This window comes from Stegostoma tigrinum, chromosome 11 (genome assembly GCF_030684315.1).
Source record: "Stegostoma tigrinum isolate sSteTig4 chromosome 11, sSteTig4.hap1, whole genome shotgun sequence".
Taxonomy (NCBI): Eukaryota; Metazoa; Chordata; class Chondrichthyes; order Orectolobiformes; family Stegostomatidae; genus Stegostoma; species Stegostoma tigrinum.
Window position 1 is genome coordinate 33,077,257 of NC_081364.1, and position 65,935 is coordinate 33,143,191.

The window sequence follows — 65,935 nt, forward strand, 5'->3', positions numbered from 1 at the left end:
GGGAACACTTCAGCGGTCAAGACAGTCAGCCTTCAATCTTCAGATAAGTGTCCTCTAAGGCAACCTTTGAGATACACTTCAATGCAGAATTGCTGAGCAGAAACTGATGGCCAAGTTCCGTATCCCTGAAGACAGGCTCAACTGTGGCCTTGGGTTCATGGTGTGCTACATGTAACCCCTACATACTGTCTGTATTTGTAAAATCTTCCTCACAATCTTGTTTGACATGATAACCTTGATAACTTCGTTATGACCGCTTAACTTTAATTAGTATGTACAGTTTTGGATTACCCTGACAGGAACTATAGCACTGTCGCTTGGCCAAAATTATAGAACACGTTATCCAAAATCAAATGGTTGTAGTTGTTCAAGAGACATTCTGCCCCTCTGTTTCTGATCCTTTGTTTCTGCCCCCTGACTGTCATCCTCTGTTTTTATCCCTCTGTTTCCAAACCTCTGCTTCTGCCACTCTTTCACATTCTCTGTTTCTGCACCACTCTTTCTCATCGTCATTTTATGCACCTCTGTCTGTTCCTCATCCTCTGCTACTGCACATTGATTTTTGCACCTGTTTCTGCCCCTCTGTTTCCAATCCTCTCTTTCTCCTGTTCTGTTTCTTGTTCTCCATCTCTGCACCTCTGTTTCTCATTCTCCATCTCTGCCTCTTTTGTTTGGCATGTCTGTTTCACATCCTCTGTTTCTGCCACTCTGTCTGCCAGCTTCTGCTTCTGCTATTCTACTTCTGTCCCTCTGTTTCCAATCTCCTGCTCCAGCACCTCAATTTTGCATTCTCTGTTTCACCTCCTCTGTTTCTGCACCTCTGTTTCTCATTCTCTGTTTCTGGTTCTCTGATTTGCATCTTCTGTTTGTACACCTCAGTTTCTGCACTTGTGTTTCCAATCCTGTACTTCTACCCATCTGATTTCACATCCTCTGTTTCCGCCAGTCTGTCTGCAAGCTTCTGCTTTTGCCCTTCTGTTTCTGCACCTCTGTTTCCAAGCTCCTGTTCCACCACCTCTATTTTGCATGCTCTGTTTCTTCTTCTCTGTTTCTGCTCCTCTATTTCTGACTGTCTATTTTTCATCCTCGGTTTCTAATCATCTGTTTCTGCTCCTGTTTCTCATCCTCTTTTTTTTCTCATTCTCAGAGCCTCATTCTCTGTTTCTGTCACTCTGTTTCTCGCCCACTGTTTCAGCGCCTCTGTTTCAGCCCCTCTGTTTCAGCCCCTCTGTTTCTCGTCCTCTGTTTCAGCCCCTCTGTTTCAGCCCCTCTGTTTCTCGCCCACTGTTTCAGCCCCTCTGTTTCAGCCCCTCTCTTTCTCGCCCTCTGTTTCAGCCCCTCTGTTTCTCGCGCTCTGTTTCTCGCCCTCTGTTTCAGCCCCTCTCTATCAGCCCCTCTGTTTCTCGCACACTGTTCCTGCCCCTCTGTTTCTCGCCCTCTGTTTCAGCCCCTCTGTTTCAGCCCCTCTGTTTCAGCCCCTTTGTTTCTCGCCCTCTGTTTCAGCCCCTCTGTTTCTCGCACTCTGTTTCAGCCGCTCTGTTTCAGCCATTCTGTTTCGGCCCCTCTGTTTCAACCACTCGGTTTCTCGCCCTCTGTTTCAGCCCCTGTGTTTCAGCCCCTCTATTTCTCGCCCTCTGTTTCAGCCCATCTGCTTCAGCCCCTCTGATTCTCGCCCTCTGTTTCAGCCCCTCTGTTTCAGCCACTCTATTTCAGCCCTTCTGTTTCTCGTCCTCTGTTCCAGCCCCTCTGTTTCTGCCCTTCTGTTTCTCTCCCTCTGTTTCAGCCCCTCTGTTTCAGCCCCTCAGTTTCAGACCCTCTTTTTCTCGCCCACTGTTTCAGCCCCTCTTTTTCATCCCCTCTGTTTCTCGCCCTCTGTTTCACCCCCTCTCTTTATCGCCCTCTGTTTCAGCCCCTCTGTTTCAGCCCCTCTGTTTCTTGCCCTCTGTTTCAGCCCCACTGTTTCTCGCCCTCTGTTTCAGCTCGTCTGTTTCAGCCCCTCTGTTTCTCGCCCTCTGTTTCAGCCCCTCTGTTTCTCGCACTCTGTTTCAGCCGCTCTGTTTCAGCCATTCTGTTTCAGCCCCTCTGTTTCAGCCCCTTTGATTCAGCCCCTCTGTTTCTCGCCCTCTGTTTCAGCCCCTCTGTTTCAGCCCCTCTGTTTCAGCCCCTTTGTTTCTCGCCCTCTGTTTCAGCCCCTCTGTTTCTCGCACTCTGTTTCAGCCGCTCTGTTTCAGCCATTCTGTTTCGGCCCCTCTGTTTCAACCACTCGGTTTCTCGCCCTCTGTTTCAGCCCCTGTGTTTCAGCCCCTCTATTTCTCGCCCTCTGTTTCAGCCCATCTGCTTCAGCCCCTCTGATTCTCGCCCTCTGTTTCAGCCCCTCTGTTTCAGCCACTCTATTTCAGCCCTTCTGTTTCTCGTCCTCTGTTCCAGCCCCTCTGTTTCTGCCCTTCTGTTTCTCTCCCTCTGTTTCAGCCCCTCTGTTTCAGCCCCTCAGTTTCAGACCCTCTTTTTCTCGCCCACTGTTTCAGCCCCTCTTTTTCATCCCCTCTGTTTCTCGCCCTCTGTTTCACCCCCTCTCTTTATCGCCCTCTGTTTCAGCCCCTCTGTTTCAGCCCCTCTGTTTCTTGCCCTCTGTTTCAGCCCCACTGTTTCTCGCCCTCTGTTTCAGCTCGTCTGTTTCAGCCCCTCTGTTTCTCGCCCTCTGTTTCAGCCCCTCTGTTTCTCGCACTCTGTTTCAGCCGCTCTGTTTCAGCCATTCTGTTTCAGCCCCTCTGTTTCAGCCCCTTTGATTCAGCCCCTCTGTTTCTCGCCCTCTGTTTCGGCCCCTCTGTTTCAGCCTCTCTGTTTCGCCCCCTCTGTTTCACGCCCTCTGTTACAGCCCCTCTGTTTCAGCCCCTCTGTTTCAGCCCGTCTGTTTCAGCCCCTCTGTTTCTCGCCCACTGTTTCAGCCCCTCTGTTTCAACCACTCGGTTTCTCGCCCTCTGTTTCAGCCCCTGTGTTTCAGCCCCTCTATTTCTCGCCCTCTGTTTCAGCCCATCTGCTTCAGCCCCTCTTTCTCAGCCCCTCTGTTTCTCGCCCACTGTTTCAGCCCCTCTGTTTCAACCACTCGGTTTCTCGCCCTCTGTTTCAGCCCCTGTGTTTCAGCCCCTCTATTTCTCGCCCTCTGTTTCAGCCCCTCTGTTTCAGCCACTCTATTTCAGCCCTTCTGTTTCTCGTCCTCTGTTCCAGCCCCTCTGTTTCTGCCCTTCTGTTTCTCTCCCTCTGTTTCAGCCCCTCTGTTTCAGCCCCTCAGTTTCAGACCCTCTTTCTCAGCCCCTCTATTTCTCGCCCTCTGTTTCAGCCCATCTGCTTCAGCCCCTCTTTCTCAGCCCCTCTGATTCTCGCCCTCTGTTTCAGCCCCTCTGTTTCAGCCCCTCTGTTTCACCCCCTCTGTTTCTCGCCCACTGCTTCAGCCCCTCTGTTTCAACCACTCGGTTTCTCGCCCTCTGTTTCAGCCCCTGTGTTTCAGCCCCTCTATTTCTCGCCCTCTGTTTCAGCCCATCTGCTTCAGCACCTCTTTCTCAGCCCCTCTGATTCTCGCCCTCTGTTTCAGCCCCTCTGTTTCAGCCACTCTATTTCAGCCCTTCTGTTTCTCATCCTCTGTTCCAGCCCCTCTGTTTCAGCCCCTCTGTTTCAGCCCCTCAGTTTCAGACCCTCTTTTTCTCGCCCACTGTTTCAGCCCCTCTTTTTCATCCCCTCTGTTTCTCGCCCTCTGTTTCACCCCCTCTCTTTATCGCCCTCTGTTTCAGCCCCTCTGTTTCAGCTCCCCTGTTTCTTGCCCTCTGTTTCAGCCCCACTGTTTCTCGCCCTCTGTTTCAGCTCGTCTGTTTCAGCCCCTCTGTTTCTCGCCCTCTGTTTCAGCCCCTCTGTTTCAGCCCCTCTGTTTCTCGCCCACTGCTTCAGCCCCTCTGTTTCAACCACTCGGTTTCTCGCCCTCTGTTTCAGCGACTCTGCTTCTCGCCCTCTGTGTCAGCCCTTGTGTTTCAGCCCCTCTGTTTCAGCTCCTCTGTTTCTAGCCCCCTGTTTCAGCCCCTCTGTTTCAGCCCCTCTGTTTCTCGCCCTTTGTTTCTCGCCCTCTGTTTCAGCCCCTCTGTTTCAGCTCGTCTGTTTCAGCCCCTCTGTTTCTCGCCCTCTGTTTCAGCCCCTCTGTTTCTCGCCCTCTGTTTCAGCCCATCTGCTTCAGGACCTCTTTCTCAGCCCCTCTGTTTCTCGCCCTCTGTTTCAGCCCCTCTGTTTCAGCCCCTCTGTTTCAGCCCTTCTTTTTCTCGCCCTCTGTTTCAGCCCCTCTGTTTCAGCTCGTCTGTTTCAGCCCCTCTGTTTCTGACCCTCTGTTTCAGCCCCTCTGTTTCTCGCCCTCTGTTTCAGCCCCTCTGTTTCTGCCCCTTTGTTTCAGCCCCTCTGTTTCTCGCCCTCTGATTCAGCCCCTCTGATTCAGCCTCTCTGTTTCAGCCCCTCTGCTTCTCCCCCTCTGTTTCAGCCCCTCTGATTCTCGCCCTCAGTTTCTCAACCTCAGTTTCAGACCCGTTGTTGCTCGCCCTCTGTTTCAGCCCCTCTGATGCTCGCCCTCTGTTTCAGCACCTCTGTTTCTCGCACACTGTTTCAGCCCCTCTGTTTCTCGCCCTCTGTTTCAGCCCCTCTGTTTCAGCCCCTCTGTTTCTCGCCCTCTGTTTCAGCCCCTCTGTTTCAGCGCAGCTGTTTCAGCCCCTCAGTTTCTCGCCCTCTGTTTCAGCTCCGCTGTTTCTCGCTCTCTGTTTCTTTCCCTTTGCTTCAGCCCCTCTATTTCATCCCCTCTATTTCAGCCCCACTGTTTCAGCCCCTCTGTTTCAGCCCCTCTGTTAAAGCCCCTTTGTTTTTCAAACCCTGTTTCAGCCCCTCTGTTTCAGCCATTCTGTACCTCACTCTCTGTTTCAGGCCCTCAGTTTCTCGCCCACTGTTTCAGCCCCTCTGTTTCAGCCCCTCTGTTTCTCGCCCTCTGTTTCAGCACCTCTGCTTCTCGCCCTCTGTTTCAGCCCCTGTGTTTCAGCCCCTCTGTTTCAGCTCCTCTGTTTCTAGCCCCTCTGTTTCAGCCTTTGAGTTTCAGCCCCTCTGTTTCTTGCCCTCTGTTTCAGCCACTCTTTTTCAGCCCCTGTGTTTCAGCCCCTCTGTTTCAGCCCGTCTGTTTCAGTCCCTATGTGTCTCGCCCGCTGTTTCAGCGCTTCTGTTTCAGCCACTCTGTGTCTCGCCCTCTGTTTCAGCCCCAGTGTTTCTCGCCCTCTGTTTCTCGCCCTCTGTTTCAGCCCCTCTGTTTCAGCCATTCTGTTTCAGCGCCACTGTTTCTCGCCCTCTCTTTCAGACCTCTGATTCTCGCCCACTGTTTCAGCCCATCAGTTTCTGCCCCTCTCATTCAGCCCCTGTGTTTCTCGCCCCCTGTTTCAGCTCCTCTGTTTTACCCACTCTGTTTCAGCCATTCTGTTTCACGTCCTCTGTTTCAGCCCCTCTGTTTCAGCGCCTCAGTTTCAGCCCCTTTATTTCTCGCCCTCTGTTTCAGCCCCTCTGGTTCAGCCCCTCTGTGTCTCGACCATTGTTTCAGCTCCTCTGTTTCAACCCCTGTGTTTCAGCCCCTCTGTTTCTCGCCCTCTGTTTCAGCCCCTCTGTTCCTCGCCCTCTGTTTCAGCCCCTGCGATTCAGCCCCTCTGTTTCAGCCCCTCTGTTTCACCCCCTGTGAATCAGCCCCTCTGTTTCAGCCCCTCTGTTTCACCCCCTCTGTTTCAGCCCCTCTGTTTCAGCCCCTCTGTTTCAGCCGTTCTGTTTCTCACCCTCTGTTTCAGACCCTCTGTTTCAGCTCATCTGTTTCAGCCCCTCTGTTTCTCGCCCTCTGTTTCAGCTATTCTGTTTCAGCCCCTCTGTTTCTCGCCCTCTGTTTCATTCCCTCTATTTCAGCTATTCTGTTTCAGCCCCTCTGTTTCTCGCCCTCTGTTTCAGCCCCTCTTTTTCAGCCCCTCTGTTTCAGCCCGTCTGTTTCTCGCCCTCAGTTTCAGCCACTCTGTTTCAGCCCCTCTGTGTCTCCCCCTCTGTTTCAGCCCCTCTGTTTCTCACCCTCAGTTTCTCAATCTCTGTTTCAGACACTCTGTTCTCGCCCTCTGTTTCAGCCGCACTGTTTCAGCCTCTCTGTTTCAGCCACTCTGTTTCTCGCACTCTGTTTGAACCCCTCTGTTTCTCGCCCACCATTTCACCTCCTTTGTTTTAGCCGCTCTGTTTCGACCGCTCTGTTCCTCGCCCTCTGTTTCAGCCCCTCTGTTTCAGCCCCTCTGTTTCATGCCCTCTGTTTCAGCCCCTCTGTTTCAACCCCTCAGTTTCAGCGCCTCTGTTTCTCGCCCTCTGTTTCAGACCCTCTGTTTCAGCCCCTCTGTTTCTCGCCCTCTGTTTCAGCCCCTCTGTTTCAGCCCCACTGTTTCAGCCTTTGTGTTTCAGCCCCTCTGTTTCTTGCCCTCTGTTTCAGCCACTCTTTTTCAGCCCCTGTGTTTCAGCCCCTCTGTTTCAGCCCGTCTGTTTCAGTCCCTATGTGTCTCGCCCGCTGTTTCAGCCACTCTGTGTCTCGCCCTCTGTTTCAGCCCCAGTGTTTCTCGCCCTCTGTTTCTCGCCCTCTGTTTCAGCCATTCTGTTTCAGCGCCACTGTTTCTCGCCCTCTCTTTCAGACCTCTGATTCTCGCCCACTGTTTCAGCCCATCAGTTTCTGCCCCTCTGATTCAGCCCCTGTGTTTCTCGCCCCCTGTTTCAGCTCCTCTGTTTTACCCACTCTGTTTCAGCCATTCTGTTTCACGTCCTCTGTTTCAGCCCCTCTGTTTCAGCGCCTCAGTTTCCGCCCCTTTATTTCTCGCCCTCTGTTTCAGCCCCTCTGGTTCAGCCCCTCTGTGTCTCGACCATTGTTTCAGCTCCTCTGTTTCAACCCCTGTGTTTCAGCCCCTCTGTTTCTCGCCCTCTGTTTCAGCCCCTCTGTTTCTCGCCCTCTGTTTCAGCCCCTGCGATTCAGCCCCTCTGTTTCAGCCCCTCTGTTTCACCCCCTGTGAATCAGCCCCTCTGTTTCAGCCCCTCTGTTTCACCCCCTCTGTTTCAGCCCCTCTGTTTCAGCCCCTCTCTTTCAGCCGTTCTGTTTCTCACCCTCTGTTTCAGACCCTCTGTTTCAGCTCATCTGTTTCAGCCCCTCTGTTTCTCGCCCTCTGTTTCAGCCCCTCTGTTTCTCGCCCTCTGTTTCAGCTATTCTGTTTCAGCCCCTCTGTTTCTCGCCCTCTGTTTCAGCCCCTCTGTTTCTCGCCCTCTGTTTCAGCTATTCTGTTTCAGCCCCTCTGTTTCTCGCCCTCTGTTTCATTCCCTCTATTTCAGCCTCTCTGTTTCAGCCCCTCTGTTTCTCGCCCTCTGTTTCTGCCCCTCTTTTTCAGCCCCTCTGTTTCAGCCCGTCTGTTTCTCGCCCTCAGTTTCAGCCACTCTGTTTCACCCCCTCTGTGTCTCCCCCTCTGTTTCAGCCCCTCTGTTTCTCACCCTCAGTTTCTCAATCTCTGTTTCAGACACTCTGTTCTCGCCCTCTGTTTCAGCCGCACTGTTTCAGCCTCTCTGTTTCAGCCACTCTGTTTCTCGCACTCTGTTTGAACCCCTCTGTTTCTCGCCCACCGTTTCACCCCCTTTGTTTTAGCCGCTCTGTTTCGACCGCTCTGTTCCTCGCCCTCTGTTTCAGCCCCTCTGTTTCAGCCCCTCTGTTTCATGCCCTCTGTTTCAGCCCCTCTGTTTCAACCCCTCAGTTTCAGCGCCTCTGTTTCTCGCCCTCTGTTTCAGACCCTCTGTTTCAGCCCCTCTGTTTCTCGCCCTCTGTTTCAGCCCCTCTGTTTCAGCCCCACTGTTTCAGCCTTTGTGTTTCAGCCCCTCTGTTTCTTGCCCTCTGTTTCAGCCACTCTTTTTCAGCCCCTGTGTTTCAGCCCCTCTGTTTCAGCCCGTCTGTTTCAGTCCCTATGTGTCTCGCCCGCTGTTTCAGCGCTTCTGTTTCAGCCACTCTGTGTCTCGCCCTCTGTTTCAGCCCCAGTGTTTCTCGCCCTCTGTTTCTCGCCCTCTGTTTCAGCCATTCTGTTTCAGCGCCACTGTTTCTCGCCCTCTCTTTCAGACCTCTGATTCTCGCCCACTGTTTCAGCCCATCAGTTTCTGCCCCTCTGATTCAGCCCCTGTGTTTCTCGCCCCCTGTTTCAGCTCCTCTGTTTTACCCACTCTGTTTCAGCCATTCTGTTTCACGTCCTCTGTTTCAGCCCCTCTGTTTCAGCGCCTCAGTTTCCGCCCCTTTATTTCTCGCCCTCTGTTTCAGCCCCTCTGGTTCAGCCCCTCTGTGTCTCGACCATTGTTTCAGCTCCTCTGTTTCAACCCCTGTGTTTCAGCCCCTCTGTTTCGCGCCCTCTGTTTCAGCCCCTCTGTTTCTCGCCCTCTGTTTCAGCCCCTGCGATTCAGCCCCTCTGTTTCAGCCCCTCTGTTTCACCCCCTGTGAATCAGCCCCTCTGTTTCAGCCCCTCTGTTTCACCCCCTCTGTTTCAGCCCCTCTGTTTCAGCCCCTCTCTTTCAGCCGTTCTGTTTCTCACCCTCTGTTTCAGACCCTCTGTTTCAGCTCATCTGTTTCAGCCCCTCTGTTTCTCGCCCTCTGTTTCAGCCCCTCTGTTTCTCGCCCTCTGTTTCAGCTATTCTGTTTCAGCCCCTCTGTTTCTCGCCCTCTGTTTCAGCCCCTCTGTTTCTCGCCCTCTGTTTCAGCTATTCTGTTTCAGCCCCTCTGTTTCTCGCCCTCTGTTTCTGCCCCTCTTTTTCAGCCCCTCTGTTTCAGCCCGTCTGTTTCTCGCCCTCAGTTTCAGCCACTCTGTTTCACCCCCTCTGTGTCTCCCCCTCTGTTTCAGCCCCTCTGTTTCTCACCCTCAGTTTCTCAATCTCTGTTTCAGACACTCTGTTCTCGCCCTCTGTTTCAGCCGCACTGTTTCAGCCTCTCTGTTTCAGCCACTCTGTTTCTCGCACTCTGTTTGAACCCCTCTGTTTCTCGCCCACCGTTTCACCCCCTTTGTTTTAGCCGCTCTGTTTCGACCGCTCTGTTCCTCGCCCTCTGTTTCAGCCCCTCTGTTTCAGCCCCTCTGTTTCATGCCCTCTGTTTCAGCCCCTCTGTTTCAACCCCTCAGTTTCAGCGCCTCTGTTTCTCGCCCTCTGTTTCAGACCCTATGTTTCAGCCCCTCTGTTTCAACCCCTCAGTTTCAGCGCCTCTGTTTCTCGCCCTCTGTTTCAGACCCTCTGTTTCAGCCCCTCTGTTTCTCTCCCTCTGTTTCAGCCCCTCTGTTTCAGCCCCACTGTTTCAGCCTCTCTGATTCTCGCCCTCTGTTTCACCCCCTCTGTTTCAGTCCCTCTGTTTCTTGCACTCTGTTTCAACCCGTCTGTTTCAGACCCATTGTTTCTCGCCCTCTGTTTCAGCGCCTTTGTTTCAGCCCATCTGTTTCAGCCCCTCTGCTTCTCGCCCTCTGTTTTAGCCACTCTGTTTTAGCAACTCTGTTTCATCCCCTCTGTTTCAGACCCTCTGTTTCATTCCCTCTACTTCAGCCCCTCTGTTTCAGCCCTTCTGTTTTTGCCCTTTGTTTCAGCCGCTCTGTTTCAGCTCCTCTGTTCCAGCCCCTCTGTTTCTCCCCCGTTTCTTCAGCCCCACTGTTTCTCGCCCTCTGTTTAAGCCCTTTTGTTTCAGCCACACTGTTTCAGTCCCTCTGTTCCAGCCCCTCTCTTTCTCCCCCGTTTCTTCAGCCCCTCTGTTTCTCCCCCTCTGTTTCAGCCCCTCTGTTTCTCGCCCTCAGTTTCTCAACCTCTGTTTCAGACACTCTGTTCTCGCCCTCTGTTTCAGCCGCACTGTTTCAGCCTCTCTGTTTCAGCCACTCTGTTTCTCGCACTCTGTTTGAACCCCTCTGTTTCTTGCCCACCGTTTCAGCCCCTTTGTTTTAGCCGCTCTGTTTCGACTGCTCTGTTCCGCGCCCTCTGTTTCAGCCGCTCTGTTTCAGCCCCTCTGTTTCAGCCCCTCTGTTTCAACCCCTCATTTTCAGCACCTCTGTTTCTCGCCCTCTGTTTCAGACCCTCTGTTTCAGCCCCTCTGTTTCTCGCCCTCTGTTTCAGCCCCTCTGTTTCAGCCCCACTGTTTCAGCCTTTGTGTTTCAGCCCCTCTGTTTCTTGCCCTCTGTTTCAGCCACTCTTTTTCAGCCCCTGTGTTTCAGCCCCTCTGTTTCAGCCCGTCTGTTTCAGTCCCTATGTGTCTCGCCCGCTGTTTCAGCGCTTCTGTTTCAGCCACTCTGTGTCTCGCCCTCTGTTTCAGCCCCAGTGTTTCTCGCCCTCTGTTTCTCGCCCTCTGTTTCAGCCATTCTGTTTCAGCGCCACTGTTTCTCGCCCTCTCTTTCAGACCTCTGATTCTCGCCCACTGTTTCAGCCCATCAGTTTCTGCCCCTCTGATTCAGCCCCTGTGTTTCTCGCCCCCTGTTTCAGCTCCTCTGTTTTACCCACTCTGTTTCAGCCATTCTGTTTCACGTCCTCTGTTTCAGCCCCTCTGTTTCAGCGCCTCAGTTTCCGCCCCTTTATTTCTCGCCCTCTGTTTCAGCCCCTCTGGTTCAGCCCCTCTGTGTCTCGACCATTGTTTCAGCTCCTCTGTTTCAACCCCTGTGTTTCAGCCCCTCTGTTTCTCGCCCTCTGTTTCAGCCCCTGCGATTCAGCCCCTCTGTTTCAGCCCCTCTGTTTCACCCCCTGTGAATCAGCCCCTCTGTTTCAGCCCCTCTGTTTCACCCCCTCTGTTTCAGCCCCTCTGTTTCAGCCCCTCTCTTTCAGCCGTTCTGTTTCTCACCCTCTGTTTCAGACCCTCTGTTTCAGCTCATCTGTTTCAGCCCCTCTGTTTCTCGCCCTCTGTTTCAGCCCCTCTGTTTCTCGCCCTCTGTTTCAGCTATTCTGTTTCAGCCCCTCTGTTTCTCGCCCTCTGTTTCAGCCCCTCTGTTTCTCGCCCTCTGTTTCAGCTATTCTGTTTCAGCCCCTCTGTTTCTCGCCCTCTGTTTCATTCCCTCTATTTCAGCCTCTCTGTTTCAGCCCCTCTGTTTCTCGCCCTCTGTTTCTGCCCCTCTTTTTCAGCCCCTCTGTTTCAGCCCGTCTGTTTCTCGCCCTCAGTTTCAGCCACTCTGTTTCACCCCCTCTGTGTCTCCCCCTCTGTTTCAGCCCCTCTGTTTCTCACCCTCAGTTTCTCAATCTCTGTTTCAGACACTCTGTTCTCGCCCTCTGTTTCAGCCGCACTGTTTCAGCCTCTCTGTTTCAGCCACTCTGTTTCTCGCACTCTGTTTGAACCCCTCTGTTTCTCGCCCACCGTTTCACCCCCTTTGTTTTAGCCGCTCTGTTTCGACCGCTCTGTTCCTCGCCCTCTGTTTCAGCCCCTCTGTTTCAGCCCCTCTGTTTCATGCCCTCTGTTTCAGCCCCTCTGTTTCAACCCCTCAGTTTCAGCGCCTCTGTTTCTCGCCCTCTGTTTCAGACCCTCTGTTTCAGCCCCTCTGTTTCTCGCCCTCTGTTTCAGCCCCTCTGTTTCAGCCCCACTGTTTCAGCCTTTGTGTTTCAGCCCCTCTGTTTCTTGCCCTCTGTTTCAGCCACTCTTTTTCAGCCCCTGTGTTTCAGCCCCTCTGTTTCAGCCCGTCTGTTTCAGTCCCTATGTGTCTCGCCCGCTGTTTCAGCGCTTCTGTTTCAGCCACTCTGTGTCTCGCCCTCTGTTTCAGCCCCAGTGTTTCTCGCCCTCTGTTTCTCGCCCTCTGTTTCAGCCATTCTGTTTCAGCGCCACTGTTTCTCGCCCTCTCTTTCAGACCTCTGATTCTCGCCCACTGTTTCAGCCCATCAGTTTCTGCCCCTCTGATTCAGCCCCTGTGTTTCTCGCCCCCTGTTTCAGCTCCTCTGTTTTACCCACTCTGTTTCAGCCCCTCTGTTTCAGCGCCTCAGTTTCCGCCCCTTTATTTCTCGCCCTCTGTTTCAGCCCCTCTGGTTCAGCCCCTCTGTGTCTCGACCATTGTTTCAGCTCCTCTGTTTCAACCCCTGTGTTTCAGCCCCTCTGTTTCTCGCCCTCTGTTTCAGCCCCTCTGTTTCTCGCCCTCTGTTTCAGCCCCTGCGATTCAGCCCCTCTGTTTCAGCCCCTCTGTTTCACCCCCTGTGAATCAGCCCCTCTGTTTCAGCCCCTCTGTTTCACCCCCTCTGTTTCAGCCCCTCTGTTTCAGCCCCTCTCTTTCAGCCGTTCTGTTTCTCACCCTCTGTTTCAGACCCTCTGTTTCAGCTCATCTGTTTCAGCCCCTCTGTTTCTCGCCCTCTGTTTCAGCCCCTCTGTTTCTCGCCCTCTGTTTCAGCTATTCTGTTTCAGCCCCTCTGTTTCTCGCCCTCTGTTTCAGCCCCTCTGTTTCTCGCCCTCTGTTTCAGCTATTCTGTTTCAGCCCCTCTGTTTCTCGCCCTCTGTTTCTGCCCCTCTTTTTCAGCCCCTCTGTTTCAGCCCGTCTGTTTCTCGCCCTCAGTTTCAGCCACTCTGTTTCACCCCCTCTGTGTCTCCCCCTCTGTTTCAGCCCCTCTGTTTCTCACCCTCAGTTTCTCAATCTCTGTTTCAGACACTCTGTTCTCGCCCTCTGTTTCAGCCGCACTGTTTCAGCCTCTCTGTTTCAGCCACTCTGTTTCTCGCACTCTGTTTGAACCCCTCTGTTTCTCGCCCACCGTTTCACCCCCTTTGTTTTAGCCGCTCTGTTTCGACCGCTCTGTTCCTCGCCCTCTGTTTCAGCCCCTCTGTTTCAGCCCCTCTGTTTCATGCCCTCTGTTTCAGCCCCTCTGTTTCAACCCCTCAGTTTCAGCGCCTCTGTTTCTCGCCCTCTGTTTCAGACCCTCTGTTTCAGCCCCTCTGTTTCTCTCCCTCTGTTTCAGCCCCTCTGTTTCAGCCCCACTGTTTCAGCCTCTCTGATTCTCGCCCTCTGTTTCACCCCCTCTGTTTCAGTCCCTCTGTTTCTTGCACTCTGTTTCAACCCGTCTGTTTCAGACCCATTGTTTCTCGCCCTCTGTTTCAGCGCCTTTGTTTCAGCCCATCTGTTTCAGCCCCTCTGCTTCTCGCCCTCTGTTTTAGCCACTCTGTTTTAGCAACTCTGTTTCATCCCCTCTGTTTCAGACCCTCTGTTTCATTCCCTCTACTTCAGCCCCTCTGTTTCAGCCCTTCTGTTTTTGCCCTTTGTTTCAGCCGCTCTGTTTCAGCTCCTCTGTTCCAGCCCCTCTGTTTCTCCCCCGTTTCTTCAGCCCCACTGTTTCTCGCCCTCTGTTTAAGCCCTTTTGTTTCAGCCACACTGTTTCAGTCCCTCTGTTCCAGCCCCTCTCTTTCTCCCCCGTTTCTTCAGCCCCTCTGTTTCTCCCCCTCTGTTTCAGCCCCTCTGTTTCTCGCCCTCAGTTTCTCAACCTCTGTTTCAGACACTCTGTTCTCGCCCTCTGTTTCAGCCGCACTGTTTCAGCCTCTCTGTTTCAGCCACTCTGTTTCTCGCACTCTGTTTGAACCCCTCTGTTTCTTGCCCACCGTTTCAGCCCCTTTGTTTTAGCCACTCTGTTTCGACTGCTCTGTTCCGCGCCCTCTGTTTCAGCCGCTCTGTTTCAGCCCCTCTGTTTCAGCCCCTCTGTTTCAACCCCTCATTTTCAGCACCTCTGTTTCTCGCCCTCTGTTTCAGACCCTCTGTTTTAGCCCCTCTGTTTCTCGCCCTCTGTTTCAGCCCCTGTGTTTCAGCCCCACTGTTTCAGCCCCTCTGATTCTCGCCCTCTGTTTCACCTGCTCTGTTTCAGACCCATCTGTTTCAGACCCATTGTTTCTCGCCCTCTGTTTCAGCGCCTTTGTTTCAGCCCGTCTGTTTCAGCCCCTCTGCTTCTCACCCTCTGTTTCAGCCCCTCTGTTTCAGCCCCTCTGTTTCAACCCCTCTGCTTCAGCCCCTCTGTTTCTTGCCCTCTGTTTTAGCCCTCTGTTTCAGCCCCTCTGTTTCATCCCCTCTGTTTCAGACCCTCTGTTTCATTCCCTCTATTTCAGCCCATCTGTTTCAGCCCTTCTGTTTTTTCCCTTTTTTTCAGCCCCTTTGTTTCAGCCCCTCTATTCCAGCCCCTCTGTTTCTCCCCCGCTTCTTCAGCCCCACTTTTTCTCGCCCTCTGTTTAAGCCCTTTTGTTTCAGCCACTCTGTTTCTGCATCCTCTGTTTCAGCCCCTCTGTTTTTCCCCCTCTGTTTCAGCCCCTCTGTTTCTCGCCCTCAGTTTCAAAACCTCTGTTTCAGACACACTGTTCTCGCCCTCTGTTTCAGCCGCACTGTTTCAGCCTCTCTGTTTCAGCCACTCTGTTTCTCGCACACTGTTTGAACCCCTCTGTTTCTCGCCCACCGTTTCAGCCCCTTTGTTTTAGCCGCTCTGTTTCGACCGCTCTGTTCCTCGCCCTCTGTTTCAGCCCCTCTGTTTAAGCCCCTCCGTTTCAGCCCCTCTGTTTCATGCCCTCGGTTTCAGCCCCTCTGTTTCAACTCCTCAGTTTCAGTGCCTCTGTTTCTCGCCCTCTGTTTCAGACCCTCTGTTTCAGCCCCTCTGTTTCTCGCCCACTGTTTCAGCCCCTGTGTTTCAGCCCCACTGTTTCAGCCCCTCTGATTCTCGCCCTCTGTTTCAGCCCCTCTGTTTCAGCCCCTCTGTTTCTTGCACTCTGTTTCAACCCGTCTGTTTCAGACCCATTGTTTCTCGCCCTCTGTTTCAGCGCCTTTGTGTCAGCCCATCTGTTTCAGCCCGTCTGTTTCTCGCCCTCTTTTGCAGCCCCTCTGTTTCAACCCCTCTGTTTGAGCCCCTCTGTTTCATTCCCTCTGTTTTAGCCACTCTGTTTCAGCCCCTCTGTTTCATCCCCTCTGTTTCAGACCCTCTGTTTCATTTTCTCTATTTCAGCCCCTCTGTTTCAGCCCTTCTGTTTTTGCCCTTTGTTTCAGCCCCTCTGTTTCAGCCCCTCTGTTCCAGACGCTCTGATTCTCCCCCGCTTCTTCAGCCCCACTGTTTCTCGCCCTCTGTTTAAGCCCTTTTGTTTCAGCCACTCTTTTTCTGCACCTCTGTTTCAGCCCCTCTGTTAAGGCCACTCTGTTTCTCGCCCTCTGTATCAGCCCGTCTGTTTCTCGCCCGCTGTTTCAGCCCGTCTGTTTCTCGCCCTCTGTTTCTCGCTCTCTGTTTCAGCCCCTATGTTTCAGCCCTTTGTTTCTCGCCCGCTGTTTCAGCCCCTCTGTTTCTCGCCCTCTGTTTCAGCCCGTCTTTTTCAAGCCCTCTGTTTCAGCACCTCTGTTTCAGCCCCTCTGTTTCATGCCCTCTGTTTCAGCCCAACTGTTTCAGCCCTTTCTTTCTCGCCCTCAGTTTCTCACCCTCTGTTTCAGCCCATCGGTTTCAGCCCTTTGTTTCAAGCCCTCTGTTTCAGCTGAACTGTTTCTCGCCCTCTGTTTCAGCCTCTATGTTTCAGGCCCTCTGTTTCAGCCCAACTGTTTCAGCCCATCAGTTTCAGCTTCTCTCTTTCTCGCCCTCTGTTTCTCGCGCTCTGTTTCAGCCCCTCTGTTTCAGCCCCTTTGTTTCTCGGCCTCTGTTTCAGCCCCTCTGTTTCAGCCCCTATGTTTCAGCCCCTCTCTTTCAGCCACTATGTTTCAGCTCCTCTGTTTCACCGCCTCTGATTCAGCCCCTCTGTTTCAGCCGCTCTGTTTCAGCTCCTCTGTTTCTCGTCCTCTGTTTCAGCCCCTTTGTTTCAGCCCCTCTGTTTCTCGCCCTCTGTTTCAGCCCCTCTGTTTCAGCCCCACTGTTTCTCGCCCTTTGTTTCAGCCCCTACGTTTCAGCCCCTCTGTTTATCGCCCTCTGTTTCAGCCCCTCTGTTTCTCGCCCTCTGTTTCACCCGCTCTGTTTCAGACCCGTCTGTTTCAGACCCATTGTTTCTCGCCCTCTGTTTCAACCCATCTGTTTCAACCCCTCTGCTTCAGCCCCTCTGTTTCTTGCCCTCTGTTTTAGCCACTCTGTTTCTCGCCATCTGTTTCATCCCCTCTGTTTCAGACCCTCTGTTTCATTCCCTCTATTTCAGCCCATCTGTTTCAGCCCCTCTCTTTTTTGCCCTCTGTTTCAGCCCCTCTGTTTCACACCCTCTGTTTCTCGCCCTCTGTCTCAGCCCCTCTGTTTCAACCCCTCTGTTTCTCGCCCTCTGTTTCTCGCCCTCTGTTTCAGCCCCTCTGTTTCAGCCCCTCTGTTTCTCGCCCTCTGTTTCAGCCCCTCTGTTCCTCGCCCTCTGTTTCAGCCCCTCTGTTTTAGCCCCTCTGTTTCTCCTCCTCTGTTTCAGCCCCTCTGTTTCAGACCCTCTGTTTCTCGCACTCTGTTTCTCGCCCTCTGTTTCTTGCCCTCTGTTCCAGCCACTCTGTTTCAGCCCCTCAGTTTCAGCCCTCTGTTTCTCGCCCTCTGTTTCTCGCTGTCTCTTTCAGCCCCTGTGAATCTAGCCCTCTGTTTCAGCTCTATTTCTTGCCCTCTGTTTCAGCCCCTTTGTATCAGCCCCTCTGTTTCTCGCCCTCTGTTTCATCCCCTCTGCTTCAGCCACTCTGTTTCTCACCCTCTGTTTCAGCCCCTTTGTTTCAGCCACTCTGTTTCTCGCCCTCTGTTTCAGCCCCTCTGTTTCAGCCCCTCTGTTTCAGCCAGTCTGTTTCTCGCAATCTGTTTAAGCCCCGATGATTCTCGCCCGCTGTTTCTCCCCTCTGCTTCAGCCCCTCTGTTTCTCGCCCTCTTTTTCAGCCCCTCTGTTTCTCGCCCTCTGTTTCAGTCCCTCGCTTTCAGCCCCGCTGTTTCTCGCACACTGTTTCAGCCCCACTGTTTCTCGCCCTCTGTTTCAGCCCCTCTGTTTCTCGCCATCTGTTTCAGCCCCTCTGTTTCAGCCCCTCTGTTTCTCGCCCTCTGTTTCAGCCCCTCTGTTTCTCGCACTCTGTGTCAGCCCCTCTGTTTCAGCCCCGTTGTTTCAGCCCCGCTGTTTCTCGCCCTCTGTTTCAACCCCTCTGTTTCAACCCCTCTGTTTCAGCTCCTCTGTTTCTCGCCCTCAGTTTCTCGCCCTCTATTTCTCGCCCTCTATTTCTGGCCCTCTTTTTAAGCCCCTCTGTTTCAGCCCCTCTGTTTCTGGCCCTCTGTTTCAGCCCCTCTGTTTCTCGCCCTCTGTTTCAGCCCCTCTGTTTCATCCCGTCTGTTTCAGCCCCTCTGTTTCTCGCCCTCTGTTTCAGCCCATCTGTTTGAGCCCCTCTGTTTCTCGCCCTCTGTTTCAGCCCCTCTCATCCTCGCCCTCTTTTTTTAGCCCCTCTGTTTCAGCCCCTCTCTTTCTCGCCCTGTGTTTCATTCCCTCTGTTTCTCGCCCTCTGTTTCAGCCCCTCTGTTTCAGCCCCTCTGTTTCTCGTCCTCTGTTTCAGCCCCTCTGTTTCAGCCCCTCTGTTTCTCGCCCTCTGTTACAGCCCCTCTGTTTCAGCCCCTCTCTTTCTCGCCCTCTGTTTCAGCCCCTCTGTTTCTCGCCCTCTGTATCAGCCCCTCTGTTTCAGCCCCGTTGTTTCACCCCCGCTGTTTCTCGCCCTCTGTTTCTCGCCCTCTGTTTCAGCCCCTCTCTTTCAGCCCCTCTGTTTCTCGCCCTCTGTTTCTCGCCCATTGTTTCTCGCCCTCTGTTTCAGCCTCTCTGTTTCAGCTCATCTGTTTCTGACCCTCTGTTTCTGGCCCTCTGTTTCAGCCCCTCTGTTTCTCGCACTCTGTTTCAGCCCCTTTGTTTCAGCCACTCTGTTTCTCGCCCTGTGTTTCAGCCCCTCCGTTTCAGCCCCTCTGTTTCAGCCCCTCTGTTTCTCGCACTCTGTTTCAGCCCCTATGATTCTCGCCCGCTGTTTCTCCCCTCTGTTTCAGCCCCTCTGTTTCTCGCCCTCTTTTTCAGCCCCTCTGTTTCTCGCCCTCTGTTTCAGCCCCTTGGTTTCAGCCCCGCTGTTTCTCGCACACTGTTCAGGCCCCTCTGTTTCTCGCCCTCTGTTTCAGCCGGTCTGTTTCTCGCCATCTGTTTCAGCCCCTCTGTTTCAGCGCATCTGTTTCTCGCCCTCTGATTCAGCCACTCTGTTTCTCGCCCTCTGTTTCAGCGCCTCTGTTTCAGCCCCTCTGTTTCAGCCCCTCTGTTTCTCTCCCTCTGTTTCAACCCCTCTGTTTCAGCTCCTCTGTTTGTCGCCCTCAGTTTCCCGCCCTCTGTTTCTTGCCCTCTATTTCTGGCCCTCTTTTTTAGCCCCTCTGTTTCAGCCCCTCTGTTTCTCGCCCTCTGTTTCAGCCCCTCTCTTTCTCGCCCTCTGTTTCAGCCCCTCTGTTTCTCGCACTCTGTGTCAGCCCCTCTGTTTCAGCCCCGTTGTTTCAGCCCCGCTGTTTCTCGCCCTCTGTTTCAACCCCTCTGTTTCAACCCCTCTGTTTCAGCTCCTCTGTTTCTCGCCCTCAGTTTCTCGCCCTCTATTTCTCGCCCTCTATTTCTGGCCCTCTTTTTAAGCCCCTCTGTTTCAGCCCCTCTGTTTCTGGCCCTCTGTTTCAGCCCCTCTGTTTCTCGCCCTCTGTTTCAGCCCCTCTGTTTCATCCCGTCTGTTTCAGCCCCTCTGTTTCTCGCCCTCTGTTTCAGCCCATCTGTTTGAGCCCCTCTGTTTCTCGCCCTCTGTTTCAGCCCCTCTCATCCTCGCCCTCTTTTTTTAGCCCCTCTGTTTCAGCCCCTCTCTTTCTCGCCCTGTGTTTCATTCCCTCTGTTTCTCGCCCTCTGTATCAGCCCCTCTGTTTCAGCCCCTCTGTTTCAGCCCCACTGGTTCTCGACCTCTGTTTCAGCCCCTCTGTTTCACGCCCTCTGTTTCAGCCCCTCTGTTTCTCGCCCTCAGTTTCAGCCGCTCTGTTTCTCGCCACCTGTTTCTGCCCCTCTGTTTCAGCCCACCTGTTTCAGACCCTCAGTTTCTCGCCCTCTGTTTCAGCCCCTCTGTTTCTCGCACTCTGTTTCTCGCCCTCTGTTTCAGCCCCTCTCTTTCAGCCCCTCTGTTTCTCGCCCTCTGTTTCTCGCCCATTGTTTCTCGCCCTCTGTTTCAGCCCCTCTGTTTCTGACCCTCTGTTTCTCCCCCTCTGTTTCAGCCCCTCTGTTTCTCGCACTCTGTTTCAGCCCCTTTGTTTCAGCCACTCTGTTTCTCGCCCTCTGTTTCAGCCCATCTGTTTCACCCCCTCTGTTTCAGCCCCTCTGTTTCTCGCACTCTGTTTCAGCCCCTATGATTCTCGCCCGCTGTTTCTCCCCTCTGTTTCAGCCGCTCTGTTTCTCGCCCTCTTTTTCAGCCCCTCTGTTTCTCGCCCTCTGTTTCAGCCGCTCTGTTTCTCGCACTCTGTTTCAGCCCCTTTGTTTCAGCCACTCTGTTTCTCGCCCTCTGTTTCAGCCCATCTGTTTCACCCCCTCTGTTTCTCGCACTCTGTTTCAGCCCCTATGATTCTCGCCCGCTGTTTCTCCCCTCTGTTTCAGCCGCTCTGTTTCTCGCCCTCTTTTTAAGCCCCTCTGTTTCTCGCCCTCTGTTTCAGCCCCTCGGTTTCAGCCCCGCTGTTTCTCGCACACTGTTCCAGCCCCTCTGTTTTTCGCCCTCTGTTTCAGCCACTCTGTTTCTCGCCATCTGTTTCTGCCCCTCTGTTTCAGCGCATCTGTTTCTCGCCCTCTGATTCAGCCACTCTGTTTCTCGCCCTCTGTTTCAGTGCCTCTGTTTCAGCCCCTCTGTTTCAGCCCCTCTGTTTCTCGTCCTCTGTTTCAGCCCCTCTGTTTCAGCCCCTCTGTTTCTCGCCCTCTGTTACAGCCCCTCTGTTTCAGCCCCTCTCTTTCTCGCCCTCTGTTTCAGCCCCTCTGTTTCTCGCCCTCTGTATCAGCCCCTCTGTTTCAGCCCCGTTGTTTCACCCCCGCTGTTTCTCGCCCTCTGTTTCTCGCCCTCTGTTTCAGCCCCTCTCTTTCAGCCCCTCTGTTTCTCGCCCTCTGTTTCTCGCCCATTGTTTCTCGCCCTCTGTTTCAGCCTCTCTGTTTCAGCTCATCTGTTTCTGACCCTCTGTTTCTGGCCCTCTGTTCAGCCCCTCTGTTTCTCGCACTCTGTTTCAGCCCCTTTGTTTCAGCCACTCTGTTTCTCGCCCTGTGTTTCAGCCCCTCCGTTTCAGCCCCTCTGTTTCAGCCCCTCTGTTTCTCGCACTCTGTTTCAGCCCCTATGATTCTCGCCCGCTGTTTCTCCCCTCTGTTTCAGCCCCTCTGTTTCTCGCCCTCTTTTTCAGCCCCTCTGTTTCTCGCCCTCTGTTTCAGCCCCTTGGTTTCAGCCCCGCTGTTTCTCGCACACTGTTCCAGCCCCTCTGTTTCTCGCCCTCTGTTTCAGCCGGTCTGTTTCTCGCCATCTGTTTCAGCCCCTCTGTTTCAGCGCATCTGTTTCTCGCCCTCTGATTCAGCCACTCTGTTTCTCGCCCTCTGTTTCAGCGCCTCTGTTTCAGTCCCTCTGTTTCAGCCCCTCTGTTTCTCTCCCTCTGTTTCAACCCCTCTGTTTCAGCTCCTCTGTTTGTCGCCCTCAGTTTCCCGCCCTCTGTTTCTTGCCCTCTATTTCTGGCCCTCTTTTTTAGCCCCTCTGTTTCAACCCCTCTGTTTCTCGCCCTCTGTTTCTCGCCCTCTGTTTCAGCCCCTCTGTTTCATCCCGTCTGTTTCAGCCCCTCTGTTTCTCGCACTCTGTGTCAGCCCCTCTGTTTCAGCCCCGTTGTTTCAGCCCCGCTGTTTCTCGCCCTCTGTTTCAACCCCTCTGTTTCAACCCCTCTGTTTCAGCTCCTCTGTTTCTCGCCCTCAGTTTCTCGCCCTCTATTTCTCGCCCTCTATTTCTGGCCCTCTTTTTAAGCCCCTCTGTTTCAGCCCCTCTGTTTCTGGCCCTCTGTTTCAGCCCCTCTGTTTCTCGCCCTCTGTTTCAGCCCCTCTGTTTCATCCCGTCTGTTTCAGCCCCTCTGTTTCTCGCCCTCTGTTTCAGCCCATCTGTTTGAGCCCCTCTGTTTCTCGCCCTCTGTTTCAGCCCCTCTCATCCTCGCCCTCTTTTTTTAGCCCCTCTGTTTCAGCCCCTCTCTTTCTCGCCCTGTGTTTCATTCCCTCTGTTTCTCGCCCTCTGTATCAGCCCCTCTGTTTCAGCCCCTCTGTTTCAGCCCCACTGGTTCTCGACCTCTGTTTCAGCCCCTCTGTTTCACGCCCTCTGTTTCAGCCCCTCTGTTTCTCGCCCTCAGTTTCAGCCGCTCTGTTTCTCGCCACCTGTTTCTGCCCCTCTGTTTCAGCCCACCTGTTTCAGACCCTCAATTTCTCGCCCTCTGTTTCAGCCCCTCTGTTTCTCGCACTCTGTTTCTCGCCCTCTGTTTCAGCCCCTCTCTTTCAGCCCCTCTGTTTCTCGCCCTCTGTTTCTCGCCCATTGTTTCTCGCCCTCTGTTTCAGCCCCTCTGTTTCTGACCCTCTGTTTCTCCCCCTCTGTTTCAGCCCCTCTGTTTCTCGCACTCTGTTTCAGCCCCTTTGTTTCAGCCACTCTGTTTCTCGCCCTCTGTTTCAGCCCATCTGTTTCACCCCCTCTGTTTCAGCCCCTCTGTTTCTCGCACTCTGTTTCAGCCCCTATGATTCTCGCCCGCTGTTTCTCCCCTCTGTTTCAGCCGCTCTGTTTCTCGCCCTCTTTTTCAGCCCCTCTGTTTCTCGCCCTCTGTTTCAGCCGCTCTGTTTCTCGCACTCTGTTTCAGCCCCTTTGTTTCAGCCACTCTGTTTCTCGCCCTCTGTTTCAGCCCATCTGTTTCACCCCCTCTGTTTCTCGCACTCTGTTTCAGCCCCTATGATTCTCGCCCGCTGTTTCTCCCCTCTGTTTCAGCCGCTCTGTTTCTCGCCCTCTTTTTAAGCCCCTCTGTTTCTCGCCCTCTGTTTCAGCCCCTCGGTTTCAGCCCTGCTGTTTCTCGCACACTGTTCCAGCCCCTCTGTTTTTCGCCCTCTGTTTCAGCCACTCTGTTTCTCGCCATCTGTTTCAGCCCCTCTGTTTCAGCGCATCTGTTTCTCGCCCTCTGATTCAGCCACTCTGTTTCTCGCCCTCTGTTTCAGCGCCTCTGTTTCAGCCCCTCTGTTTCAGCCCCTCTGTTTCTCGTCCTCTGTTTCAGCCCCTCTGTTTCAGCCCCTCTGTTTCTCGCCCTCTGTTACAGCCCCTCTGTTTCAGCCCCTCTCTTTCTCGCCCTCTGTTTCAGCCCCTCTGTTTCTCGCCCTCTGTATCAGCCCCTCTGTTTCAGCCCCGTTGTTTCACCCCCGCTGTTTCTCGCCCTCTGTTTCTCGCCCTCTGTTTCAGCCCCTCTCTTTCAGCCCCGCTGTTTCTCGCCCTCTGTTTCTCGCCCATTGTTTCTCGCCCTCTGTTTCAGCCTCTCTGTTTCAGCTCATCTGTTTCTGACCCTCTGTTTCTGGCCCTCTGTTTCAGCCCCTCTGTTTCTCGCACTCTGTTTCAGCCCCTTTGTTTCAGCCACTCTGTTTCTCGCCCTGTGTTTCAGCCCCTCTGTTTCAGCCCCTCTGTTTCAGCCCCTCTGTTTCTCGCACTCTGTTTCAGCCCCTATGATTCTCGCCCGCTGTTTCTCCCCTCTGTTTCAGCCCCTCTGTTTCTCGCCCTCTTTTTCAGCCCCTCTGTTTCTCGCCCTCTGTTTCAGCCCCGCTGTTTCTCGCACACTGTTCCAGCCCCTCTGTTTCTCGCCCTCTGTTTCAGCCGGTCTGTTTCTCGCCATCTGTTTCAGCCCCTCTGTTTCAGCGCATCTGTTTCTCGCCCTCTGATTCAGCCACTCTGTTTCTCGCCCTCTGTTTCAGCGCCTCTGTTTCAGTCCCTCTGTTTCAGCCCCTCTGTTTCTCTCCCTCTGTTTCAACCCCTCTGTTTCAGCTCCTCTGTTTGTCGCCCTCAGTTTCCCGCCCTCTGTTTCTTGCCCTCTATTTCTGGCCCTCTTTTTTAGCCCCTCTGTTTCAGCCCCTCTGTTTCTGGCCCTCTGTTTCAGCCCCTCTGTTTCTCGCCCTCTGTTTCAGCCCCTCTGTTTCATCCTGTCTGTTTCAGCCCCTCTGTTTCTCGCCCTCTGTTTCAGCCCATTTGTTTGAGCCCCTCTGTTTCACGCCCTCTGTTTCAGCCCCTCTGTTTCTCGCCCTCAGTTTCAGCCGTTCTGTTTCTCGCCACCTGTTTCTGCCCCTCTGTTTCAGCCCACCTGTTTCAGACCCTCAGTTTCTCGCCCTCTGTTTCAGCCCCGCTGTTTCTCGCACACTGTTTCAACCTCTCAGTATCAGCCCCTCTGTTTCTCGCCCTCTGTTTCTCGCCCTCTGTTCCAGCCCCTCTCTTTCAGCCCCTCTGTTTCTCGCCCATTGTTTCTCGCCCTCTGTTTCAGCCTCTCTGATTCAGCCCCTCTGTTTCAGACCCTTTGTTTCTCCCCCTCTGTTTCAGCCCCTCTGTTTCTCGCACTCTGTTTCAGCCACTCTGTTTCAACCCCTTGTTTCTCGCCCTCTGTTGCTCGCCCTCTGTTTCTCGCCCACTGTTTCAGCCCCGCTGCTTCAGCCCCTCTTTTTCTCCTCCTCTGTTTCAGCCCCTCTGTTTCTTGCCCTCTGTTTCAGCCCCTCTGTTACAGACCCTCTGTTTCAGCCCCTCTGATTCTCGCCCTTTGTTTCAGCCCCTACGTTTCAGCCCCTCTGTTTCTCGCCCTCTGTTTCAGCCCCTCTGTTTCTCGCACTGTGTTTCAGCCCCTCTGTTTCAGCCCCTCTCTTTCTCGCCCTCTGTTTCAGCCCCGCTGTTTCAGCCACTCTGTTTCTCGCCCTCTGTTTCAGCCCCTCGGTTTCAGCCCTGCTGTTTCTCGCACACTGTTCCAGCCACTCTGTTTCTCGCCCTCTGTTTCTGCCGCTCTGTTTCTCGCCATCTGTTTCAGCCCCTCTGTTTCAGCGCATCTGTTTCTCGCCCTCTGATTCAGCCACTCTGTTTCTCGTCCTCTGTTTCAGTACCTCTGTTTCAGCTCCTCTGTTTCTCGCCCTCTGTTTCAGCCCCTCTGTTTCAGCCCCTCTGTTTCTCGCCCTCTGTTTCAGCCCCTCTGTTTCTCGCACTCTGTGTCAGCCCCTCTGTTTCAGCCCCGTTGTTTCAGCCCCGCTGTTTCTCGCCCTCTGTTTCTCGAACTCTGTTTCAACCCCTCTGTTTCAGCTCCTCTGTTTCTCGCCCTCTGTTTCTTGCCCTCTATTTCTGGCCCTCTTTTTAAGCCCCTCTGTTTCAGACCCTCTGTTTCTGGCCCTCTGTTTCAGCCCCTCTGTTTCTCGCACACTGTTCCTGCCCCTCTGTTTCTCGCCCTCTGTTTCAGCCCCTCTGTTTCTCGCCCTCTGTTTCAGCCCCTCTGTTTCAGCCCATCTGTTTCTCGCCCTCTGATTCAGCCACTCGGTTTCTCGCCCTCTGTTTCAGCGCCTCTGTTTCAGCCCCTCTGTTTCAGCTCCTCTGTTTCTCGTCCTCTGTTTCAGCCCCTCTGTTTCAGCCCCTCTGTTTCTCGCCCTCTGTTTCAGCCCCTCTGTTTTAGCCCCTCTCTTTCTCGCCCTCTGTTTCAGCCCCTCTGTTTCTCGCCCTCTGTATCAGCCCCTCTGTTTCAGTCCCTTTGTTTCAGCTCCGCTGTTTCTCGCCCTCTGGTTCTCGCCCTCTGTTTCAGCCTCTCTGTTTCAGCTCGTCAGTTTCTCGCCCTCATTTTCTCGCCCTCTGTTTCTCGCCCTCTATTTCTGGCCTCTTTTTAAGCCCCTCTGTTTCAGCCCCTCTGTTTCTGGCCCTCTGTTTCAGCCCCTCTGTTTCTCGCCCTCTCTTTCAGCCCCTCTGTTTCTCGCCCTCTGTTTCACCGCCTGTGATTCAGCCCCTCTGTTTCAGCCCCTCTGTTTCAGCCCCTCTGTTTCAGCCCCTCTGTTTCAGCCCCTCTCTTTCAGCCGTTCTGTTTCTCACCCTCTGTTTCAGCCCCTCTGTTTCAGCTTATCTGTTTCAGCCCCTCTGTTTCTCGCCCTCTGTTTCAGCCATTCTGTTTCAGCTCCTCTGTTTCTCGCCCTCTGTTTCATCCCCTCTATTTCAGCCTCTCTGTTTCAGCCCCTCTGTTTCTCGCCCTCTGTTTCAGCCCCTCTTTTTCAGCCCCTCTGTTTCAGCCCGTCTGTTTCTCACCCTCAGTTTCAGCCCCTCTGTTTCATCCCCTCTGTGTCTCCCCCTCTGTTTCAGCCCCTCTGTTTCTCACCCTCAGTTTCAAAACCTCTGTTTCAGACACTCTGTTCTCGCCCTCTGTTTCAGCCGCACTGTTTCAGCCTCTCTGTTTCAGCCACTCTGTTTCTCAAACTCTCTTTGAATCCCTCTGTTTGTCGCCCACCATTTCACCCCCTTTGTCTTAGCCGCTCTGTTTCAACCGCACTGTTCCTCGCCCTCTGTTTCAGCCCCTCTGTTTCAGCCCCTCTGTTTCATCCCCACTGTGTCTCCCCCTCTGTTTCAGCCCCTCTGTTTCTCACCCTCAGTTTCAAAACCTCTGTTTCAGACACCCTGTTCTCGCCAGCTGTTTCAGCCGTACTGTTTCAGCCGTACTGTTTCAGCCACTCTGTTTCTCAAACTCTCTTTGAATCCCTCTGTTTCTCGCCCACCATTTCACCCGCTTTGTTTTAGCCGCTCTGTTTCAACCGCACTGTTCCTCGCCCTCTGTTTCAGCCCCTCTGTTTCAGCCCCTCTGTTTCAGCCCCTCTGTTTCATGCCCTCTGTTTCAACCCCTCAGTTTCAGCGCCTCTGTTTCTCGCCCTCTGTTTCAGACCCTCTGTTTCAGCCCCTCTGTTTCTCGCCCTCTGTTTCAGCCCCTCTGTTTCAGCCCCACTGTTTCAGCCCCTCTGATTCTCGCCCTCTGTTTCACCCCCTCTGTTTCAGCCCCTCTGTTTCTTGCACTCTGTTTCAACCCGTCTGTTTCAGACCCATTGTTTCTCGCCCTCTGTTTCAGCGCCTTTGTTTCAGCCCGTCTGTTTCAGCCCCTCTGCTTCTTGCCCTCTGTTTTAGACACTCTGTTTTAGCACCTCTGTTTCATCCCCTCTGTTTCAGACCCTCTGTGTCATTCCCTCTATTTCAGCACCTCTGTTTCAGCCCTTCTGTTTTTGTGATTTGTTTCAGCCGCTCTGTTTCATCCCCTCTGTTCCAGCCCCTCTGTTTCTCGCCCTGTGTTTCTCGCCCTCTGTTTCTAGCCCTCTGTTTCAGCCCCTCTGTTTCAGCCTCTCTGTTTCTCGCTCTCTGTTTCAGCCCCTCTTTCTCGCCCTCTGTTTCAGCCCCTCTGTTTCAGCCCCTCTGTTTCTCGCCCTCTGTTTCAGCCCCTCTGTTTTAGCCCCTCTGTTTCTCGTCCTCTGTTTCAGCCCCTCTGTTTCAGACCCTCTGTTTCTCGCGCTCTGTTTCTCGCCCTCTGTTTCTCACCCTCTGTTCCAGCCACTCTGTTTCAGCGCCTCAGTTTCAGCCCTCTGTTTCTCGCACACTGTTTCAGGTTCTCTGTTTCAGCCCCTCTGTTTCTCGCCCTCTGTTTCAGCCCCTTTGTATTACCCCCTCTGTTTCTCGCCCTCTGTTTCATCCCCTCTGCTTCAGCCACTCTGTTTCTCGCCCTCTGTTTCAGCCCCTTTGTTTCAGCCACTCTGTTTCTCGCCCTCTGTTTCAGCCCCTCTGTTTCAGCCCCTCTGTTTCAGCCCGTCTGTTTATCGCACTCTGTTTCAGCCCCTATGATTCTCGCCCGCTGTTTCTCCCCTCTGTTTCAGCCCCTCTGTTTCTCGCCCTCTGTTTCGGACGCTCTGTTTCAGCCCATCTCTTTCGCGCCCTCTGTTTCAGCCCCTCTGTTTCTCGCCCTGTGTTTCAGCCCCTCTGTTTCAGCCCCTCTGTTTCTCGCCGTCAGTTTCTAGCCCTCTGTTTCTCGCCACTGTTTCAGCCCCTCTGTTTCTCGCCCTCTGTTTCAGCCCCTCAGTTTCAGCCCTCTGTTTCACGCCCTCTGTTTCAGCCCCTCTGTTTCTCGCCCTCTGTTTCAGCCCCTCTGTTTCTCGCCCTCTGTTTCAGCCCCTCTGTTTTAGCCCCTCTGTTTCTCCTCCTCTGTTTCAGCCCCTCTGTTTCAGACCCTCTGTTTCTCGCAAACTGTTTCTCGCCCTCTGTTTCTCGCCCTCTGTTCCAGCCATTCTGTTTCAGCCCCTCAGTTTCAGCCCTCTGTTTCTCGCACTCTGTATCAGGTTCTCTGTTTCAGCCCCACTGTTTCTCGCCCTCTGTTTCTTGCTGTCTCTTTCAGCCCCTGTGAATCTAGCCGTCTGTTTCAGCCCGTCTGTTTCTCGCCCTCTGTTTCAGCCCCTATGATTCTCGACCGCTGTTTCTGCCCCTCTGTTTCAGCCCCTCTGTTTCTCGCCCTCTTTTTCAGCCCCTCTGTTTCTCGCCCTCTGTTTCAGACCCTCGGTTTCAGCCCCTCTGTTTCTCGCACACTGTTCCTGCCCCTCTGTTTCTCGCCCTCTGTTTCAGCCCCTCTGTTTGTCGCCCTCTGTTTCAGCCCCTCTGTTTCAGCCCATCTGTTTCTCGCCCTCTGATTCAGCCACTCTGTTTCTCGCCCTCTGTTTCAGCGCCTCTGTTTCAGCCCCTCTGTTTCAGCTCCTCTGTTTCTCGTCCTCTGTTTCAGCCCCTCTGTTTCTCGCCCTCTGTTTCAGCCTCTCTGTTTTAGCCCCTCTCTTTCTCGCCCTCTGTTTCAGCCCCTCTGTTTCTCGCCCTCTGTATCAGCCCCTCTGTTTCAGCCCCTTTGTTTCAGCCCTGCTGTTTCTCGCCCTCTGGTTCTCGCCCTCTGTTTCAGCCTCTCTGTTTCAGCTCCTCAGTATCTCGCCCTCATTTTCTCGCCCTCTGTTTCACGCCCTCTATTTCTGGCCTCTTTTTAAGCCCCTCTGTTTCAGCCCCTCTGTTTCTGGCCCTCTGTTTCAGCCCCTCTGTTTCTCGCCCTCTCTTTCAGCCCCTCTGTTTCTCGCCCTTTGTTTCAGCCCCTGTGATTCAGCCCCTCTGTTTCAGCCACTCTGTTTCACCCCCTGTGATTCAGCCCCTTTGTTTCAGCCCCTCTGTTTCACCCCCTCTGTTTCAGCCCCTCTTTTTCAGCCCCTCTGTTTCAGCCGTTCTGTTTCTCACCCTCTGTTTCAGCCCCTCTGTTTCAGCTTATCTGTTTCAGCCCCTCTGTTTCTCGCCCTCTGTTTCAGCCATTCTGTTTCAGCCCCTCTGTTTCTCGCCCTCTGTTTCAGCCCCTCTTTTTCAGCCCCTCTGTTTCAGCCCGTCTGTTTCTCACCCTCAGTTTCAGCCCCTCTGTTTCAGCCCCTCTGTGTCTCCCCCTCTGTTTCAGCCCCTCTGTTTTTCACCCTCAGTTTCAAAACCTCTGTTTCAGACACTCTGTTCTCGCCCTCTGTTTCAGCCGCACTGTTTCAGCCTCTCTGTTTCAGCCACTCTGTTTCTCAACTCTCTTTGAATCCCTCTGTTTCTCGCCCACCATTTCACCCCCTTTGTTTTAGCCGCTCTGTTTCAACCGCACTGTTCCTCGCCCTCTGTTTCAGCCCCTCTGTTTCAGCCCCTCTGTTTCATGCCCTCTGTTTCAACCCCTCAGTTTCAGCGCCTCTGTTTCTCGCCCTCTGTTTCAGACCCTCTGTTTCAGCCCCTCTGTTTCTCGCCCTCTGTTTCAGCCCCTCTGTTTCAGCCCCACTGTTTCAGCCCCTCTGATTCTCGCCCTCTGTTTCACCCCCTCTGTTTCAGCCCCTCTGTTTCTTGCACTCTGTTTCCACCCTTCTGTTTCAGACCCATTGTTTCTCGCCCTCTGTTTCAGCGCCTTTGTTTCAGCCCGTCTGTTTCAGCCCCTCTGCTTCTTGCCCTCTGTTTTAGCCACTCTGTTTTAGCACCTCTGTTTCATCCCCTCTGTTTCAGACCCTCTGTGTCATTCCCTCTATTTCAGCCCCTCTGTTTCAGCCCTTCTGTTTTTGCCATTTGTTTCAGCCGCTCTGTTTCAGCCCCTCTGTTCCAGCCCCTCTGTTTCTCGCCCTGTGTTTCTCGCCCTCTGTTTCTAGCCCTCTGTTTCAGCCCCTTTGTTTCAGACCCTTTGTTTCTCCCCCTCTGTTTCAGCCCCTCTGTTTCTCGCACTCTGTTTCAGCCACTCTGTTTCACCCCCTTGTTTCTCGCCACTGTTGCTCGCCCTCGGTTTCTCGCCCTCTGTTTCATCCCCTCTGCTTCAGCCACTCTGTTTCTTGCCCTCTGTTTCAGCCCATCTGTTTCAGACCCACTGTTTCAGCCCGTCTGTTTCTCGCCCTCAGTTTCAGCCCCTATGATTCTCGACCGCTGTTTCTGCCCCTCTGTTTCAGCCCCTCTGTTTCTCGCCCTCTGTTTCAGCCCCTCGGTTTCAGCCCCTCTGTTTCTCGCACACTGTTCCTGCCCCTCTGTTTCTCGCCCTCTGTTTCAGCCCCTCTGTTTCTCGCCCTCTGTTTCAGCCCCTCTGTTTCAGCCCATCTGTTTCTCGCCCTCTGATTCAGCCACTCTGTTTCTCACCCTATGTTTCAGCGCCTCTGTTTCAGCCCCTCTGTTTCAGCTCCTCTGTTTCTCGTCCTCTGTTTCAGCCCCTCTGTTTCAGCCCCTCTGTTTCTCGCCCTCTGTTTCAGCCCCTCTGTTTTAGCCCCTCATTTTCTCGCCCTCTGTTTCAGCCCCTCTGTTTCTCGCCCTCTGTATCAGCCCCTCTGTTTCAGCCCCTTTGTTTCAGTCCCGCTGTTTCTCGCCCTCTGGTTCTCGCCCTCTGTTTCAGCCTCTCTGTTTCAGCTCCTCAGTTTCTCGCCCTCATTTTCTCGCCCTCTGTTTCTCGCCCTCTATTTCTGGCCTCTTTTTAAGCCCCTCTGTTTCAGCCCCTCTGTTTCTGGCCCTCTGTTTCAGCCCCTCTGTTTCTCGCCCTCTCTTTCAGCCCCTCTGTTTCTCGCCCTCTGTTTCAGCCCCTGTGATTCAGCCCCTCTGTTTCAGCCGCTCTGTTTCACCCCCTGTGATTCAGCCCCTCTGTTTCAGCCCCTCTGTTTCACCCCCTCTGTTTCAGCCCCTCTGTTTCAGCCGTTCTGTTTCTCACCCTCTGTTTCAGCCCCTCTGTTTCAGCTTATCTGTTTCAGCCCCTCTGTTTCTCGCCCTCTGTTTCAGCCCCTCTGTTTCTCGCCCTCTGTTTCAGCCATTCTGTTTCAGCCCCTCTGTTTCTCGCCCTCTGTTTCAGCCCCTCTTTTTCAGCCCCTCTGTTTCAGCCCGTCTGTTTCTCACCCTCAGTTTCAGCCCCTCTGTTTCAGCCCCTCTTTTTCAGCCCCTCTGTTTCAGCCCCTCTGTTTCACACCCTCAGTTTCAAAACCTCTGTTTCAGACACCCTGTTCTCGCCCGCTGTTTCAGCCGTACTGTTTCAGCCGCACTGTTTCAGCCACTCTGTTTCTCAAACTCTCTTTGAATCCGTCTGTTTCTCGCCCACCATTTCACCCGCTTTGTTTTAGCCGCTCTGTTTCAACCGCACTGTTCCTCGCCCTCTGTTTCAGCCCCTCTGTTTCAGCCCCTCTGTTTCATGCCCTCTGTTTCAACCCCTCAGTTTCAGCGCCTCTGTTTCTCGCCCTCTGTTTCAGACCCTCTGTTTCAGCCCCTCTGTTTCTCGCCCTCTGTTTCAGCCCCTCTGTTTCAGCCCCACTGTTTCAGCCCCTCTGATTCTCGCCCTCTGTTTCACCCCCTCTGTTTCAGCCCCTCTGTTTCTTGCACTCTGTTTCAACCCGTCTGTTTCAGACCCATTGTTTCTCGCCCTCTGTTTCAGCGCCTTTGTTTCAGCCCGTCTGTTTCAGCCCCTCTGCTTCTTGCCCTCTGTTTTAGACACTCTGTTTTAGCACCTCTGTTTCATCCCCTCTGTTTCAGACCCTCTGTGTCATTCCCTCTATTTCAGCACCTCTGTTTCAGCCCTTCTGTTTTTGTGATTTGTTTCAGCCGCTCTGTTTCATCCCCTCTGTTCCAGCCCCTCTGTTTCTCGCCCTGTGTTTCTCGCCCTCTGTTTCTAGCCCTCTGTTTCAGTCCCTCTGTTTCAGCCTCTCTGTTTCTCACTCTCTGTTTCAGCCCCTCTCTTTCTCGCCCTCTGTTTCAGCCCCTCTGTTTCAGCCCCTCTGTTTCTCGCCCTCTGTTTCAGCCCCTCTGTTTTAGTCCCTCTGTTTCTCGTCCTCTGTTTCAGCCCCTCTGTTTCAGACCCTCTGTTTCTCGCGCTCTGTTTCTCGCCCTCTGTTTCTCACCCTCTGTTCCAGCCACTCTGTTTCAGCGCCTCAGTTTCAGCCCTCTGTTTCTCGCACACTGTTTCAGGTTCTCTGTTTCAGCCCCTCTGTTTCTCGCCCTCTGTTTCAGCCCCTTTGTATTACCCCCTCTGTTTCTCGCCCTCTGTTTCATCCCCTCTGCTTCAGCCACTCTGTTTCTCGCCCTCTGTTTCAGCCCCTTTCTTTCAGCCACTCTGTTTCTCCCCCTCTGTTTCAGCCCCTCTGTTTCAGCCCCTCTGTTTCAGCCCGTCTGTTTATCGCACTCTGTTTCAGCCCCTATCATTCTCGCCCGCTGTTTCTCCCCTCTGTTTCAGCCCCTCTGTTTCTCGCCCTCTGTTTCGGACGCTCTGTTTCAGCCCATCTCTTTCGCGCCCTCTGTTTCAGCCCCTCTGTTTCTCGCCCTGTGTTTCAGCCCCTCTGTTTCAGCCCCTCTGTTTCTCGCCGTCAGTTTCTAGCCCTCTGTTTCTCGCCACTGTTTCAGCCCCTCTGTTTCTCGCCCTCTGTTTCAGCCCCTCAGTTTCAGCCCTCTGTTTCACGCCCTCTGTTTCAGCCCCTCTGTTTCTCGCCCTCTGTTTCAGCCCCTCTGTTTCTCGCCCTCTGTTTCAGCCCCTCTGTTTTAGCCCCTCTGTTTCTCCTCCTCTGTTTCAGCCCCTCTGTTTCAGACCCTCTGTTTCTCGCAAACTGTTTCTCGCCCTCTGTTTCTCGCCCTCTGTTCCAGCCATTCTGTTTCAGCCCCTCAGTTTCAGCCCTCTGTTTCTCGCACTCTGTATCAGGTTCTCTGTTTCAGCCCCACTGTTTCTCGCCCTCTGTTTCTTGCTGTCTCTTTCAGCCCCTGTGAATCTAGCCGTCTGTTTCAGCTCCTCTGTTTCTCGCCCTCTGTTTCAGCCCCTTTGTTTCAGCCCCTCTGTTTCTCGCCCTCTGTTTCAGCCCCTCTGTTTTAGCCCCTCTCTTTCTCGCCCTCTGTTTCAGCCCCTCTGTTTCTCGCCCTCTGTATCAGCCCCTCTGTTTCAGCCCCTTTGTTTCAGCCCCGCTGTTTCTCGCCCTCTGGTTCTCGCCCTCTGTTTCAGCCTCTCTGTTTCAGCTCCTCAGTTTCTCGCCCTCATTTTCTCGCCCTCTGTTTCTCGCCCTCTATTTCTGGCCTCTTTTTAAGCCCCTCTGTTTCAGCCCCTCTGTTTCTGGCCCTCTGTTTCAGCCCCTCTGTTTCTCGCCCTCTCTTTCAGCCCCTCTGTTTCTCGCCCTCTGTTTCAGCCCCTGTGATTCAGCCCCTCTGTTTCCGCCGCTCTGTTTCACCCCCTGTGATTTAGCCCCTCTGTTTCAGGCCCTCTGTTTCACCCCCTCTGTTTCAGCCCCTCTGTTTCAGCCCCTCTCTTTCAGCCGTTCTGTTTCTCACCCTCTGTTTCAGCCACTCTGTTTCAGCTTATCTGTTTCAGCCCCTCTGTTTCTCGCCCTCTGTTTCAGCCCCTCTGTTTCTCGCCCTCTGTTTCAGCCATTCTGTTTCAGCCCCTCTGTTTCTCGCCCTCTGTTTCATCCCCTCTATTTCAGCCTCTCTGTTTCAGCCCCTCTGTTTCTCGCCCTCTGTTTCAGCCCCTCTTTTTCAGCCCCTCTGTTTCAGCCCGTCTGTTTCTCACCCTCAGTTTCAGCCCCTCTGTTTCAGCCCCTCTGTGTCTCCCCCTCTGTTTCAGCCCCTCTGTTTCTCGCCCTCTCTTTCAGCCCCTCTGTTTCTCGCCCTCTGTTTCAGCCCCTGTGATTCAGCCCCTCTGTTTCCGCCGCTCTGTTTCACCCCCTGTGATTCAGCCCCTCTGTTTCAGCCCCTCTGTTTCACCCCCTCTGTTTCAGCCCCTCTGTTTCAGCCCCTCTCTTTCAGCCGTTCTGTTTCTCACCCTCTGTTTCAGCCCCTCTGTTTCAGCTTATCTGTTTCAGCTCCTCTGTTTCTCGCCCTCTGTTTCAGCCCCTCTGTTTCACGCCCTCTGTTTCAGCCATTCTGTTTCAGCCCCTCTGTTTCTCGCCCTCTGTTTCATCCCCTCTATTTCAGCCTCTCTGTTTCAGCCCCTCTGTTTCTCGCCCTCTGTTTCAGCCCCTCTTTTTCAGCCCCTCTGTTTCAGCCCGTCTGTTTCTCGCCCTCAGTTTCAGCCCCTCTGTTTCAGCCCCTCTGTGTCTCCCCCTCTGTTTCAGCCCCTCTGTTTCTCACCCTCAGTTTCAAAACCTCTGTTTCAGACACTCTGTTCTCGCCCTCTGTTTCAGCCGCACTGTTTCAGCCTCTCTGTTTCAGCCACTCTGTTTCTCAAACTCTCTTTGAATCCCTCTGTTTCTCGCCCACCATTTCACCCCCTTTGTTTTAGCCGCTCTGTTTCGACCGCACTGTTCCTCGCCCTCTGTTTCAGCCCCTCTGTTTCAGCCCCTCTGTTTCAGCCCCTCTGTTTCATGCCCTCTGTTTCAACCCCTCAGTTTCAGCGCCTCTGTTTCTCGCCCTCTGTTTCAGACCCTCTGTTTCAGCCCCTCTGTTTCTCGCCCTCTGTTTCAGCCCCTCTGTTTCAGCCCCACTGTTTCAGCCCCTCTGATTCTCGCCCTCTGTTTCACCCCCTCTGTTTCAGCCCCTCTGTTTCTTGCACTCTGTTTCAACCCGTCTGTTACAGACCCATTGTTTCTCGCCCTCTGTTTCAGCGCCTTTGTTTCAGCCCGTCTGTTTCAGCCCCTCTGCTTCTTGCCCTCTGTTTTAGCCACTCTGTTTTAGCACCTCTGTTTCATCCCCTCTGTTTCAGACCCTCTGTGTCATTCCCTCTATTTCAGCCCATCTGTTTCAGCCCTTCTGTTTTTGCCATTTGTTTCAGCCGCTCTGTTTCAGCCCCTCTGTTTCAGCCCCTCTGTTTCTCGCCCTGTGTTTCTCGCCCTCTGTTTCTAGCCCTCTGTTTCAGCCCCTTTGTTTCAGACCCTTTGTTTCTCCCCCTCTGTTTCAACCCCTCTGTTTCTCGCACTCTGTTTCAGCCACTCTGTTTCACCCCCTTGTTTCTCGCCCACTGTTGCTCGCCCTCGGTTTCTCGCCCTCTGTTTCATCCCCTCTGCTTCAGCCACTCTGTTTCTTGCCCTCTGTTTCAGCCCATCTGTTTCAGACCCACTGTTTCAGCCCGTCCGTTTCTCGCCCTCTGTTTCAGCCCCTATGATTCTCGACCGCTGTTTCTGCCCCTCTGTTTCAGCCCCTCTGTTTCTCGCCCTCTTTTTCAGCCCCTCTGTTTCTCGCCCTCTGTTTCAGCCCCTCGGTTTCAGCCCCTGTGTTTCTCGCACACTGTTCCTGCCCCTGTGTTTCTCGCCCTCTGTTTCAGCCCCTCTGTTTCTCGCCCTCTGTTTCAGCCCCTCTGTTTCAGCCCATCTGTTTCTCGCCCTCTGATTCAGCCACTCTGTTTCTCGCCCTCTGTTTCAGCGCTTCTGTTTCAGCCCCTCTGTTTCAGCTCCTCTGTTTGTCGTCCTCTGTTTCAGCCCCTCTGTTTCAGCCCCTCTGTTTCTCGCCCTCTGTTTCAGCCCCTCTGTTTTAGCCCCTCTCTTTCTCGCCCTCTGTTTCAGCCCCTCTGTTTCTCGCCCTCTGTATCAGCCCCTCTGTTTCAGCTCCTTTGTTTCAGCCCCGCTGTTTCTCGCCCTCTGGTTCTCGCCCTCTGTTTCAGCCTCTCTGTTTCAGCTCCTCAGTTTCTCGCCCTCATTTTCTCGCCCTCTGTTTCTCGCCCTCTATTTCTGGCCTCTTTTTAAGCCCCTCTGTTTCAGCCCCTCTGTTTCTGGCCCTCTGTTTCAGCCCCTCTGTTTCTCGCCCTCTCTTTCAGCCCCTCTGTTTCTCGCCCTCTGTTTCAGCCCCTGTGATTCAGCCCCTCTGTTTCAGCCGCTCTGTTTCACCCCCTGTGATTCAGCCCCTTTGTTTCAGCCCCTCTGTTTCACCCCCTCTGTTTCAGCCCCTCTTTTTCAGCCCCTCTGTTTCAGCCGTTCTGTTTCTCACCCTCTGTTTCAGCCCCTCTGTTTCAGCTTATCTGTTTCAGCCCCTCTGTTTCTCGCCCTCTGTTTCAGCCCCTCTGTTTCTCGCCCTCTGTTTCAGCCATTCTGTTTCAGCCCCTCTGTTTCTCGCCCTCTGTTTCAGCCCCTCTTTTTCAGCCCCTCTGTTTCAGCCCGTCTGTTTCTCACCCTCAGTTTCACCCCCTCTGTTTCAGCCCCTCTGTGTCTCCCCCTCTGTTTCAGCCCCTCTGTTTCTCACCCTCAGTTTCAAAACCTCTGTTTCAGACACTCTGTTCTCGCCCTCTGTTTCAGCCGCACTGTTTCAGCCTCTCTGTTTCAGCCACTCTGTTTCTCAACTCTCTTTGAATCCCTCTGTTTCTCGCCCACCATTTCACCCCCTTTGTTTTAGCCGCTCTGTTTCAACCGCACTGTTCCTCGCCCTCTGTTTCTCGCCCTCTGTTTCATCCCCTCTGCTTCAGCCACTCTGTTTCTCGCCCTCTGTTTCAGCGCCTTTGTTTCAGCCACTCTGTTTCTCGCCCTCTGTTTCTCCCCTCTGTTTCAGCCCCTCTGTTTCTCGCCCTCTGTTTCGGACGCTCTGTTTCAGCCCCTCTCTTTCTCGACCTCTGTTTCAGCCCCTCTGTTTCTCGCCCTCTGTTTCAGCCCCTCTCTTTTAGCCCCTCTGTTTCTCGTCCTCTGTTTCAGCCCCTCTGTTTCTCGCCCTCTGTTTCTCGCCCTCTGTTTCAGCCCCTCTGTTTCAGCCCCTCTGTTTCTCGCCGTCAGTTTCTAGCACTCTGTTTCTCGCCCTCTGTTTCAGCCCCTCTGTTTCAGCCCCTCTGTTTCTCGCCCTCTGTTTCAGCCCCTCTGTTTCTCGCCCTCTGTTTCAGCCCCTCTGTTTCAGCCCCTCTGTTTCTCGCCCTCTGTTTCAGCCCCTCTGTTTCTCGCCCTCTGTTTCAGCCCCTCTGTTTTAGCCCCTCTGTTTCTCGTCCTCTGTTTCAGCCCCTCTGTTTCAGACCGTCTGTTTCTCGCCCTCTGTTCCAGCCATTCTGTTTCATCCCCTCAGTTTCAGCCCCTCTGTTTCTCGCCCTCTGTTTCAGCCCCTCTGTTTCTCGCCCTCTGTTTCAGCCCCTTTGTTTCAGCCACTCTGTTTCTCGCCCTCTGTTTCAGCCCCTCTGTTTCAGCCCGTCTGTTTCTCGCACTCTGTTTCAGCCCCTATGATACTCGCCCGCTGTTTCTCCCCTCTGTTTCAGCCCCTCCGTTTCTCGCCCTCTGTTTCGGACGCTCTGTTTCAGCCCCTCTCTTTCTCGCCCTCTGTTTCAGCCCCTCTGTTTCAGCCCCTCTGTTTCTCGCCCTGTGTTTCAGCCCCTCTGTTTCAGCCCCTCTGTTTCTCGCCGTCAGTTTCTAGCCCTCTGTTTCTCGCCCTCTGTTTCAGCCCCTCTGTTTCAGCCCCTCTGTTTCTCGCCCTCTGTTTCAGCCCCTCTGTTTCTCGCCCTCTGTTTCAGCCCCTCTGTTTCAGCCCCTCTGTTTCTCGCCCTCTGTTTTAGCCCCTCTGTTTCTCGTCCTCTGTTTCAGCCCCTCTGTTTCAGACCGTCTGTTTCTCGCCCTCTGTTCCAGCCATTCTGTTTCATCCCCTCAGTTTCAGCCCCTCTGTTTCTCGCCCTCTGTTTCAGCCCCTCTGTTTCTCGCCCTCTGTTTCAGCCCCTTTGTTTCAGCCACTCTGTTTCTCGCCCTCTGTTTCAGCCCCTCTGTTTCAGCCCGTCTGTTTCTCGCACTCTGTTTCAGCCCCTATGATACTCGCCCGCTGTTTCTCCCCTCTGTTTCAGCCCCTCCGTTTCTCGCCCTCTGTTTCGGACGCTCTGTTTCAGCCCCTCTCTTTCTCGCCCTCTGTTTCAGCCCCTCTGTTTCAGCCCCTCTGTTTCTCGCCCTGTGTTTCAGCCCCTCTGTTTCAGCCCCTCTGTTTCTCGCCGTCAGTTTCTAGCCCTCTGTTTCTCGCCCTCTGTTTCAGCCCCTCTGTTTCAGCCCCTCTGTTTCTCGCCCTCTGTTTCAGCCCCTCTGTTTCTCGCCCTCTGTTTCAGCCCCTCTGTTTCAGCCCCTCTGTTTCTCGCCCTCTGTTTCAGCCCCTCTGTTTCTCGCCCTCTGTTTCAGCCCCTCTCTTTTAGCCCCTCTGTTTCTCGTCCTCTGTTTCAGCCCCTCTGTTTCAGACCGTCTGTTTCTCGCCCTCTGTTCCAGCCATTCTGTTTCATCCCCTCAGTTTCAGCCCTCTGTTTCTCGCACTCTGTATCAGGTTCTCTGTCTCAGCCCCACTGTTTCTCGCCCTCTGTTTCTTGCTGTCTCTTTCAGCCCCTGTGAATCTAGCCCTCTGTTTCAGCTCCTCTGTTTCTCGCCCTCTGTTTCAGCCCCTCTGTTTCAGCCCCTCTGTTTCTCGCCCTCTGTTTCAGCCCCTCTGTTTTAGCCCCTCTCTTTCTCGCCCTCTGTTTCAGCCCCTCTGTTTCTCGCCCTCTGTATCAGCCCCTCTGTTTCAGCCCCTTTGTTTCAACCCCGCTGTTTCTCGCCCTCTGGTTCTCGTCCTCTGTTTCAGCCTCTCTGTTTCAGCTCCTCAGTTTCTCGCCCTCATTTTCTCGCCCTCTGTTTCTTGCCCTCTATTTCTGGCCTCTTTTTAAGCCCCTCTGTTTCAGCCCCTCTGTTTCTGGCCCTCTGTTTCAGCCCCTCTGTTTCTCGCCCTCTCTTTCAGCCCCTCTGTTTCTCGCCCTCTGTTTCAGCCCCTGTGATTCAGCCCCTCTGTTTCAGCCGCTCTGTTTCACCCCCTGTGATTCAGCCCCTTTGTTTCAGCCCCTCTGTTTCACCCCCTCTGTTTCAGCCCCTCTGTTTCAGCCCCTCTCTTTCAGCCATTCTGTTTCTCACCCTCTGTTTCAGCCCCTCTGTTTCAGCTTATCTGTTTCAGCCCCTCTGTTTCTCGCCCTCTGTTTCAGCCCCTCTGTTTCTCGCCCTCTGTTTCAGCCATTCTGTTTCAGCCCCTCTGTTTCTCACCCTCTGTTTCATCCCCTCTATTTCAGCCTCTCTGTTTCAGCCCCTCTGTTTCTCGCCCTCTGTTTCAGCCCCTCTTTTTCAGCCCCTCTGTTTCAGCCCGTCTGTTTCTCACCCTCAGTTTCAGCCCCTCTGTTTCAGCCCCTCTGTGTCTCCCCCTCTGTTTCAGCCCCTCTGTTTCTCACCCTCAGTTTCAAAACCTCTGTTTCAGACACTCTGTTCTCGCCCTCTGTTTCAGCCGCACTGTTTCAGCCTCTTTGTTTCAGCCACTCTGTTTCTCAAACTCTCTTTGAATCCCTCTGTTTCTCGCTCACCATTTCACCCCCTTTGTTTTAGCCGCTCTGTTTCAACCGCACTGTTCCTCGCCCTCTGTTTCAGCCCCTCTGTTTCAGCCCCTGTGTTTCAGCCCCTCTGTTTCATGCCCTCTGTTTCAACCCCTCAGTTTCAGCGCCTCTGTTTCTCGCCCTCTGTTTCAGCCCCTCTGTTTCAGCCCCACTGTTTCAGCCCCTCTGATTCTCGCCCTCTGTTTCACCCCCTCTGTTTCAGCCCCTCTGTTTCTTGCACTCTGTTTCAACCCGTCTGTTTCAGACCCATTGTTTCTCGCCCTCTGTTTCAGCGCCTTTGTTTCAGCCCGCCTGTTTCAGCCCCTCTGCTTCTTGCCCTCTGTTTTAGCCACTCTGTTTTAGCACCTCTGTTTCATCCCCTCTGTTTCAGACCCTCAGTGTCATTCCCTCTATTTCAGCACCTCTGTTTCAGCCCTTCTGTTTTTGCCATTTGTTTCTGCCGCTCTGTTTCAGCCCCTCTGTTCCAGCCCCTCTGTTTCTCGCCCTGTGTTTCTCGCCATCTGTTTCTAGCCCTCTGTTTCAGCCCCTCTGTTTCAGCCTCTCTGTTTCTCGCCCTCTGTTTCAGCCCCTCTCTTTCTCGCCCTCTGTTTCAGCCCCTCTGTTTCAGCCCCTCTGTTTCTCGCCCTCTGTTTCAGCCCCTCTGTTTTAGCCCCTCTGTTTCTCGACCTCTGTTTCAGCCCCTCTGTTTCAGACCCTCTGTTTCTCGCACTCTGTTTCTCACCCTCTGTTTCTCACCCTCTGTTCCAGCCACTCTGTTTCAGCCCCTCAGTTTCAGCCCTCTGTTTCACGCACACTGTTTCAGGTTCTCTGTTTCAGGCCCTCTGTTTCTCGCCCTCTGTTTCAGCCCCTTTGTGTCACCCCCTCTGTTTCTCGCCCTCTGTTTCATCCCCTCTGCTTCAGCCACTCTGTTTCTCGCCCTCTGTTTCAGCCCCTCTGTTTCAGCCCCTCTGTTTCAGCCCGTCTGTTTCTCGCACTCTGTTTCAGCCCCTATGATTCTCGCCCGCTGTTTCTCCCCTCTGTTTCAGCCCCTCTGTTTCTCGCCCTCTGTTTCGGATGCTCTGTTTCAGCCCCTCTCTTTCTCGCCCTCTGTTTCAGCCCCTCTGTTTCTCGCCCTCTGTTTCTCGCCCTCTGTTTCAGCCCCTTTGTTCCAGCCCCTCTGTTTCCTGCCGTCAGTTTCTAGCACTCTGTTTCTCGCCCTCTGTTTCAGCCCCTCTGTTTCAGCCCCTCTGTTTCTCGCCCTCTGTTTCAGCCCCTCTGTTTCTCGCCCTCTGTTTCAGCCCCTCTGTTTCAGCCCCTCTGTTTCTCGCCCTCTGTTTCAGCCCCTCTGTTTCTCGCCCTCTGTTTCAGCCCCTCTGTTTTAGCCCCTCTGTTTCTCGTCCTCTGTTTCAGCCCCTCTGTTTCAGACCGTCTGTTTCTCGCCCTCTGTTCCAGCCATTCTGTTTCATCCCCTCAGTTTCAGCCCCTCTGTTTCTCGCCCTCTGTTTCAGCCCCTCTGTTTCTCGCCCTCTGTTTCAGCCCCTTTGTTTCAGCCACTCTGTTTCTCGCCCTCTGTTTCAGCCCCTCTGTTTCAGCCCGTCTGTTTCTCGCACTCTGTTTCAGCCCCTATGATACTCGCCCGCTGTTTCTCCCCTCTGTTTCAGCCCCTCCGTTTCTCGCCCTCTGTTTCGGACGCTCTGTTTCAGCCCCTCTCTTTCTCGCCCTCTGTTTCAGCCCCTCTGTTTCAGCCCCTCTGTTTCTCGCCCTGTGTTTCAGCCCCTCTGTTTCAGCCCCTCTGTTTCTCGCCGTCAGTTTCTAGCCCTCTGTTTCTCGCCCTCTGTTTCAGCCCCTCTGTTTCAGCCCCTCTGTTTCTCGCCCTCTGTTTCAGCCCCTCTGTTTCTCGCCCTCTGTTTCAGCCCCTCTGTTTCAGCCCCTCTGTTTCTCGCCCTCTGTTTTAGCCCCTCTGTTTCTCGTCCTCTGTTTCAGCCCCTCTGTTTCAGACCGTCTGTTTCTCGCCCTCTGTTCCAGCCATTCTGTTTCATCCCCTCAGTTTCAGCCCCTCTGTTTCTCGCCCTCTGTTTCAGCCCCTCTGTTTCTCGCCCTCTGTTTCAGCCCCTTTGTTTCAGCCACTCTGTTTCTCGCCCTCTGTTTCAGCCCCTCTGTTTCAGCCCGTCTGTTTCTCGCACTCTGTTTCAGCCCCTATGATACTCGCCCGCTGTTTCTCCCCTCTGTTTCAGCCCCTCCGTTTCTCGCCCTCTGTTTCGGACGCTCTGTTTCAGCCCCTCTCTTTCTCGCCCTCTGTTTCAGCCCCTCTGTTTCAGCCCCTCTGTTTCTCGCCCTGTGTTTCAGCCCCTCTGTTTCAGCCCCTCTGTTTCTCGCCGTCAGTTTCTAGCCCTCTGTTTCTCGCCCTCTGTTTCAGCCCCTCTGTTTCAGCCCCTCTGTTTCTCGCCCTCTGTTTCAGCCCCTCTGTTTCTCGCCCTCTGTTTCAGCCCCTCTGTTTCAGCCCCTCTGTTTCTCGCCCTCTGTTTCAGCCCCTCTGTTTCTCGCCCTCTGTTTCAGCCCCTCTCTTTTAGCCCCTCTGTTTCTCGTCCTCTGTTTCAGCCCCTCTGTTTCAGACCGTCTGTTTCTCGCCCTCTGTTCCAGCCATTCTGTTTCATCCCCTCAGTTTCAGCCCTCTGTTTCTCGGACTCTGTATCAGGTTCTCTGTCTCAGCCCCACTGTTTCTCGCCCTCTGTTTCTTGCTGTCTCTTTCAGCCCCTGTGAATCTAGCCCTCTGTTTCAGCTCCTCTGTTTCTCGCCCTCTGTTTCAGCCCCTCTGTTTCAGCCCCTCTGTTTCTCGCCCTCTGTTTCAGCCCCTCTGTTTTAGCCCCTCTCTTTCTCGCCCTCTGTTTCAGCCCCTCTGTTTCTCGCCCTCTGTATCAGCCCCTCTGTTTCAGCCCCTTTGTTTCAACCCCGCTGTTTCTCGCCCTCTGGTTCTCGTCCTCTGTTTCAGCCTCTCTGTTTCAGCTCCTCAGTTTCTCGCCCTCATTTTCTCGCCCTCTGTTTCTTGCCCTCTATTTCTGGCCTCTTTTTAAGCCCCTCTGTTTCAGCCCCTCTGTTTCTGGCCCTCTGTTTCAGCCCCTCTGTTTCTCGCCCTCTCTTTCAGCCCCTCTGTTTCTCGCCCTCTGTTTCAGCCCCTGTGATTCAGCCCCTCTGTTTCAGCCGCTCTGTTTCACCCCCTGTGATTCAGCCCCTTTGTTTCAGCCCCTCTGTTTCACCCCCTCTGTTTCAGCCCCTCTGTTTCAGCCCCTCTCTTTCAGCCATTCTGTTTCTCACCCTCTGTTTCAGCCCCTCTGTTTCAGCTTATCTGTTTCAGCCCCTCTGTTTCTCGCCCTCTGTTTCAGCCCCTCTGTTTCTCGCCCTCTGTTTCAGCCATTCTGTTTCAGCCCCTCTGTTTCTCACCCTCTGTTTCATCCCCTCTATTTCAGCCTCTCTGTTTCAGCCCCTCTGTTTCTCGCCCTCTGTTTCAGCCCCTCTTTTTCAGCCCCTCTGTTTCAGCCCGTCTGTTTCTCACCCTCAGTTTCAGCCCCTCTGTTTCAGCCCCTCTGTGTCTCCCCCTCTGTTTCAGCCCCTCTGTTTCTCACCCTCAGTTTCAAAACCTCTGTTTCAGACACTCTGTTCTCGCCCTCTGTTTCAGCCGCACTGTTTCAGCCTCTTTGTTTCAGCCACTCTGTTTCTCAAACTCTCTTTGAATCCCTCTGTTTCTCGCTCACCATTTCACCCCCTTTGTTTTAGCCGCTCTGTTTCAACCGCACTGTTCCTCGCCCTCTGTTTCAGCCCCTCTGTTTCAGCCCCTGTGTTTCAGCCCCTCTGTTTCATGCCCTCTGTTTCAACCCCTCAGTTTCAGCGCCTCTGTTTCTCGCCCTCTGTTTCAGCCCCTCTGTTTCAGCCCCACTGTTTCAGCCCCTCTGATTCTCGCCCTCTGTTTCACCCCCTCTGTTTCAGCCCCTCTGTTTCTTGCACTCTGTTTCAACCCGTCTGTTTCAGACCCATTGTTTCTCGCCCTCTGTTTCAGCGCCTTTGTTTCAGCCCGCCTGTTTCAGCCCCTCTGCTTCTTGCCCTCTGTTTTAGCCACTCTGTTTTAGCACCTCTGTTTCATCCCCTCTGTTTCAGACCCTCAGTGTCATTCCCTCTATTTCAGCACCTCTGTTTCAGCCCTTCTGTTTTTGCCATTTGTTTCTGCCGCTCTGTTTCAGCCCCTCTGTTCCAGCCCCTCTGTTTCTCGCCCTGTGTTTCTCGCCATCTGTTTCTAGCCCTCTGTTTCAGCCCCTCTGTTTCAGCCTCTCTGTTTCTCGCCCTCTGTTTCAGCCCCTCTCTTTCTCGCCCTCTGTTTCAGCCCCTCTGTTTCAGCCCCTCTGTTTCTCGCCCTCTGTTTCAGCCCCTCTGTTTTAGCCCCTCTGTTTCTCGACCTCTGTTTCAGCCCCTCTGTTTCAGACCCTCTGTTTCTCGCACTCTGTTTCTCACCCTCTGTTTCTCACCCTCTGTTCCAGCCACTCTGTTTCAGCCCCTCAGTTTCAGCCCTCTGTTTCACGCACACTGTTTCAGGTTCTCTGTTTCAGGCCCTCTGTTTCTCGCCCTCTGTTTCAGCCCCTTTGTGTCACCCCCTCTGTTTCTCGCCCTCTGTTTCATCCCCTCTGCTTCAGCCACTCTGTTTCTCGCCCTCTGTTTCAGCCCCTCTGTTTCAGCCCCTCTGTTTCAGCCCGTCTGTTTCTCGCACTCTGTTTCAGCCCCTATGATTCTCGCCCGCTGTTTCTCCCCTCTGTTTCAGCCCCTCTGTTTCTCGCCCTCTGTTTCGGATGCTCTGTTTCAGCCCCTCTCTTTCTCGCCCTCTGTTTCAGCCCCTCTGTTTCTCGCCCTCTGTTTCTCGCCCTCTGTTTCAGCCCCTTTGTTCCAGCCCCTCTGTTTCCTGCCGTCAGTTTCTCGCCCTCTGTTTCTCGCCCTCTGTTTCAACCCCTCTGTTTCAGCCCCTCTGTTTCTCGCCCTCTGTTTCAGCCCCTCTGTTTCTCGCCCTCTGTTTCAGCCCCTCTGTTTCAGCCCCTCTGTTTCTCGCCCTCTGTTTCAGCCCCTCTGTTTCTCGCCCTCTGTTTCAGCCCCTCTGTTTTAGCCCCTCTGTTTCTTGTCCTCTGTTTCAGCCCCTCTGTTTCAGACCATCTGTTTCTCTCACTCTGTTTCTCGCCCTCTGTTCCAGCCCCTCTGTTTCAGCCCCTCAGTTTCAGCCCTCTGTTTCTCGCACTCTATATCAGGTTCTCTGTTTCAGTCCCTCTGTTTCTCGCCCTCTGTTTCTCGCTGTCTCTTTCAGCCCCTGTGAATCTAGCCCTCTGTTTCAGCTCCTCTGTTTCTCGCCCTCTGTTTCAGCCCCTTTGTATCAGCCCCTCTGTTTCTCGCCCTCTGTTTCATTCCCTCTGCTTCAGCCACTCTTTTTCTCGCCCTCTGTTTCAGCCCATCTGTTTCCGCCCCTCTGTTTCAGCCCGTCTGTTTCTCGCCCTCTGTTTCAGCCCCTATGATTCTCGCCCGCTGTTTCTGCCCCTCTGTTTCAGCCCCTCTGTTTCTCGCCCTCTTTTTCAGCCCCTCTGTTTCTCGCCCTCTGTTTCAGCCCCTCGGTTTCAGCCCCTCTGTTTCTCGCACACTGTTCCTGCCCCTGTGTTTCTCGCCCTCTGTTTCAGCCCGTCTGTTTCTCGCCCTCTGTTTCAGCCCCTCTGTTTCAGCCCATCTGTTTCTCACCCTCTGATTCAGCCACTCTGTTTCTGGCCCTCTGTTTCAGCGCCTCTGTTTCAGCCCCTCTGTTTCAGCTCCTCTGTTTCTCGTCCTCTGTTTCAGCCCCTCTGTTTCAGCCCCTCTGTTTCTCGCCCTCTGTATCAGCCCCTCTGTTTCAGCCCCTTTGTTTCAGCCCCACTGTTTCTCGCCCTCTGGTTCTCGCCCTCTGTTTCAGCCCCTCTGTTTCAGCTCCTCAGTTTCTCGCCCTCAGTTTCTCGCCCTCTGTTTCTCGCCCTCTATTTCTGGCCTCTTTGTAAGTCCCTCTGTTTCAGCCCCTCTGTTTCTCGCCCTCTGTTTCAGCCCCTCTGTTTCTCGCCCTCTCTTTCCGCCCCTCTGTTTCTTGCCCTCTGTTTCAGCCCCTGTGATTCAGCCCCTCTGTTTCAGCTCCTCTGTTTCACCCCCTGTGATTCAGCCCCTCTGTTTCAGCCCCTCTGTTTCACCCCCTCTGTTTCAGCCCCTCTGTTTCAGCCCCTCTGTTTCAGCCGTTCTGTTTCTCACCCTCTGTTTCAGCCCTTCTGTTTCAGCTCATCTGTTTCAGCCCCTCTGTTTCTCGCCCTCTGTTTCAGCCCCTCTGTTTCTCGCCCTCTGTTTCAGCCATTCTGTTTCAGCCCCTCTGTTTCTCACCCTCTGTTTCACACCCTCTGTTTAAGCCCCTCTTTTTCAGCCCCTCTGTTTCAGCCCGTCTGTTTCTCGCCCTCTTTTTCAGCCCCTCTGTTTCAGCCCCTCTGTTTCAGACCGTCTGTTTCTCGCCCTCTGTTCCAGCCATTCTGTTTCATCCCCTCAGTTTCAGCCCTCTGTTTCTCGCACTCTGTATCAGGTTCTCTGTCTCAGCCCCACTGTTTCTCGCCCTCTGTTTCTTGCTGTCTCTTTCAGCCCCTGTGAATCTAGCCCTCTGTTTCAGCTCCTCTGTTTCTCGCCCTCTGTTTCAGCCCCTCTGTTTCAGCCCCTCTGTTTCTCGCCCTCTGTTTCAGCCCCTCTGTTTTAGCCCCTCTCTTTCTCGCCCTCTGTTTCAGCCCCTCTGTTTCTCGCCCTCTGTATCAGCCCCTCTGTTTCAGCCCCTTTGTTTCAACCCCGCTGTTTCTCGCCCTCTGGTTCTCGTCCTCTGTTTCAGCCTCTCTGTTTCAGCTCCTCAGTTTCTCGCCCTCATTTTCTCGCCCTCTGTTTCTTGCCCTCTATTTCTGGCCTCTTTTTAAGCCCCTCTGTTTCAGCCCCTCTGTTTCTGGCCCTCTGTTTCAGCCCCTCTGTTTCTCGCCCTCTCTTTCAGCCCCTCTGTTTCTCGCCCTCTGTTTCAGCCCCTGTGATTCAGCCCCTCTGTTTCAGCCGCTCTGTTTCACCCCCTGTGATTCAGCCCCTTTGTTTCAGCCCCTCTGTTTCACCCCCTCTGTTTCAGCCCCTCTGTTTCAGCCCCTCTCTTTCAGCCGTTCTGTTTCTCACCCTCTGTTTCAGCCCCTCTGTTTCAGCTTATCTGTTTCAGCCCCTCTGTTTCTCGCCCTCTGTTTCAGCCCCTCTGTTTCTCGCCCTCTGTTTCAGCCATTCTGTTTCAGTCCCTCTGTTTCTCACCCTCTGTTTCATCCCCTCTATTTCAGCCTCTCTGTTTCAGCCCCTCTGTTTCTCGCCCTCTGTTTCAGCCCCTCTTTTTCAGCCCCTCTGTTTCAGCCCGTCTGTTTCTCACCCTCAGTTTCAGCCCCTCTGTTTCAGCCCCTCTGTGTCTCCCCCTCTGTTTCAGCCCCTCTGTTTCTCACCCTCAGTTTCAAAACCTCTGTTTCAGACACTCTGTTCTCGCCCTCTGTTTCAGCCGCACTGTTTCAGCCTCTTTGTTTCAGCCACTCTGTTTCTCAAACTCTCTTTGAATCCCTCTGTTTCTCGCCCACCATTTCACCCCCTTTGTTTTAGCCGCTCTGTTTCAACCGCACTGTTCCTCGCCCTCTGTTTCAGCCCCTCTGTTTCAGCCCCTGTGTTTCAGCCCCTCTGTTTCATGCCCTCTGTTTCAACCCCTCAGTTTCAGCGCCTCTGTTTCTCGCCCTCTGTTTCAGCCCCTCTGTTTCAGCCCCACTGTTTCAGCCCCTCTGATTCTCGCCCTCTGTTTCACCCCCTCTGTTTCAGCCCCTCTGTTTCTTGCACTCTGTTTCAACCCGTCTGTTTCAGACCCATTGTTTCTCGCCCTCTGTTTCAGCGCCTTTGTTTCAGCCCGCCTGTTTCAGCCCCTCTGCTTCTTGCCCTCTGTTTTAGCCACTCTGTTTTAGCACCTCTGTTTCATCCCCTCTGTTTCAGACCCTCAGTGTCATTCCCTCTATTTCAGCACCTCTGTTTCAGCCCTTCTGTTTTTGCCATTTGTTTCAGCCGCTCTGTTTCAGCCCCTCTGTTCCAGCCCCTCTGTTTCTCGCCCTGTGTTTCTCGCCATCTGTTTCTAGCCCTCTGTTTCAGCCCCTCTGTTTCAGCCCCTCTGTTTCTCGCCCTCTGTTTCAGCCCCTCTGTTTTAGCCCCTCTGTTTCTCGACCTCTGTTTCAGCCCCTCTGTTTCAGACCCTCTGTTTCTCGCACTCTGTTTCTCACCCTCTGTTTCTCACCCTCTGTTCCAGCCACTCTGTTTCAGCCCCTCAGTTTCAGCCCTCTGTTTCACGCACACTGTTTCAGGTTCTCTGTTTCAGGCCCTCTGTTTCTCGCCCTCTGTTTCAGCCCCTTTGTGTCACCCCCTCTGTTTCTCGCCCTCTGTTTCATCCCCTCTGCTTCAGCCACTCTGTTTCTCGCCCTCTGTTTCAGCCCCTCTGTTTCAGCCCCTCTGTTTCAGCCCGTCTGTTTCTCGCACTCTGTTTCAGCCCCTATGATTCTCGCCCGCTGTTTCTCCCCTCTGTTTCAGCCCCTCTGTTTCTCGCCCTCTGTTTCGGATGCTCTGTTTCAGCCCCTCTCTTTCTCGCCCTCTGTTTCAGCCCCTCTGTTTCTCGCCCTCTGTTTCTCACCCTCTGTTTCAGCCCCTTTGTTTCAGCCCCTCTGTTTCCTGCCGTCAGTTTCTCGCCCTCTGTTTCTCGCCCTCTGTTTCAACCCCTCTGTTTCAGCCCCTCTGTTTCTCGCCCTCTGTTTCAGCCCCTCTGTTTCTCGCCCTCTGTTTCAGCCCCTCTGTTTCAGCCCCTCTGTTTCTCGCCCTCTGTTTCAGCCCCTCTGTTTCTCGCCCTCTGTTTCAGCCCCTCTGTTTTAGCCCCTCTGTTTCTTGTCCTCTGTTTCAGCCCCTCTGTTTCAGACCATCTGTTTCTCACACTCTGTTTCTCGCCCTCTGTTCCAGCCCCTCTGTTTCAGCCCCTCAGTTTCAGCCCTCTGTTTCTCGCACTCTATATCAGGTTCTCTGTTTCAGCCCCTCTGTTTCTCGCTCTCTGTTTCTCGCTGACTCTTTCAGCCCCTGTGAATCTAGCCCTCTGTTTCAGCTCCTCTGTTTCTCGCCCTCTGTTTCAGCCCCTTTGTATCAGCCCCTCTGTTTCTCGCCCTCTGTTTCATTCCCTCTGCTTCAGCCACTCTTTTTCTCGCCCTCTGTTTCAGCCCATCTGTTTCCGCCCCTCTGTTTCAGCCCGTCTGTTTCTCGCCCTCTGTTTCAGCCCCTATGATTCTCGCCCGCTGTTTCTGCCCCTCTGTTTCAGCCCCTCTGTTTCTCGCCCTCTTTTTCAGCCCCTCTGTTTCTCGCCCTCTGTTTCAGCCCCTCGGTTTCAGCCCCTCTGTTTCTCGCACACTGTTCCTGCCCCTGTGTTTCTCGCCCTCTGTTTCAGCCCGTCTGTTTCTCGCCCTCTGTTTCAGCCCCTCTGTTTCAGCCCATCTGTTTCTCACCCTCTGATTCAGCCACTCTGTTTCTGGCCCTCTGTTTCAGCGCCTCTGTTTCAGCCCCTCTGTTTCAGCTCCTCTGTTTCTCGTCCTCTGTTTCAGCCCCTCTGTTTCAGCCCCTCTGTTTCTCGCCCTCTGTATCAGCCCCTCTGTTTCAGCCCCTTTGTTTCAGCCCCACTGTTTCTCGCCCTCTGGTTCTCGCCCTCTGTTTCAGCCCCTCTGTTTCAGCTCCTCAGTTTCTCGCCCTCAGTTTCTCGCCCTCTGTTTCTCGCCCTCTATTTCTGGCCTCTTTGTAAGTCCCTCTGTTTCAGCCCCTCTGTTTCTCGCCCTCTGTTTCAGCCCCTCTGTTTCTCGCCCTCTGTTTCAGCCATTCTGTTTCAGCCCCTCTGTTTCTCGCCCTCTGTTTCAGCCCCTCTTTTTCAGCCCCTCTGTTTCATCCCCTCTGTTTCAGCCCGTCTGTTTCTCGCACTCTGTTTCAGCCCCTATGATTCTCGCCCGCTGTTTCTCCCCTCTGTTTCAGCCCCTCTGTTTCTCGCCCTCTGTTTCGGACGCTCTGTTTCAGCCCCTCTCTTTCTCGCCCTCTGTTTCAGCCCCTCTGTTTCTCGCCCTCTGTTTCTCGCCCTCTGTTTCAGCCCCTCTGTTTCAGCCCCTCTGTTTCTCGCCGTCAGTTTCTAGCACTCTGTTTCTCGCCCTCTGTTTCAGCCCCTCTGTTTCAGCCCCTCTGTTACTCGCCCTCTGTTTCAGCCCCTCTGTTTCTCGCCCTCTGTTTCAGCCCCTCTGTTTCAGCCCCTCTGTTTCTCGCCCTCTGTTTCAGCCCCTCTGTTTCTCGCCCTCTGTTTCAGCCCCTCTGTTTTAGCCCCTCTGTTTCTCGTCCTCTGTTTCAGCCCCTCTGTTTCAGACCGTCTGTTTCTCGCCCTCTGTTCCAGCCATTCTGTTTCATCCCCTCAGTTTCAGCCCCTCTGTTTCAGCCCCTCTGTTTCAGCCGTTCTGTTTCTCACCCTCTGTTTCAGCCCTTCTGTTTCAGCTCATCTGTTTCAGCCCCTCTGTTTCTCGCCCTCTGTTTCAGCCCCTCTGTTTCTCGCCCTCTGTTTCAGCCATTCTGTTTCAGCCCCTCTGTTTCTCACCCTCTGTTTCACACCCTCTGTTTCAGCCCCTCTTTTTCAGCCCCTCTGTTTCAGCCCGTCTGTTTCTCGCCCTCTTTTTCAGCCCCTCTGTTTCAGCCCGTCTGTTTCTCCCCCTCTGTTTCAGCCCCTCTGTTTCTCACCCTCAGTTTCTCAACCTCTGTTTCAGACACTCTGTTCTCGCCCTCTGTTTCAGCCGCACTGTTTCAGCCTCTCTGTTTCAGCCACTCTGTTTCTCGCACTCTGTTTGAATCCCTCTGTTTCTCGCCCACCATTTCACCCACTTTGTTTTAGCCGCTCTGTTTCGACCGCTCAGTTCCTCGCCCGCTGTTTCAGCCCCTCTGTTTCAGCCCCTCTGTTTCATGCCCTCTGTTTCAGCCCTTCTGTTTCAACCCCTCAGTTTCAGCCCCTCTGTTTCTCGCCCTCTGTTTCAGACCCTCTGTTTCAGCCCCTCTGTTTCTCGCCCTCTCTTTCAGCCCCTCTGTTTCTCGCCCTCTGTTTCAGCCCCTGTGATTCAGCCCCTCTGTTTCAGCCGCTCTGTTTCACCCCCTGTGATTCAGCCCCTTTGTTTCAGCCCCTCTGTTTCACCCCCTCTGTTTCAGCCCCTCTTTTTCAGCCCCTCTGTTTCTCGCCCTCTGTTTCAGCCCCTCTGTTTCTCACCCTCTGTTTCAGCCATTCTGTTTCAGCCCCTCTGTTTCTCGCCCTCTGTTTCAGCCCCTCTTTTTCAGCCCCTCTGTTTCATCCCCTCTGTTTCAGCCCGTCTGTTTCTCGCACTCTGTTTCAGCCCCTATGATTCTCGCCCGCTGTTTCTCCCCTCTGTTTCAGCCCCTCTGTTTCTCGCCCTCTGTTTCGGACGCTCTGTTTCAGCCCCTCTCTTTCTCGCCCTCTGTTTCAGCCCCTCTGTTTCTCGCCCTCTGTTTCTCGCCCTCTGTTTCAGCCCCTCTGTTTCAGCCCCTCTGTTTCTCGCCGTCAGTTTCTAGCACTCTGTTTCTCGCCCTCTGTTTCAGCCCCTCTGTTTCAGCCCCTCTGTTTCTCGCCCTCTGTTTCAGCCCCTCTGTTTCTCGCCCTCTGTTTCAGCCCCTCTGTTTCAGCCCCTCTGTTTCTCGCCCTCTGTTTCAGCCCCTCTGTTTCTCGCCCTCTGTTTCAGCCCCTCTGTTTTAGCCCCTCTGTTTCTCGTCCTCTGTTTCAGCCCCTCTGTTTCAGACCGTCTGTTTCTCGCCCTCTGTTCCAGCCATTCTGTTTCATCCCCTCAGTTTCAGCCCCTCTGTTTCAGACCCTCTGTTTCAGCCGTTCTGTTTCTCACCCTCTGTTTCAGCCCTTCTGTTTCAGCTCATCTGTTTCAGCCCCTCTGTTTCTCGCCCTCTGTTTCAGCCCCTCTGTTTCTCGCCCTCTGTTTCAGCCATTCTGTTTCAGCCCCTCTGTTTCTCACCCTCTGTTTCACACCCTCTGTTTCAGCCCCTCTTTTTCAGCCCCTCTGTTTCAGCCCGTCTGTTTCTCGCCCTCTTTTTCAGCCCCTCTGTTTCAGCCCGTCTGTTTCTCCCCCTCTGTTTCAGCCCCTCTGTTTCTCACCCTCAGTTTCTCAACCTCTGTTTCAGACACTCTGTTCTCGCCCTCTGTTTCAGCCGCACTGTTTCAGCCTCTCTGTTTCAGCCACTCTGTTTCTCGCACTCTGTTTGAATCCCTCTGTTTCTCGCCCACCATTTCACCCACTTTGTTTTAGCCGCTCTGTTTCGACCGCTCAGTTCCTCGCCCGCTGTTTCAGCCCCTCTGTTTCAGCCCCTCTGTTTCAGCCCCTCTGTTTCATGCCCTCTGTTTCAGCCCTTCTGTTTCAACCCCTCAGTTTCAGCCCCTCTGTTTCTCGCCCTCTGTTTCAGACCCTCTGTTTCAGCCCCTCTGTTTCTCGCCCTCTCTTTCAGCCCCTCTGTTTCTCGCCCTCTGTTTCAGCCCCTGTGATTCAGCCCCTCTGTTTCAGCCGCTCTGTTTCACCCCCTGTGATTCAGCCCCTTTGTTTCAGCCCCTCTGTTTCACCCCCTCTGTTTCAGCCCCTCTTTTTCAGCCCCTCTGTTTCAGCCGTTCTGTTTCTCACCCTCTGTTTCAGCCCCTCTGTTTCAGCTTATCTGTTTCAGCCCCTCTGTTTCTCGCCCTCTGTTTCAGCCCCTCTGTTTCTCGCCCTCTGTTTCAGCCATTCTGTTTCAGCCCCTCTGTTTCTCGCCCTCTGTTTCAGCCCCTCTTTTTCAGCCCCTCTGTTTCATCCCCTCTGTTTCAGCCCGTCTGTTTCTCGCACTCTGTTTCAGCCCCTATGATTCTCGCCCGCTGTTTCTCCCCTCTGTTTCAGCCCCTCTGTTTCTCGCCCTCTGTTTCGGACGCTCTGTTTCAGCCCCTCTCTTTCTCGCCCTCTGTTTCAGCCCCTCTGTTTCTCGCCCTCTGTTTCTCGCCCTCTGTTTCAGCCCCTCTGTTTCAGCCCCTCTGTTTCTCGCCGTCAGTTTCTAGCACTCTGTTTCTCGCCCTCTGTTTCAGCCCCTCTGTTTCAGCCCCTCTGTTACTCGCCCTCTGTTTCAGCCCCTCTGTTTCTCGCCCTCTGTTTCAGCCCCTCTGTTTCAGCCCCTCTGTTTCTCGCCCTCTGTTTCAGCCCCTCTGTTTCTCGCCCTCTGTTTCAGCCCCTCTGTTTTAGCCCCTCTGTTTCTCGTCCTCTGTTTCAGCCCCTCTGTTTCAGACCGTCTGTTTCTCGCCCTCTGTTCCAGCCATTCTGTTTCATCCCCTCAGTTTCAGCCCCTCTGTTTCAGCCCCTCTGTTTCAGCCGTTCTGTTTCTCACCCTCTGTTTCAGCCCTTCTGTTTCAGCTCATCTGTTTCAGCCCCTCTGTTTCTCGCCCTCTGTTTCAGCCCCTCTGTTTCTCGCCCTCTGTTTCAGCCATTCTGTTTCAGCCCCTCTGTTTCTCACCCTCTGTTTCACACCCTCTGTTTCAGCCCCTCTTTTTCAGCCCCTCTGTTTCAGCCCGTCTGTTTCTCGCCCTCTTTTTCAGCCCCTCTGTTTCAGCCCGTCTGTTTCTCCCCCTCTGTTTCAGCCCCTCTGTTTCTCACCCTCAGTTTCTCAACCTCTGTTTCAGACACTCTGTTCTCGCCCTCTGTTTCTGCCGCACTGTTTCAGCCTCTCTGTTTCAGCCACTCTGTTTCTCGCACTCTGTTTGAATCCCTCTGTTTCTCGCCCACCATTTCACCCACTTTGTTTTAGCCGCTCTGTTTCGACCGCTCAGTTCCTCGCCCGCTGTTTCAGCCCCTCTGTTTCAGCTCCTCTGTTTCATGCCCTCTGTTTCAGCCCTTCTGTTTCAACCCCTCAGTTTCAGCCCCTCTGTTTCTCGCCCTCTGTTTCAGACCCTCTGTTTCAGCCCCTCTGTTTCTCGCCCTCTCTTTCAGCCCCTCTGTTTCTCGCCCTCTGTTTCAGCCCCTGTGATTCAGCCCCTCTGTTTCAGCCGCTCTGTTTCACCCCCTGTGATTCAGCCCCTTTGTTTCAGCCCCTCTGTTTCACCCCCTCTGTTTCAGCCCCTCTTTTTCAGCCCCTCTGTTTCTCGCCCTCTGTTTCAGCCCCTCTGTTTCTCACCCTCTGTTTCAGCCATTCTGTTTCAGCCCCTCTGTTTCTCGCCCTCTGTTTCAGCCCCTCTTTTTCAGCCCCTCTGTTTCATCCCCTCTGTTTCAGCCCGTCTGTTTCTCGCACTCTGTTTCAGCCCCTATGATTCTCGCCCGCTGTTTCTCCCCTCAATTTCAGCCCCTCTGTTTCTCGCCCTCTGTTTCGGACGCTCTGTTTCAGCCCCTCTCTTTCTCGCCCTCTGTTTCAGCCCCTCTGTTTCTCGCCCTCTGTTTCTCGCCCTCTGTTTCAGCCCCTCTGTTTCAGCCCCTCTGTTTCTCGCCGTCAGTTTCTAGCACTCTGTTTCTCGCCCTCTGTTTCAGCCCCTCTGTTTCAGCCCCTCTGTTTCTCGCCCTCTGTTTCAGCCCCTCTGTTTCTCGCCCTCTGTTTCAGCCCCTCTGTTTCAGCCCCTCTGTTTCTCGCCCTCTGTTTCAGCCCCTCTGTTTCTCGCCCTCTGTTTCAGCCCCTCTGTTTTAGCCCCTCTGTTTCTCGTCCTCTGTTTCAGCCCCTCTGTTTCAGACCGTCTGTTTCTCGCCCTCTGTTCCAGCCATTCTGTTTCATCCCCTCAGTTTCAGCCCCTCTGTTTCAGCCCCTCTGTTTCAGCCGTTCTGTTTCTCACCCTCTGTTTCAGCCCTTCTGTTTCAGCTCATCTGTTTCAGCCCCTCTGTTTCTCGCCCTCTGTTTCAGCCCCTCTGTTTCTCGCCCTCTGTTTCAGCCATTCTGTTTCAGCCCCTCTGTTTCTCACCCTCTGTTTCACACCCTCTGTTTCAGCCCCTCTTTTTCAGCCCCTCTGTTTCAGCCCGTCTGTTTCTCGCCCTCTTTTTCAGCCCCTCTGTTTCAGCCCGTCTGTTTCTCCCCCTCTGTTTCAGCCCCTCTGTTTCTCACCCTCAGTTTCTCAACCTCTGTTTCAGACACTCTGTTCTCGCCCTCTGTTTCAGCCCCTCTGTTTCAGCCTCTCTGTTTCAGCCACTCTGTTTCTCGCACTCTGTTTGAATCCCTCTGTTTCTCGCCCACCATTTCACCCACTTTGTTTTAGCCGCTCTGTTTCGACCGCTCAGTTCCTCGCCCGCTGTTTCAGCCCCTCTGTTTCAGCCCCTCTGTTTCAGCCCCTCTGTTTCATGCCCTCTGTTTCAGCCCTTCTGTTTCAACCCCTCAGTTTCAGCCCCTCTGTTTCTCGCCCTCTGTTTCAGACCCTCTGTTTCAGCCCCTCTGTTTCTCGCCCTCTCTTTCAGCCCCTCTGTTTCTCGCCCTCTGTTTCAGCCCCTGTGATTCAGCCCCTCTGTTTCAGCCGCTCTGTTTCACCCCCTGTGATTCAGCCCCTTTGTTTCAGCCCCTCTGTTTCACCCCCTCTGTTTCAGCCCCTCTTTTTCAGCCCCTCTGTTTCAGCCGTTCTGTTTCTCACCCTCTGTTTCAGCCCCTCTGTTTCAGCTTATCTGTTTCAGCCCCTCTGTTTCTCGCCCTCTGTTTCAGCCCCTCTGTTTCTCGCCCTCTGTTTCAGCCATTCTGTTTCAGCCCCTCTGTTTCTCGCCCTCTGTTTCAGCCCCTCTTTTTCAGCCCCTCTGTTTCATCCCCTCTGTTTCAGCCCGTCTGTTTCTCGCACTCTGTTTCAGCCCCTATGATTCTCGCCCGCTGTTTCTCCCCTCTGTTTCAGCCCCTCTGTTTCTCGCTCTCTGTTTCGGACGCTCTGTTTCAGCCCCTCTCTTTCTCGCCCTCTGTTTCAGCCCCTCTGTTTCTCGCCCTCTGTTTCTCGCCCTCTGTTTCAGCCCCTCTGTTTCAGCCCCTCTGTTTCTCGCCGTCAGTTTCTAGCACTCTGTTTCTCGCCCTCTGTTTCAGCCCCTCTGTTTCAGCCCCTCTGTTTCTCGCCCTCTGTTTCAGCCCCTCTGTTTCTCGCCCTCTGTTTCAGCCCCTCTGTTTCAGCCCCTCTGTTTCTCGCCCTCTGTTTCAGCCCCTCTGTTTCTCGCCCTCTGTTTCAGCCCCTCTGTTTTAGCCCCTCTGTTTCTCGTCCTCTGTTTCAGCCCCTCTGTTTCAGACCGTCTGTTTCTCGCCCTCTGTTCCAGCCATTCTGTTTCATCCCCTCAGTTTCAGCCCCTCTGTTTCTCGCCCTCTGTTTCAGCCCCTCTGTTTCAGCCCCTCTGTTTCTCGCCCTCTGTTTCAGCCCCTCTGTTTCTCGCCCTCTGTTTCAGCCCCTCTGTTTTAGCCCCTCTGTTTCTCGTCCTCTGTTTCAGCCCCTCTGTTTCAGACCGTCTGTTTCTCGCCCTCTGTTCCAGCCATTCTGTTTCATCCCCTCAGTTTCAGCCCTCTGTTTCTCGCACTCTGTATCAGGTTCTCTGTTTCAGCCCCACTGTTTCTCGCCCTCTGTTTCTTGCTGTCTCTTTCAGCCCCTGTGAATCTAGCCCTCTGTTTCAGCTCCTCTGTTTCTCACCCTCTGTTTCAGCCCCTCTGTTTCTCGCCCTCTGTTTCAGCCCCTCTGTTTTAGCCCCTCTCTTTCTCGCCCTCTGTTTCAGCCCCTCTGTTTCTCGCCCTCTGTATCAGCCCCTCTGTTTCAGCCCCTTTGTTTCAGCCCCGCTGTTTCTCGCCCTCTGGTTCTCGTCCTCTGTTTCAGCCTCTCTGTTTCAGCTCCTCAGTTTCTCGCCCTCATTTTCTCGCCCTCTATTTCTGGCCTCTTTTTAAGCCCCTCTGTTTCAGCCCCTCTGTTTCTGGCCCTCTGTTTCAGCCCCTCTGTTTCTCGCCCTCTCTTTCAGCCCCTCTGTTTCTCGCCCTCTGTTTCAGCCCCTGTGATTCAGCCCCTCTGTTTCCGCCGCTCTGTTTCACCCCCTGTGATTCAGCCCCTCTGTTTCAGCCCCTCTGTTTCACCCCCTCTGTTTCAGCCCCTCTGTTTCAGCCCCTCTCTTTCAGCCGTTCTGTTTCTCACCCTCTGTTTCAGCCCCTCTGTTTCAGCTTATCTGTTTCAGCCCCTCTGTTTCTCGCCCTCTGTTTCAGCCCCTCTGTTTCTCGCCCTCTGTTTCAGCCATTCTGTTTCAGCCCCTCTGTTTCTCGCCCTCTGTTTCATCCCCTCTATTTCAGCCTCTCTGTTTCAGCCCCTCTGTTTCTCGCCCTCTGTTTCAGCCCCTCTGTGTCTCCCCCTCTGTTTCAGCCCCTCTGTTTCTCACCCTCAGTTTCAAAACCTCTGTTTCAGACACTCTGTTCTCGCCCTCTGTTTCAGCCGCACTGTTTCAGCCTCTTTGTTTCAGCCACTCTGTTTCTCAAACTCTCTTTGAATCCCTCTGTTTCTCGCCCACCATTTCACCCCCTTTGTTTTAGCCGCTCTGTTTCAACCGCACTGTTCCTCGCCCTCTGTTTCAGCCCCTCTGTTTCAGCCCCTCTGTTTCAAGCCCTCTGTTTCAACCCCTCAGTTTCAGCGCCTCTGTTTCTCGCCCTCTGTTTCAGCCCCTCTGTTTCAGCCCCACTGTTTCAGCCCCTCTGATTCTCGCCCTCTGTTTCACCCCCTCTGTTTCAGCCCCTCTGTTTCTTGCACTCTGTTTCAACCCGTCTGTTTCAGACCCATTGTTTCTCGCCCTCTGTTTCAGCGCCTTTGTTTCAGCCCGCCTGTTTCAGCCCCTCTGCTTCTTGCCCTCTGTTTTAGCCACTCTGTTTTAGCACCTCTGTTTCATCCCCTCTGTTTCAGACCCTCTGTGTCATTCCCTCTATTTCAGCACCTCTGTTTCAGCCCTTCTGTTTTTGCCATTTGTTTCAGCCGCTCTGTTTCAGCCCCTCTGTTCCAGCCCCTCAGTTTCTCGCCCTGTGTTTCTCGCCCTCTGTTTCTAGCCCTCTGTTTCAGCCCCTCTGTTTCAGCCTCTCTGTTTCTCGCCCTCTGTTTCAGCCCCTCTCTTTCTCGCCCTCTGTTTCAGCCCCTCTGTTTCAGCCCCTCTGTTTCTCGCCCTCTGTTTCAGCCCCTCTGTTTTAGCCCCTCTGTTTCTCGACCTCTGTTTCAGCCCCTCTGTTTCAGACCCTCTGTTTCTCGCACTCTGTTTCTCGCACTCTGTTTCTCACCCTCTGTTCCAGCCACTCTGTTTCAGCCCCTCAGTTTCAGCCCTCTGTTTCACGCACACTGTTTCAGGTTCTCTGTTTCAGGCCCTCTGTTTCTCGCCCTCTGTTTCAGCCCCTTTGTATCACCCCCTCTGTTTCTCGCCCTCTGTTTCATCCCCTCTGCTTCAGCCACTCTGTTTCTCGCCCTCTGTTTCAGCGCCTTTGTTTCAGCCACTCTGTTTCTCGCCCTCTGTTTCAGCCCCTCTGTTTCAGCCCCTCTGTTTCAGCCCGTCTGTTTCTCGCACTCTGTTTCAGCCCCTATGATTCTCGCCCGCTGTTTCTCCCCTCTGTTTTAGCCCCTCTGTTTCTCGCCCTCTGTTTCGGATGCTCTGTTTCAGCCCCTCTCTTTCTCGCCCTCTGTTTCAGCCCCTCTGTTTCTCGCCCTCTGTTTCTCGCCCTCTGTTTCAGCCCCTCTGTTTCAGCCCCTCTGTTTCCCGCCGTCAGTTTCTCGCCCTCTGTTTCTCGCCCTCTGTTTCAGCCCCTCTGTTTCAGCCCCTCTGTTTCTCGCCCTCTGTTTCAGCGCCTCTGTTTCTCGCCCTCTGTTTCAGCCCCTCTGTTTCAGCCCCTCTGTTTCTCGCCCTCTGTTTCAGCCCCTCTGTTTCTCGCCCTCTGTTTCAGCCCCTCTGTTTTAGCCCCTCTGTTTCTCGTCCTCTGTTTCAGCCCCTCTGTTTCAGACCATCTGTTTCTCTCACTCTGTTTCTCGCCCTCTGTTCCAGCCATTCTGTTTCAGCCCCTCAGTTTCAGCCCTCTGTTTCTCGCACTCTATATCAGGTTCTCTGTTTCAGCCCCTCTGTTTCTCGCCCTCTGTTTCTCGCTGTCTCTTTCAGCCCCTGTGAATCTAGCCATCTGTTTCAGCTCCTCTGTTTCTCGCCCTCTGTTTCAGCCCCTTTGTATCAGCCCCTCTGTTTCTCGCCCTCTGTTTCAGCCCCTCTGTTTCAGCCCCTCTGTTTCCCGCCGTCAGTTTCTCGCCCTCTGTTTCTCGCCCTCTGTTTCAGCCCCTCTGTTTCAGCCCCTCTGTTTCTCGCCCTCTGTTTCAGCCCCTCTGTTTCAGCCCCTCTGTTTCTCGCCCTCTGTTTCAGCCCCTCTGTTTCTCGCCCTCTGTTTCAGCCCCTCTGTTTCAGCCCCACTGTTTCAGCCCCTCTGATTCTCGCCCTCTGTTTCACCCCCTCTGTTTCAGCCCCTCTGTTTCTTGCACTCTGTTTCAACCCGTCTGTTTCAGACCCATTGTTTCTCGCCCTCTGTTTCAGCGCCTTTGTTTCAGCCCGCCTGTTTCAGCCCCTCTGCTTCTTGCCCTCTGTTTTAGCCACTCTGTTTTAGCACCTCTGTTTCATCCCCTCTGTTTCAGACCCTCTGTGTCATTCCCTCTATTTCAGCACCTCTGTTTCAGCCCTTCTGTTTTTGCCATTTGTTTCAGCCGCTCTGTTTTAGCCCCTCTGTTCCAGCCCCTCTGTTTCTCGCCCTGTGTTTCTCGCCCTCTGTTTCTAGCCCTCTGTTTCAGCCCCTCTGTTTCAGCCCCTCTCTTTCTCGCCCTCTGTTTCAGCCCCTCTGTTTCTCGCCCTCTGTTTCAGCCCCTCTGTTTTAGCCCCTCTGTTTCTCGACCTCTGTTTCAGCCCCTCTGTTTCAGACCCTCTGTTTCTCGCACTCTGTTTCTCGCCCTCTGTTTCTCACCCTCTGTTCCAGCCACTCTGTTTCAGCCCTCTGTTTCACGCACACTGTTTCAGGTTCTCTGTTTCAGGCCCTCTGTTTCTCGCCCTCTGTTTCAGCCCCTTTGTATCACCCCCTCTGTTTCTCGCCCTCTGTTTCATCCCCTCTGCTTCAGCCACTCTGTTTCTCGCCCTCTGTTTCAGCGCCTTTGTTTCAGCCACTCTGTTTCTCGCCCTCTGTTTCAGCCCCTCTGTTTCAGCCCCTCTGTTTCAGCCCGTCTGTTTCTCGCACTCTGTTTCAGCCCCTATGATTCTCGCCCGCTGTTTCTCCCCTCTGTTTTAGCCCCTCTGTTTCTCGCCCTCTGTTTCAGCCCCTCTGTTTCTCGCCCTCTGTTTCAGCCATTCTGTTTCAGCCCCTCTGTTTCTCGCCCTCTGTTTCAGCCCCTCTTTTTCAGCCCCTCTGTTTCATCCCCTCTGTTTCAGCCCGTCTGTTTCTCGCACTCTGTTTCAGCCCCTATGATTCTCGCCCGCTGTTTCTCCCCTCTGTTTCAGCCCCTCTGTTTCTCGCCCTCTGTTTCGGACGCTCTGTTTCAGCCCCTCTCTTTCTCGCCCTCTGTTTCAGCCCCTCTGTTTCTCGCCCTCTGTTTCTCGCCCTCTGTTTCAGCCCCTCTGTTTCAGCCCCTCTGTTTCTCGCCGTCAGTTTCTAGCACTCTGTTTCTCGCCCTCTGTTTCAGCCCCTCTGTTTCAGCCCCTCTGTTACTCGCCCTCTGTTTCAGCCCCTCTGTTTCTCGCCCTCTGTTTCAGCCCCTCTGTTTCAGCCCCTCTGTTTCTCGCCCTCTGTTTCAGCCCCTCTGTTTCTCGCCCTCTGTTTCAGCCCCTCTGTTTTAGCCCCTCTGTTTCTCGTCCTCTGTTTCAGCCCCTCTGTTTCAGACCGTCTGTTTCTCGCCCTCTGTTTCAGCCCCTCTGTTTCTCGCCCTCTGTTTCAGCCCCTCTGTTTCAGCCCGTCTGTTTCTCGCCCTCTTTTTCAGCCCCTTTGTTTCAGCCCGTCTGTTTCTCGCCCTCTTTTTCAGCCCCTCTGTTTCTCACCCTCAGTTTCTCAACCTCTGTTTCAGACACTCTGTTCTCGCCCTCTGTTTCAGCCGCACTGTTTCAGCCTCTCTGTTTCAGCCACTCTGTTTCTCGCACTCTGTTTGAATCCCTCTGTTTCTCGCCCACCATTTCACCCACTTTGTTTTAGCCGCTCTGTTTCGACCGCTCAGTTCCTCGCCCGCTGTTTCAGCCCCTCTGTTTCAGCTCCTCTGTTTCATGCCCTCTGTTTCAGCCCTTCTGTTTCAACCCCTCAGTTTCAGCCCCTCTGTTTCTCGCCCTCTGTTTCAGACCCTCTGTTTCAGCCCCTCTGTTTCTCGCCCTCTCTTTCAGCCCCTCTGTTTCTCGCCCTCTGTTTCAGCCCCTGTGATTCAGCCCCTCTGTTTCAGCCGCTCTGTTTCACCCCCTGTGATTCAGCCCCTTTGTTTCAGCCCCTCTGTTTCACCCCCTCTGTTTCAGCCCCTCTTTTTCAGCCCCTCTGTTTCTCGCCCTCTGTTTCAGCCCCTCTGTTTCTCACCCTCTGTTTCAGCCATTCTGTTTCAGCCCCTCTGTTTCTCGCCCTCTGTTTCAGCCCCTCTTTTTCAGCCCCTCTGTTTCATCCCCTCTGTTTCAGCCCGTCTGTTTCTCGCACTCTGTTTCAGCCCCTATGATTCTCGCCCGCTGTTTCTCCCCTCTGTTTCAGCCCCTCTGTTTCTCGCCCTCTGTTTCGGACGCTCTGTTTCAGCCCCTCTCTTTCTCGCCCTCTGTTTCAGCCCCTCTGTTTCTCGCCCTCTGTTTCTCGCCCTCTGTTTCAGCCCCTCTGTTTCAGCCCCTCTGTTTCTCGCCGTCAGTTTCTAGCACTCTGTTTCTCGCCCTCTGTTTCAGCCCCTCTGTTTCAGCCCCTCTGTTTCTCGCCCTCTGTTTCAGCCCCTCTGTTTCTCGCCCTCTGTTTCAGCCCCTCTGTTTCAGCCCCTCTGTTTCTCGCCCTCTGTTTCAGCCCCTCTGTTTCTCGCCCTCTGTTTCAGCCCCTCTGTTTTAGCCCCTCTGTTTCTCGTCCTCTGTTTCAGCCCCTCTGTTTCAGACCGTCTGTTTCTCGCCCTCTGTTCCAGCCATTCTGTTTCATCCCCTCAGTTTCAGCCCCTCTGTTTCAGCCCCTCTGTTTCAGCCGTTCTGTTTCTCACCCTCTGTTTCAGCCCTTCTGTTTCAGCTCATCTGTTTCAGCCCCTCTGTTTCTCGCCCTCTGTTTCAGCCCCTCTGTTTCTCGCCCTCTGTTTCAGCCATTCTGTTTCAGCCCCTCTGTTTCTCACCCTCTGTTTCACACCCTCTGTTTCAGCCCCTCTTTTTCAGCCCCTCTGTTTCAGCCCGTCTGTTTCTCGCCCTCTTTTTCAGCCCCTCTGTTTCAGCCCGTCTGTTTCTCCCCCTCTGTTTCAGCCCCTCTGTTTCTCACCCTCAGTTTCTCAACCTCTGTTTCAGACACTCTGTTCTCGCCCTCTGTTTCAGCCCCTCTGTTTCAGCCTCTCTGTTTCAGCCACTCTGTTTCTCGCACTCTGTTTGAATCCCTCTGTTTCTCGCCCACCATTTCACCCACTTTGTTTTAGCCGCTCTGTTTCGACCGCTCAGTTCCTCGCCCGCTGTTTCAGCCCCTCTGTTTCAGCCCCTCTGTTTCAGCCCCTCTGTTTCATGCCCTCTGTTTCAGCCCTTCTGTTTCAACCCCTCAGTTTCAGCCCCTCTGTTTCTCGCCCTCTGTTTCAGACCCTCTGTTTCAGCCCCTCTGTTTCTCGCCCTCTCTTTCAGCCCCTCTGTTTCTCGCCCTCTGTTTCAGCCCCTGTGATTCAGCCCCTCTGTTTCAGCCGCTCTGTTTCACCCCCTGTGATTCAGCCCCTTTGTTTCAGCCCCTCTGTTTCACCCCCTCTGTTTCAGCCCCTCTTTTTCAGCCCCTCTGTTTCAGCCGTTCTGTTTCTCACCCTCTGTTTCAGCCCCTCTGTTTCAGCTTATCTGTTTCAGCCCCTCTGTTTCTCGCCCTCTGTTTCAGCCCCTCTGTTTCTCGCCCTCTGTTTCAGCCATTCTGTTTCAGCCCCTCTGTTTCTCGCCCTCTGTTTCAGCCCCTCTTTTTCAGCCCCTCTGTTTCATCCCCTCTGTTTCAGCCCGTCTGTTTCTCGCACTCTGTTTCAGCCCCTATGATTCTCGCCCGCTGTTTCTCCCCTCTGTTTCAGCCCCTCTGTTTCTCGCCCTCTGTTTCGGACGCTCTGTTTCAGCCCCTCTCTTTCTCGCCCTCTGTTTCAGCCCCTCTGTTTCTCGCCCTCTGTTTCTCGCCCTCTGTTTCAGCCCCTCTGTTTCAGCCCCTCTGTTTCTCGCCGTCAGTTTCTAGCACTCTGTTTCTCGCCCTCTGTTTCAGCCCCTCTGTTTCAGCCCCTCTGTTTCTCGCCCTCTGTTTCAGCCCCTCTGTTTCTCGCCCTCTGTTTCAGCCATTCTGTTTCAGCCCCTCTGTTTCTCGCCCTCTGTTTCAGCCCCTCTTTTTCAGCCCCTCTGTTTCATCCCCTCTGTTTCAGCCCGTCTGTTTCTCGCACTCTGTTTCAGCCCCTATGATTCTCGCCCGCTGTTTCTCCCCTCTGTTTCAGCCCCTCTGTTTCTCGCCCTCTGTTTCGGACGCTCTGTTTCAGCCCCTCTCTTTCTCGCCCTCTGTTTCAGCCCCTCTGTTTCTCGCCCTCTGTTTCTCGCCCTCTGTTTCAGCCCCTCTGTTTCAGCCCCTCTGTTTCTCGCCGTCAGTTTCTAGCACTCTGTTTCTCGCCCTCTGTTTCAGCCCCTCTGTTTCAGCCCCTCTGTTTCTCGCCCTCTGTTTCAGCCCCTCTGTTTCTCGCCCTCTGTTTCAGCCCCTCTGTTTCAGCCCCTCTGTTTCTCGCCCTCTGTTTCAGCCCCTCTGTTTCTCGCCCTCTGTTTCAGCCCCTCTGTTTTAGCCCCTCTGTTTCTCGTCCTCTGTTTCAGCCCCTCTGTTTCAGACCGTCTGTTTCTCGCCCTCTGTTCCAGCCATTCTGTTTCATCCCCTCAGTTTCAGCCCCTCTGTTTCTCGCCCTCTGTTTCAGCCCCTCTGTTTCAGCCCCTCTGTTTCTCGCCCTCTGTTTCAGCCCCTCTGTTTCTCGCCCTCTGTTTCAGCCCCTCTGTTTTAGCCCCTCTGTTTCTCGTCCTCTGTTTCAGCCCCTCTGTTTCAGACCGTCTGTTTCTCGCCCTCTGTTCCAGCCATTCTGTTTCATCCCCTCAGTTTCAGCCCTCTGTTTCTCGCACTCTGTATCAGGTTCTCTGTTTCAGCCCCACTGTTTCTCGCCCTCTGTTTCTTGCTGTCTCTTTCAGCCCCTGTGAATCTAGCCCTCTGTTTCAGCTCCTCTGTTTCTCGCCCTCTGTTTCAGCCCCTCTGTTTCTCGCCCTCTGTTTCAGCCCCTCTGTTTTAGCCCCTCTCTTTCTCGCCCTCTGTTTCAGCCCCTCTGTTTCTCGCCCTCTGTATCAGCCCCTCTGTTTCAGCCCCTTTGTTTCAGCCCCGCTGTTTCTCGCCCTCTGGTTCTCGTCCTCTGTTTCAGCCTCTCTGTTTCAGCTCCTCAGTTTCTCGCCCTCATTTTCTCGCCCTCTATTTCTGGCCTCTTTTTAAGCCCCTCTGTTTCAGCCCCTCTGTTTCTGGCCCTCTGTTTCAGCCCCTCTGTTTCTCGCCCTCTCTTTCAGCCCCTCTGTTTCTCGCCCTCTGTTTCAGCCCCTGTGATTCAGCCCCTCTGTTTCCGCCGCTCTGTTTCACCCCCTGTGATTCAGCCCCTCTGTTTCAGCCCCTCTGTTTCACCCCCTCTGTTTCAGCCCCTCTGTTTCAGCCCCTCTCTTTCAGCCGTTCTGTTTCTCACCCTCTGTTTCAGCCCCTCTGTTTCAGCTTATCTGTTTCAGCCCCTCTGTTTCTCGCCCTCTGTTTCAGCCCCTCTGTTTCTCGCCCTCTGTTTCAGCCATTCTGTTTCAGCCCCTCTGTTTCTCGCCCTCTGTTTCATCCCCTCTATTTCAGCCTCTCTGTTTCAGCCCCTCTGTTTCTCGCCCTCTGTTTCAGCCCCTCTGTGTCTCCCCCTCTGTTTCAGCCCCTCTGTTTCTCACCCTCAGTTTCAAAACCTCTGTTTCAGACACTCTGTTCTCGCCCTCTGTTTCAGCCGCACTGTTTCAGCCTCTTTGTTTCAGCCACTCTGTTTCTCAAACTCTCTTTGAATCCCTCTGTTTCTCGCCCACCATTTCACCCCCTTTGTTTTAGCCGCTCTGTTTCAACCGCACTGTTCCTCGCCCTCTGTTTCAGCCCCTCTGTTTCAGCCCCTCTGTTTCAAGCCCTCTGTTTCAACCCCTCAGTTTCAGCGCCTCTGTTTCTCGCCCTCTGTTTCAGCCCCTCTGTTTCAGCCCCACTGTTTCAGCCCCTCTGATTCTCGCCCTCTGTTTCACCCCCTCTGTTTCAGCCCCTCTGTTTCTTGCACTCTGTTTCAACCCGTCTGTTTCAGACCCATTGTTTCTCGCCCTCTGTTTCAGCGCCTTTGTTTCAGCCCGCCTGTTTCAGCCCCTCTGCTTCTTGCCCTCTGTTTTAGCCACTCTGTTTTAGCACCTCTGTTTCATCCCCTCTGTTTCAGACCCTCTGTGTCATTCCCTCTATTTCAGCACCTCTGTTTCAGCCCTTCTGTTTTTGCCATTTGTTTCAGCCGCTCTGTTTCAGCCCCTCTGTTCCAGCCCCTCAGTTTCTCGCCCTGTGTTTCTCGCCCTCTGTTTCTAGCCCTCTGTTTCAGCCCCTCTGTTTCAGCCTCTCTGTTTCTCGCCCTCTGTTTCAGCCCCTCTCTTTCTCGCCCTCTGTTTCAGCCCCTCTGTTTCAGCCCCTCTGTTTCTCGCCCTCTGTTTCAGCCCCTCTGTTTTAGCCCCTCTGTTTCTCGACCTCTGTTTCAGCCCCTCTGTTTCAGACCCTCTGTTTCTCGCACTCTGTTTCTCGCACTCTGTTTCTCACCCTCTGTTCCAGCCACTCTGTTTCAGCCCCTCAGTTTCAGCCCTCTGTTTCACGCACACTGTTTCAGGTTCTCTGTTTCAGGCCCTCTGTTTCTCGCCCTCTGTTTCAGCCCCTTTGTATCACCCCCTCTGTTTCTCGCCCTCTGTTTCATCCCCTCTGCTTCAGCCACTCTGTTTCTCGCCCTCTGTTTCAGCGCCTTTGTTTCAGCCACTCTGTTTCTCGCCCTCTGTTTCAGCCCCTCTGTTTCAGCCCCTCTGTTTCAGCCCGTCTGTTTCTCGCACTCTGTTTCAGCCCCTATGATTCTCGCCCGCTGTTTCTCCCCTCTGTTTTAGCCCCTCTGTTTCTCGCCCTCTGTTTCGGATGCTCTGTTTCAGCCCCTCTCTTTCTCGCCCTCTGTTTCAGCCCCTCTGTTTCTCGCCCTCTGTTTCTCGCCCTCTGTTTCAGCCCCTCTGTTTCAGCCCCTCTGTTTCCCGCCGTCAGTTTCTCGCCCTCTGTTTCTCGCCCTCTGTTTCAGCCCCTCTGTTTCAGCCCCTCTGTTTCTCGCCCTCTGTTTCAGCGCCTCTGTTTCTCGCCCTCTGTTTCAGCCCCTCTGTTTCAGCCCCTCTGTTTCTCGCCCTCTGTTTCAGCCCCTCTGTTTCTCGCCCTCTGTTTCAGCCCCTCTGTTTTAGCCCCTCTGTTTCTCGTCCTCTGTTTCAGCCCCTCTGTTTCAGACCATCTGTTTCTCTCACTCTGTTTCTCGCCCTCTGTTCCAGCCATTCTGTTTCAGCCCCTCAGTTTCAGCCCTCTGTTTCTCGCACTCTATATCAGGTTCTCTGTTTCAGCCCCTCTGTTTCTCGCCCTCTGTTTCTCGCTGTCTCTTTCAGCCCCTGTGAATCTAGCCATCTGTTTCAGCTCCTCTGTTTCTCGCCCTCTGTTTCAGCCCCTTTGTATCAGCCCCTCTGTTTCTCGCCCTCTGTTTCAGCCCCTCTGTTTCAGCCCCTCTGTTTCCCGCCGTCAGTTTCTCGCCCTCTGTTTCTCGCCCTCTGTTTCAGCCCCTCTGTTTCAGCCCCTCTGTTTCTCGCCCTCTGTTTCAGCCCCTCTGTTTCAGCCCCTCTGTTTCTCGCCCTCTGTTTCAGCCCCTCTGTTT